This window comes from Gorilla gorilla, chromosome 3 (genome assembly GCF_029281585.2).
Source record: "Gorilla gorilla gorilla isolate KB3781 chromosome 3, NHGRI_mGorGor1-v2.1_pri, whole genome shotgun sequence".
In the NCBI taxonomy this organism is placed as follows: domain Eukaryota; kingdom Metazoa; phylum Chordata; class Mammalia; order Primates; family Hominidae; genus Gorilla; species Gorilla gorilla.
In genome coordinates this window covers 190,976,004-191,048,092 of record NC_073227.2, presented here as the reverse complement: position 1 = coordinate 191,048,092, position 72,089 = coordinate 190,976,004, and the positions used below count along the sequence as shown (strand labels likewise).

The 72,089-nt window shown below is 41.5% G+C and overlaps 1 protein-coding gene across 6 annotated transcripts; it reads left to right on the top strand.

The window, feature by feature from the left end:
• The first annotated feature begins 12,309 nt into the window (after window positions 1–12,309).
• AADAT (aminoadipate aminotransferase) lies at window positions 12,310–46,561 on the top strand. 6 transcript variants are annotated; one of them, XM_055384439.2, is made up of 14 exons: window positions 12,310–12,474; window positions 17,015–17,127; window positions 18,183–18,351; window positions 19,496–19,628; window positions 28,246–28,320; window positions 33,467–33,676; window positions 36,152–36,217; window positions 37,567–37,649; window positions 38,110–38,206; window positions 39,414–39,475; window positions 40,326–40,390; window positions 41,963–42,069; window positions 44,790–44,891; window positions 45,813–46,561. In XM_055384439.2, exons 2-14 carry the CDS (start codon window positions 17,061–17,063, stop codon window positions 45,852–45,854), a joined length of 1,278 nt encoding a protein of 425 aa, XP_055240414.1. In that variant the 5' UTR covers window positions 12,310–12,474; window positions 17,015–17,060; the 3' UTR covers window positions 45,855–46,561. The 6 variants fall into 6 exon arrangements, with proteins under 6 accessions (XP_055240414.1, XP_063561715.1, XP_004040675.1 ...); XM_063705645.1 differs by lacking the exon at window positions 12,310–12,474 and adding an exon at window positions 14,236–14,475; XM_004040627.4 differs by lacking the exon at window positions 12,310–12,474 and adding an exon at window positions 15,036–15,135.
• Window positions 46,562–72,089: the final 25,528 nt, after the last annotated feature.

Sequence of the window (72,089 nt, the reverse complement as noted above, 5' to 3'; positions counted from 1 at the left end):
TAACAGTGGTAAAAGTGGGCATCCTTATCATGTTCCAGATATTAGAGGAAAAACTTTTAGTTTTTTGCTGTTCGGTATAATGCTAACTGCAGGTCTGTCATATTTGGCTTTATTGTGTTGAGGTATGTTCTTTCTATCCCCAGTTTTTGAGGGTTTTTTTAATCATGAATGGGATGTTGAATTTTATCAAATGCTTTTTCAGCATCAATTGAAATGATCATAAGGTTTTTGTCCTTCATTCTGTTGATAGGATGTATCACATTGATTGATTTGTGTATGTTGAACCAACCTTGTACCCCTGAGGTAAACTCTGCTTGGTCATGATAAATGATCTTTCTAATTCACTGATGAATTTGGTTTACAAGTATTTTTGAGGATTTTTGCATTGATGTTCATCAACAATATAGGCTCATTGTTTTCTTTTTTTTACATGTTTTTGTCTGCTTTTGGTATCAGGGCAATACTGGCCATATAGAATGAGTTTGAAAGTATTCCCACCTCCTCGATTTTTCAGAATAGCTGGATAGGATTTGTACTAGCTCTTCTTCAAGTGTTTGGTCGATTTCAGCAGTGAAGTCATTGGATCTCAGGGTTTTCTTTGCTGGGAGACAATTACAGCTTTGATCTCATTACTTGTTATTGGTCTATTCAGGTTTTTAATTTCTTCATGATTCAATCTTGTAGCTTTTATGTGTCTAGGAATTTATCCATTACTTCTGGTTTTCCAATTTATTGGCATATAAGTTGCTTAAAGTCCTTTGAATTTCTGCAGTATCAATTGTAATATGTCATCTCTGATTTTATTTATTTGTGTCTTTTTTTCATAGTCTGGCTAAAGGTTTGTTAATTTTTTTGTTTTGTCAAAAAAAAAACTTTTTATTTTGTTGATCTTTGGCACTTTTTATTTAAATGTTATTTATTTATACTCTGATACTCATTATTTCTTTTCTTCTACTAATTTGGGGTTTGGTTTGCTCTTGCTTTTCTAGTTCTTTAAGATGCATTGTTAGATTATTTGAAGTTTTTCTACTCTTGATGTAGGCACTTTTTGCTATAAATTTCCCTCTTAGTATGGCTTTTATTGTATCCCATAGGTTTTTGTATGTTGTTTTTCCATTTTCACTTGTTTCAAGAAATTTTTTAATTTCCTTCTTAATTTTTTCATTGATTCAGGGGTCATTCAGGAGAATATTGTGTAATTTCATGGGTTTGTATAGTTTCCAACATTTCTCTTGTTATTGATTTCTAGTTTTATCCCACTGTGGTCAGAGAAGATATTTGATATGATTGCAATTTTTTTGAATTTCTTGAAAAACTTGTTTTGTGGCCTAACATATGCTCTATTCTTGAGAATGATCCACGTGCTGAGGAGAACAGTGTATATTCTGTAGTGGCTGGATACGATGTTCTCTAAATATTTATTAAGTCCATTTGGTCTATAGTACAGATTAAGTCTGTTGTTCCTTTGTTGATTTTCTGTCTGGATTATCTACCCAATGTTGAAAGTGGGGTATTGAAGCATTTAGCTATTATTGTGTTGGGGTCTATCTCTCTCTTCTTAGCTCTAATAATATTTGCTCTATGTATCTGGGTGCTCCACAGCTGGATACATATATCTATTTACAACTATTATATCCTCTTTCTGATTTGGTCCGTTTATCATTATATGATGACTTTCTTTGTCTCGTTCTAAAGTTTTCTCTTGAAATATATTTTATCTAATATAAGTATTGCTACTCTTGCTCTCTTTTTGGTTTCCATGGTTTCCATTAGCATGGAATATCTTTTTCCATCCCTTTATTTTCAGTCAATGTGTGTCTTTATAGGTGAAGCGTGTTTCTTGTAGGCAACAGATCATTATTGGGTCCTACTTTTTTTCATCCATTCAGCCTCTCTTTGTCTTTTGATTGGAGAGTTTAGTCCATTTACCTTCAACATTATCAATGTTATCATTAATAAATCAGAACTTACTACTACCATTTTGTTATTTGTTTTCTGGTTATTCTGTGGCCTTCTCTTCCTTCTTCCTTCGTTCTTTCCTTCCTTCCTTCCTTCCCTTCTTCCTGTCTTCCTTCTCTCTTTCTTGCCTTCCTTTTTTGTGAAATTGATATTCTCTGGTGGTATGTTTTAATTTCTTGCCTTTCATTTTTTGTGTGTCTGTTGTAGGTTGCTTATTTGAAGTAACCATTATGCTTAATGACATTTTATAACCCATTATTTTAAACTGATAACAACTTAACTGATTGCAAAAACAAACCACAAGCAAAGAAAAAACTAATAAAACCTCTATACTTTAACTTCATCTTCCACCCTGCTTTTTAACTTTGTTTTTTCTATTTATATATCATTATTTTGTCCATGTCTTAAAAAGTTGTTGTAGTTATTTTCGATAGATTTGTCTTTTAGCCTTTCTACTCAAGATATGAGTAGTTAACACACTACAATACGGTATTATAATATTCTGTATTTGTCTATTACCAGTGAGTTTTGTAGCTTCAGATGATCTCTGATTGCTCATTAACATCCTTTTCCTTCATTTTCCTTTTTTTAATTTAATTTTCATTTTTTAAACATTTCATTGCTTTTTCTTTTTCTTTTTCTTTTTTTTTTTTTTTGAAACAGGGTCTCACTCTGTCACCCAGGCTTGAATGCAGTGATGCAATCTTGGCTCACTGCAACCTTTGCCTCCCAGGCTCAAAAGCTCAAACAATCCTCCCACCTCTGTCTACCCTGGAACAAGAAAGGAGCCTGCTATCTGAAGGGAAGGACTCAGTCCTGGCTGGATTCACCACCTGCTGGTTAAAGAGCCCTTGGGCCTTGAACAAACATCAGTTGTAGCCAGGCAGTAGTTGCCCAGGGCCTGGGATGGTGATGGCCACAGGAGAGGGTCTAGAAATGTTGTCTAGGAATTAGGGCCTAGAATCAGGAATGTTAGACATCTACTTGGTGCTTCATTTTACTGTAGCTGAGGTAGTACCCAGGTTGCAAGACAAAGTCCTTTTTACTCTTTCTTTTCCTTTCCTCAGGCAGAAACAGTTTCTCCCCATGGCCACCGCTGTCCCAGGCCCTTCACGACTACTGCCTGGCCACCGCTGATGTTTGTTCAAGACCCAGGGACTCTTTAGTCAGCAGATGGTGAATCCTGCCAGGACTGAGTCCGTCTCTTCAGTACAGTAAGCTCCCCTCTGGCCCAGGGTGGGTCTAGAAATGTCCAGGAACTAGGGCCTGGATTGAAGAACTTCAGGAATCTACTTGGAGCTTCATTTTACTGTGGCTGAGCTGGTACTGAAGTTGCAAGACAAAATCCTTTTTACTCTTTCCTCTTCCTTCCTCAAGCAGAAGGAATCTCTTCACATGGCCATCACCAGGCCACTGGCAATAACTGCCTAGCTACCACTGATGTTTATTTCAGGCCCAAGGGCTCTTTACTCAGAAGATAGTGAATCCTGCCAGGACTGAGTCCTTCACATCAGTATAGCAGCTTCCATTCTGGCCCAGACTGGGTCTAGAAATATTGTCCAGGAACTAAGGCCTAGAACTGGGTACTTTAGGAATCTACTTGGTATCTTATTTTACTATAGCTGAGCTGCAACCCAATTTGCAAGACAAAGTCCTTTTTACTCCTCCCTCTCCTTTCTTCAAAAAGAGTCTTTTCCCATGGCCGTCACTGTTCTAGGTCTGTGATGAGTACTGCCTGGCTGCTACTAATGTTTATTCAAGGACTAAGGGCTCTTTAGTCAGCAGGTGGTGAGTTCTGCCAGGACTTTGTTTTTTCCTTCAGGGTAACAGGTTCTTTTCTGGCCCAAGGTGGGTCTAGAAATGTTATCCAGGAGCTAGGGCCTGGAATGGAGACCTCAGGGATCTGCTTGTTGTTTTATGTTACTGTGGCTGGGCTGGTATCCCAGTTGCCAGACAAAATCCTCTTTACTCTTCCCTTTCCTTTCCTCAAGCAAAAGGAGTCTCTCCTAGAGCTGCAAGCTGTGCTTTCTGGAGTTAGGAGAGGGGTGACACTAGCACTCCTTTGGCCACCCCAGCTGGTGTCTCACTGGGTCACACGCACTGCAAGTCCTGTGAGTGGCTCTGAGCCCAACACCGCACCAGAACTTGCCCAGGAATTGCAGTCCTTGTGGCCTAGACTGCCTTTCAAATTTATCTGGGACTACAGAGTGCTTTAGCTCATGGTAAGTGGGGCTAAACAGAACTGAGTTTCTGACCACTGGCATGGACAATTCCCCTTTGGCTAGGGCTGGTCTAAATGGTCCCTCCGTGGGCACTTAGCAGCTGAATTCTGTCTATGTTGCTTTCTGCTGTGACAGAGCAGCATTGAGTTTCAATGCAAGATCCCACAATCACTGCACTCTCCCTCCTGCAAGTACACAGATTCTCTCTCCATGCCACACAGCCACTGCTGAGGGAAAGGGGAGGGGTGATGTAGGCAATTCAAGACTGTCTTTCCTACTCTCTTTCGTGCCTCTTTCCTTGACATGACATTAAAACCAGGTACTGTGATTGCTTCTCTGATTTTTAGTTCTTATGAAGGTGCTTTCTTGTGGGCATAGTTGTTCACTTTGGTGTTCTGCAGGAGGGGACAATCACTGGAGGGTTCACTTGGCCATCTTGCTCCACCTCTCCACTCAGCAATAAAATATTTTTAAATTAAGTTATGTATATTGATTTTCAGACACAATGCTGTACACAGTAAACTACAGTATACTATAAACATAGCTTTTACATGTACTGGGAAACCAAAAAATTTTCATGACTCACTATCCTGAGATACTCACTTTATTACAATGGTCTGGAACCAAACTCACAATATCTATGAGGTATGCCTGTATATATATGCACATGTAGAAGTAGATACCAAGAGCAACAATTTGCCACAACAAATTTTATGCAGAAACTTGCTGATCTGTTTTTCTCCCTTTACTTCAAACACAAAACACAATAGGGCATTAAATATTTTTAAAACATAAAAAGACAAAAGTGAGTTCAAAAACAATTTAGAAATCTATATGAAACCAGAAATAGAATGGAACTACACAGTGGTGTCTGGGATATGAAAACGCACATCTATAGGGCTCTGAGCCTCAGTATAGGCTGTCCACCCTAACTCAAAGAATTGTTTCTGAATGGATTCCATTTACGAACAGCAATTTCATAAGCCTCTGCAGGCAGCCAACCAAGGCTTTTTGCCCAGTGATACTGACCCTCCCTGCCTTTCTAGTAACTTTCCTCTCCCTGCCCCGACACACCCCAGCCCACCCAAAGTTTCCATTCTTACCCATAGAGGTCATGATGGAAATTTGGGCCCCAGTTCCCTGCAGCACGTGCAGCCTCTCCTCATATCCTGGGTGGTAATCATAGGTGCAGGCAGTGAAGATGTGCAAGCTCATGTGTCTATTCTCCCTCAGGAGCCCAGCCATTTCCTGGGCACAGTTGAAGCAGGAGCTCCAGGAGATGAAGCAGGTGATCCTGTAGCACTGGGCCAGGTCCAGATGCCAAGAAGAAACCAGGTCCAGGAAGCACTGCTCCACATGGTGGCCTTGATAGCCATTGAGAATATTCCAAGCCTAGAAAAGAAAACAAAGACATTGGTCACTTGTGAACAGGGAGGAAGAACCTGGACCAGATGAGACTAGGGAGGCAAGAAGCCTCCAGCACAAAATTAGAAAAGGCACCAAAATCTCAGTTATCAGAATGAATGAATTTCTATAGAATATTTAAAATGTAAAAATTGAAGCAGCAATTCCAAGACGAATAAATATCAACCATTTAAATACAAAGAGATAGGGAACGAGGATGTTTTATTTTGCCCCAACTCCGATATACTCAGCACAGCACTGTTACTATGTCTTCTTCTTCTTCTTTTTTTTTTTTCCAACTATTTGTCTTTATTTAAAATCTTTTGGATGACTTCTGGTATTTCAACTCCTGCAAGGGAATAGGACTGATATGGTTTCACTGTGTCCCACCCAAATCTCATCTTGAATTGTAGCTCTCATAATCCCCACATGTCATGGGAGGGACAACATGGTACGAGGTAATTGAATCATGGGGGCGTGTTTTTCCCATGCTGTTCTTGTGATAGTGAATACGTCTCACAAGATCTGATAATTTTATAAAGGGCAGTTCCCCTGCACACATTCTCTTGTCTGCCACCATATAAGACATGCCTTTGCTCCTCCTTCTCCTTCTGCCATGATTGTGAAGCCTCAGCCATGTGGAACTGTCAGTCCATTAAACCTCTTTTTCTTTATAAATTACCCAGTGTTATGTATGTCTTCATAGCTGCATGAAAATGGATTAATACAGTAAATTGGTACTGGTAGAGTGGGGTATTTCTATTAACATACCCAAAAATATGGAAGCAGACTTTGGAACTGGGTAACAAGCAGAGGTTGGAACAGTTTGGAGGGCTCAGAAGAAGACAGGAAAATGTGGGAAAGTTTGGAACTTCCTAGAGACTCGGAGGGCTCAGAAGACAGGAAGATGCAGGAAAGTTTGGAACTTCCTGGAGACTTGTCGAATGGTTTTGACCAAAATGCTGATAGTGATATGAACAATAAAGTCCAGGCTGAGGTGGTTTCAGATGGGGATGAGGAACTTGTCGGGAACTGAAGCAAAGGTGACACTTGTTATCCTTTAGCAGACACTGGAGGCATTTTGCTCCTGCCCTAGAGATCTGTGGAACTTTGACCTTGAGAGAGATGATTTAGGGTATCTGGTGGAAGAAATTTCTAAGCAGAAAAGTGTTCAAGTGGAAGCAGAGAATAAAAGTTTTGAAATTTTGCAGCTAACCATGTGATAGAAAAGAAAAACCCATTTGCTGGGGAGAAATTCAAGCCTCTGCATAAATTGGCATAAGTAACAAGGAGCTGAATGTTAATCACCAAAACAATGGGGAAAATGTCTCCAGGGCATGTCAGAGAACTTCATGAAAGCCCCTCCCATCATAGGCCTGGAGGCCTAGTTGGAAAAAATGGTTCCATGGGCCAGGTCCAGGGCCCCCCTGCTGTGTGCAGCCTAAGGACTTCGTGCCCTTGTGTCCCAGCTCCAGCTGTGGCTAAAAGGAGCCAAAGTACAGCTTGGGCCATGGCTTCAGAGGGTGCAAGCCCCAAGCCTTGGAAGCTTCTATGTGGTGTTGAGTCTGAGGGTGGAAAGAAGTCAAGAATTGAGGTTTGGGAACCTCTGCCTAGATTTTAGAGGATGTATGGAAACACCTGGATGTCCAGGCAGAAATTTGCTGTGGGGGTGGGGGACCTCATGGAGAACCTCAAGTAGGGCAGTATGGAAGGGAAATGTGGGGTAGGAGCCCCCACACAGGGTCCTCAGTGGGGCACTTCCTACTGGAGCTGTGAGAAGAGGGCCACTGTCCTCCAGACCCCAGAATGGTAGATCCACTGACAACTTGCACGGTGCACCTGGAGGAGCCGCAGACCCTCAACACCAGCCTGTGAAAGCAGACACTCAACACCAGCACCTGAAAAAGCCACAGACACCCAACACCGGCCTGTGAAAGCAGCCAGAAGGGGGGCTATACCCTTCAAAGCCACATAGGTGGAGCTGCCCAAGGCTATGGGAGCCCATCTGTGACATCCTGTGGACAAGAGCCACAAACCTCTACAGCAGAGCTGATTCTACCTCTCTTGGAATTTTGGAGGAAGCAATGAATACTGCCAGAAGAAAGGAGAGAGTACTAGGAGAGAAAACACAAAACTACCCATTCAAAATGTCAAAGACATGGGGAAAGCAGACACTATGAAATATGGGCCAACAGCCGCCCCGTCCGGGAGGGAGGTAGGGGGTCAGCCCCCCGCCCAGCCAGCCGCCCCGTCGGGGGGGGGGGTCAGCCCCCGGCCCGGCCAGCCGCCCCCTCTGGGAGGGAGGTGGGGGGGTCGGCCAGCCGCCCTGTCCGGGAGGTGATGGGCGCCTCTGCCCGGCCGCCCCTACTGGGAAGTGAGGAGCCCCTCTGCCGGGCCAGCCGCCCCGTCCAGGAGGGAGGTGGGGGGGTCAGCCCCCTCGCCCGGCCAGCCGCCCCGTCCGGGAGGGAGGTGGGGGATCAGCCCCCCGCCCGGTCAGCTGCCCCGTCTGGGAGGGAGGTGGGGGGGGTCAGCCCCCCGCCCGGCCAGCCGCCCCATCCGGGAGGTGAGGGGCGCCTCTGCCCGGCCGCCCCTACTGGGAATTGAGGAGCCCCTCTGCCCGGCCAGCCACCCCGTCCGGGAGGGAGGTGGGGGGGTCAGCCCCCCGCCCAGCCAGCCGCCCCGTCCGGGAGGGAGGTGGGGGGTCAGCCCCCCGCCCGGCCAGCCACCCCGTCCGGGAGGGAGGTGGGGGGTCAGCCCCCCGCCCGGCCAGCCGCCCCGACCGGGAGGGAGGTGGGGGGCTCAGCACCCCCGCCTGGCCAGCCGCCCCATCTGGGAGGGAGGTGGGGGGGTCAGCCCCCTGCCCGGCCAGCTGCCCCGTCCGGGAGGTGAGGGGCGCCTCTGCCCGGCCGCCTCTGCTGGGAAGTGAGGAACCCCTCTGCCCGGCCACTGCCCCGTCTAGGAGGTGTACCCAACAGCTCATTGAGAACAGGCCATGATGACAATGGCGGTTTTGTGGAATATAAAAGGGGGCAAGGTGGGGAAAAGATTGAGAAATCGGAAGGTTGCTGTGTCTGTGTAGAAAGAAGTAGATATGGGAGACTTTTCATTTTGTTCTGTACTAAGAAAAATTCTTCTGCCTTGGGATCCTGTTGATCTATGACCTTACCCCCAACCCTGTGCTCTCTGAAACATGTGCTGTGTCCACTCAGGGTTAAATGGATTAAGGGCAGTGCAAGATGTGCTTTGTTAAACAGATGCTTGAAGGCAGCATGCTCGTCAAGAGTCATCACCACTCCCTAATCTCAAGTACCCAGGGACACAAACACTCTGCCTAGGAAAACCAGAGACCTTTGTTCACTTGTTTGTCTGCTGACCTTCCCTCCACTATTGTCCTATGACCCTGCCAAATCCCCCTCTGCGAGAAACACCCAAGAATGATCAATAAAAATAAAATAAAATAAAATAAAATAAAATAAAATAAAAAGAGAAAAAAAAAGAAATATGGGCCAAGAGAAGCTCAACAGATGGGAATTCACTCTCATGAAGATGAAAATAAGAAAGCAATATGAGAAACGCCTAAAAACAAGTATATTTAAGACCTGAAAGAATTAGTGGTGAAAATGATATCCCCTTTTCAAAAACTAAATAAAGCAGATGAATATGTGAAAGAATCACAAATATGGAAAAGAATTCATCAGAATCCTAGAAACAAAAATTATTTTCATTGACATTTAAAACTTGGCTGGGTGCAGTGGCTCATCCCCATAATCCCAGTACTTTGGAAGGCCGAGGTGTGTGGATTGCTTGAGCTCAGGAGTTCAAGACCAGCCTGGCCAACATGGCAAAACCCTGTCTCTACAAAAGCTACAAAAATTAGTCAGGCATGGTGGTGTGCACCTGTTGTCCCAGCTACTCGGGAGACTGAGATAGGAGGATTACTGGAGCCTGGGAAGTCAAGGCTGCAGTGAGCCATACTTACATCACTGCACTCCAGCCTGGGTGACACAGCAAGACCCTATTTTCAAAAAAAGGAAAAAACAACTGAGAAAAATGTGCAAACAACTACAAATAATTGAATTTAAAAATTAATACTTGAAAAATATAACTACAAAATCCACAAGGACACAGCACAGTGAGAGTCATAAAATATGAAAGATGTTAAAAGAAATGAGGAATAGACTGAGAAGATTTAAAATACATATAATATAAACAAGTATCCTACATACGATGCATGTAACAGGAAAATGGCATTATACCAAATGAACATTAGCTATTTAACAGCTGAGCAGCCAGCATCCTGAATGACAAGGACAGCATTCCACAGACTCATCTTATGGTCTTCAGTCTAAAGATATATTGTGTCTCTTTCCAAAGACCATACCCATAGACTCAACACACAAGGGTGTTGATTCTGAACAGTTCTCTAAGAGGATACTATTTCTATTTAATTATGAAGTTCTAGAGTTGCCTACCCATTTCATGACAAGTAATATCTGCCATCCCTCAAGCTTTGACTGACCGTTCTATTATGATGGTTACACTACGGACCTCAGTACATTTCTGTCTCTATCAGAATCCAGTGGTTATTTTTGTGTTTCTCTTCTGCACTCCAAAGTGCACCCAAATTAATGACTGAGATCTCCAATATACATAACCTCAACAGGGATATATTGGCCATAAGGCAAGGCTGTCCACCCTAACTCAAAGAATTATTTCTGAGGTAGATGCCATTTATGAATAGCAATTTTTTCAAGTTACTATGTAATGTGGTTTGGATTTTGTCACCACAAAAACTCATGAAGTTTAATTACCAGTGCAGCAGCATTGGGAGGTGGAGCCTAATAGGAGGTCTTTGGACCATGGAGGCAGATCCCTCATGAATTGATTCATGCCATCTTATGAGAGTAAGTTTTCACTCTCACAGGACTGGATAAGTTACTGCAAGAACAGGCATTATGAAGTAAGCCCAGCCTTTAGTGTTTGTCTCTTTGCATATGTCCCCTCCGCGTTCCACTTCTCTGCCATGTCTTGACACAGCACATGGCCCTCCCCAGAAGCTGATCAGATGCAAGTATCATGCTCTTATACTTTCCAGCCTTCAGAATCATGAGTCAAATCAACCTATTTTCTTTATAAAGTACCCACTCTCGGGTGTTCTGCTTAGCAACATTAAATGAACTAAGACACTAAGACACAATCTCATGCTTATTCCTGGATGAGACATGGGCTAGCATAAGAACCCAAAACAGTCTTAAAGCAATTGAGTGTTACTCGTATTAGTTAGCGGTAATTGAATCTATGACCCTGGAGTTGCGAGATAAAAGATATAAGTTTATCCTCTTAGGAGCCCTTCAGTCTTTCTCAAAACATTCCCTTCCTTTGCTGTCTTTCTCACTGTAAACTTCTGGTTGTCCTCTAATCTCTCAGACTATTATATATTAGGCTCCTTTAGTCATTGACTATAGTGGTCTGAATAGTCTCCCAAAAATCGTGCACACACACAACGTGTGAATGTGATCTTATTTGTACAAGTTGCACATCTCTAATCCAAAAATTTGAAATCCAAAATGCTCCAAAATCTGAAACTTTTTGAGCACCAAAATGATGCCACAAGTGGATGATAAAGATAATGTTAACTCAGCAGGAAAAGTGTCTATAGCTGACATGGTGAAAATCTGTGATGGGCTTTTTTAAGCACTAGAGCAGCATGCATGTATAAGAGAACAAGAAACCATGTCAGCTTATGAAATCAAAGAGTGCCTTCTCAGACAAAAACCACTGTTAATGAGGTGAGGCAGATGACTCTGAAGGACAGATTTTTAAAATCCATCCAGCAGATTGACTCCTCATCCCTATGGGACCCACTTTCTGGTCCTTCAACTGCTTCTGACATTTCTTCTCATCTAAAATATAAAATACGGTCTACATAACCTTAAGCAAAACACAGCATCATATCTAGAGACTGAACTCCTGCCATTGTTTGCTGTTACTGCTGTTTAACAGCTGATACAGGTATTGTGCTGATGCTGCTGTGCTGCTCAGTTGACCTAAACACATTATTTCTTCACTGTACTAATGATTAACAAATTATTTTACTGTTAATTACTATGTGTGAATAATTATAAGAAAATGATTGCCTATCAGCAGCATATAAACTCAGAGTCAGGAATGATGATGATGCCAAACAACCACAGAGGGCCTACATGGGTGGTTCAATGTACATGAACTTTGTTTCATGCACAAAATTATTTTAAATATTCTATTAAATTACCTTCAGGCTATGTGCATAAGGCGTATATGAAATGTAAATGAGAATTTCATGTTTAGGATTGGGTTCCATCCCCAAGATATCTTATTATGTATATGCAAATATTCCAAAATGTAAAGAAATCCAAAACCCCCAAATACTTCTGTTCCCAAGCATTTCAGATAAGGGATACTCAAGAAAAGAAAAGGAGAGGGGAGGGGAGGGGAGAGGGAAGGGGAGGGGAGAGGAGAAGAAAAAAAAGACTTTCTTCTCTCTGCTTTCCTTAGCAGCTTGTACCTGCCTCTGCCACAAACATTGTGTTATCTGAAATTGTTGATGTCTTAACGTACAAACAGTTCCTTTTCAAGAGTTGTGACTTGTCATAGTTATCTTTTTAAATCAATTACAGTTCCTAGAACAGAGTAAGAATTCAGTAAATGTTTGGAGAAAAAATCTGGCGTCTTTAATTCTGTCCTTGGGCAGTCCTAAACCAAGCTTCTAAAAAGGCAACACTGAGCTATGAACCTTGCTCATTTATCTTAGTCTCTCAGGAGAAGCCTTCTGCTGTTGGTGCCTGACAAATCCAAAGTCTGGTTTCTCTGGCAATCAAATTTACCTTCAGTCTTCAGCTTCTATTGTCTGGTAAGCTCTTCCCAACTTAACCCTTGCTTGTCCCTTCCCCACCACTGTGACTATATTCTGCCTTGCATTTGCTGATCATGACCCCCCAGTGCCCTTGCATTCCATTAGCCTGCCCTGATGGGCCATTTCTCTGCCTCTCCATCTGGCCTGAATCATCAGCCAGCTTGCACTCAATCAGCACCCCCAACCATCTCACCAGTACAACTCCAGGGCAGGCCAAATAGAAAACTCAGCATACTGTTTAAGGGTTGAAAACCTGCACCTTAGGATTTAATGCTCTCACATCTCTTCAGTTTGGCTTCCTTAAATTGTGTTACCACTGATTGGAAAGGGGGTAAAAAAATCAATTAATTACGTATTTTTAAAAATGCCGTGTGAGGCAGGTGCAGTGGCTCATGCCTGTAATCTCAGCACTTTCGGAGGCCAAAGTGGGAGGACTACTTGAAGCCAGGACTTCAAGACTAGACTGGGCAACATAGTGAGACCCTGTCTCTACAAGGTATTTTTAAAAATTGTCCTGGTGTAGTGGTGTTCACCTGTAGTCCCAGCTACCCAGGAAGCTGAGGTGAGAGAAATGCTTGAGCCCGGGAAGATGAGGCTGCAGTGGGCTATGGTTGGCGCCACTGCATTCAAGCCTGGATAACAAAGCGAGACTCTAGACACTCTGCCTCTCAAAATAAAATAAAATAAATAGCCTGTGAGTAATAAATACTACAAATCACAAACCGGTGCATCAACGTGCTTACAAAAACCTTTGGTCTTTTCCTTGGCCCAGGACTCCAAATTCCTTTGACCGAACAGGTTCCTACTACCAAATGGAAGAAATTTAAATTGAGACAGAGTCTCGCTCTATCCCCCAGCTCAATCCCCCACTGGAGTGCAGTGGCGTGCTCTCGGCTTCAGCTGACTGCAATCTCCACCTACCGGGTTCGAAAAATTCTCATGCCTCAGCCTCCCGAGTGGCTGAGATTACAGGCACCTGCCACCAAACACCGCTAATTTTTGTATTTTTTAGTAGAGATGGGGTTTTGCCATGATGGCCAGGCTGGTCTCCAACTCCTGACCTCAGTTGATCCACCGACCTTGGCCTCCCAAAGTGCTGGGATTACAGGCGTGAACCACAGCTCCTGGCCAAAGTTTAAATTTTCTTCTAAGTATCTAAGGAAAACTTGCTCAGTTAGAGTCCTCCCCCTATCAAAAAAAGCCTGAAGTCCCCAGGAACATCAACATATCTAGTTACAAGTTATAATTTACCTTGGTCTACACCTTATTTAGATGTTTTCAGTGCTTGTTAACTTCTATAAAAATTCAGCAACAACTACTTTTAGAATGGACAAGCTCAAACAGATAAGGATCTGTGTGCATGGATTAACTGAGAACACGCCTTAAAAGCTGCCAAATAGCTTCTCTAGTCAAAAACATTTGGAGGCTGAGGCCTTAAGGTTTGCTTAAATGCATGTTACTAACAACAGCCAATGTTCATAGCGTTTTTACAACGTGCAGACCACTGCACTGATTAGTTTAACACAGATTATCTCATTTATTCCTGTCAACATGCCTGCGAGAAAACCAATACAGAGAAAGGTTAATTAACTTGTCCAAAGACGCCCAGCTATTAAGCCATCAAGTGGGATTTCAACTACTTCAAGTCTCTGAACGCAGAAGCATTTTGCCTCGTGGGTTTCTAACAGATTTACTAGATACTGTGCCCGGAATTGGTGGGGGTTTGGTCTCACTGACTTCAAGAACGAAGCTGCAGACACTCGCGGTGTGCTACAGTTCTTAAAGGCAGCGTGTCCAGAGTTTGTTCCTTCTGAGGTTCCGATGTGTTGGGAGTTTCTTCCTTCTGGTGGGTTCGTGGTCTCACTGGCTGCTGGCATGAAGCTGCAGACTTTGGCGGGGAGTGTTACAGCTCTTAAGGCAGCTCGGCTGGATTTGTTTACTCCTCCCTGTGGGTGCGTGGTCTCGACGGCCTCAGGAGAGAAACTGCACACCTTCGCGGTGAGTGTTACAGCTCATAAAAGCAATGCGGACCCAAAGAGTCAGCAGCAGCAAGATTTATTGCAAACTGCGAGAAAACAAAACCACCACATGGTGCAAGAGTACCCAAGCAGGTTACCACCGCTGGTTGAGGTAGCCTGCTTTTATTCTCTTATCTGGCCCATCCACATCCTGCTGATTGGTCCATTTTACAGAGAGCTGATTGGCCTGTTTTTCAGAGCTGATTGGTCCATTTTGACAGGGTGCTGATTGGTGCGTTTACAATCCCTGAGCTACACACAAAAGTTCTCCAAGTCCCCACTAGATTAGCTAGATACAGAGTGCTAATTGGTGTATTTACAAACCCTGAGCTAGATACAGAGTGTTGATTGGTGTGCATTTACAAACCATGAGTTAGATACAGAGTGCTGATTGGTGTATTCACGATCCCTTAGCTAGACATAAAGATTCTCCAAGTCCCCATCAGATTAACTAGATAGAGTGCCCATTGGTGCATCCACAAACCCTGAGCTAGACACAGGGTGCTGATTGGTGTGTTCACAATCCCTTAGCTAGACATAAAGGTTCTCCAAGTCCTCTCTAGACTGAGGACCCCAGCTGGCTTCCCCCAGTGGAGCTGGCACTGAGGCCACAGGTGGAGCTGCCTGCCAGTCCCGCTCTGTGAGCCCACACTCCTCAGCCCTTGGGCGGTAGATGGGACCGGGTGCTGTGGAGCAGGGGGCGGTGCTCGTCAGGGAGGCTCGGGCGCGCAGGAGCCCCCGGTGGGTGGTGGGGAGGCTCAGGCATGGCTGGCTGCGGGTCCCAGTCCCGCCCTGCTGGGAGGCAGCTGAGGCCTGGCGAGAATTCGAACGCAGCACCGGTGGGCCGGCATTGCTGGGGGACTGGGCACACCCTCCGCAGCTGCTGGCCCAGGTGCTAAGTCCCTCACTACCCGGGTCCGGCGGAGCCGGCCGGCCGCTCTGAGTGCCGGCCCGCCAAGCCCACGCCCACCCGGAACTCTAGCTGGCTCGCAAGCGCCCGCACAGCCCTGGTTCCCGGCCGTGCCTCTCCCTCCACACCTCCCCGCAGGCTGAGGGAGCCGGCTCCGGCCTCCGCCATCCCAGGAAGGGGCTCCCACAGTGCAGCGGCGGGCTGAAGGGCTCCTCAAGCGCGGTCAGAGTGAGCGCTGAGGCCGAGGAGGCGCCAAGAGTGAGCGAGGGCTGCCAGCAGGCTGTCACCTCTCAATACTCCCTTTTTGTTATTTAGCTGCTAGCCCAAAGATTTTACTGGGTTATCTCAGCCTTTTGCTGCCAGGACCTAGATAAAAGCAGTGGCTCCTTGACCAACCTATTAGGTAAACTTAAAAGAGAGCCATTTGGCAGTAAGTCAATAATCATCTAGGAAGTACTCAGTAAATTTGTGCTGAATGAATGAATCTGTTCATTCATTTTAATAACCATTAAATAATTTTTTAAAGTCAAAGAGAGGTTGTCTGAAACCCTTCCCTCATTAAGTGCTCACATTAAACCTTGTACATTCCATTTTCGTGATTCAGGAAGGAGAAATTGCAGAAAAGTTGAGGGAGGTGGGGAGTAAGAAGGGTTATTTTGTAAGAAAAAAAAAGGCAAGGTGCTAGACCCAAAAAGATCCGGATATTCACTTCCAACATAATTCTTATTTAAGGAAAGGTCAGAAATTCAATGTGAGGGTAGACACTAAAATTGAAGAGGCTCTCAGAGTGATTTTTAAAAAATTTTTGTCAGAACTCCATCGTCACTCCAAAATGGTGAGATCTTCGAGAAAGTGATGTTGAAATTCGTCTGGGTCGCCGGGATGCTTCCCAGGAGAGTGCCCAGAGTTTCACTAACGAAAGATGGGTATTTAGCATAGCCATGGTCTGAGCGGGCAAAATGTACAGTCCCAGTGACTGAGAGGAGGCCAGCGGAGCGCGCGGGAACGAGGGTGGGGCCGCTCCAGGCTGGGCGCAGCTCGGGAGCCCCCTGCAGTGGACCCAAGCCGCCGCCAGATGGTTCCCGAGGATTAGGATCACGGGCACTTCCGGTCCCCTCGGTCAGCCCCTGTGCTAGCCTCTGGGCCGGCGCCTAGGCCGGCCAACGCGGACGCCGGGTTGCGGTGACTCCCAGCGGCGAGGTCAAGAGTCATTGGCCTGGGGCTGCAAGCGCCTCGCGCCTGGGCTCCCCCGCGCGCCCTGCGCTCTGAGGGCGATGATCCGGGACAGGGAGGCGCGCGCCGCGGGCGGCCATAGGCCACGGCGCGGGGCGGGAGGGGGCGCGGCGAGGCCCGCGGCGGGGCAAAACCGGCCTGGGCCCTGGCGGCCGCCGGAGCGCGTGCGGCGTGGACTTTGCCGGGCTCGCCACACAGCCCCAGACCCGTTTAGGACCGGGAGACCGAACGCAGCGTCCAGCCGGGGAGTTTCGGCGGCGTTCTCCGGGCACCGCGCGCGGGAAGCCAGACGCAGCGGGGGGACACAGCTCGCGGTGGCGTTGCCAGAGTGAGGAGTTAGCAGGCAGGACTTGACGAGGCTCTTTGGTTTTTCTAGTCCTCAACCACTGAAGAAGAAGCTTGATGCTTGGCTGTCAGAAGACATGAATTACGCACGGTTCATCACGGCAGCGAGCGCAGCCAGAAACCCTTCTCCCATCCGGACCATGAGTGAGAAACGGGGTGACCATCTCTCCTTTGGGGTGGGGCATTCCTCGCACAGCCTCTAAGGAGGGTTCCCTAGCAAGCCACTGCTTGGTTGCATCCATGCGTACCCCTGTGCACGCTCGCGGTGAGCCAGGCTCTGCGTGCAGAAATGAAATAGACACAGCCTTTGTTCTCAAAGAACTCGGGCTGAAACGGAAGGCGGGTATTTCTGCTGGAGCAGAGTAGGAGCAACAGTAGAGAGAGGCGCAGACTGCTGTGGGGCACGGCCTTGGAAGGGAGGGGGCGTGCTATCAAGAAAGGCTCTTCCTGGGAAGCTGAGAAGGGGCATGCACAGCGTGCAGATGGGTGTGCAGTGGAGAGGGCCAGGTAAATGGGAGAGGGGTGGGCCATGAAGCTCACAGACAGGTCGGGGCTAAGTGGAGGAGGGCTTCTGCTATTGTGGCCCTTTGCTGTCTTTCTGATCCCTCTGCCTTCTCTTTGGTCACCTTCATTCTTTAGTCCCTCCGCAAGTGAGGTGCCCAGAAAAACTTATTCTGTATGTTTATTTCAGACTAGCTTTTGTCTTAGTCCATTCAGGCTGCTATAACAAAATACCACAAACTGGGTAATTTATGAACAATAGAATTATTTCTCACAGTTCTGGAAGCTAGGAAGTCTAAGATCAGAGTGCCAGCAGTTTCTGTGTCTGGTGAGAGCCCTTCCTTATAGACAGAGCCATCTTGCTGCATCCTCACGTGGTAGAAGGGAGAACCTATGTCCTCACGTGGCAGAAGGGCCAAGGGCATTCCCTCAGCCCTCTTTTATAAGTGCACCGATCCCATTCAGGAGGGTGGATCCCTCCTGACCTAATCACCTCTAGAGACCCCACCTCTTAAAACTATCACATTAGTATTAACTTCCAAGTATGAATTTGGGGGAGCACCAACATTTAGACCATAGCACACTCTATCACTAGAAATCGTTAAACTTTATAGTTTTATTGACTATAATGCATGCTTAACTATCCGCTTATAACAATCTTCAATGAAATTGTTTCTTCTCTTCCATGTGTATTGTAGCTGACATATTGAGCAGAGGACCAAAATCGATGATCTCCTTGGCTGGTGGCTTACCAAATCCAAACATGTTTCCTTTTAAGACTGCCGTAATCACTGTAGAAAATGGAAAGACCATCCAATTTGGAGAAGAGATGATGAAGAGAGCACTTCAGTATTCTCCGAGTGCTGGGTAAGTATCAATACTTAACATAATTTTATTGGCTTATTTTCATGAGAAATATTCTAAGGCCCATTGATAAAGAATATTAAAGAAATATTCTAAGGTCCATTCATAAATATTCTAAAGCTATTGACCCATTTGGTCATTCAGTGACCAAATACTCAGTCATTGAATACTAACCAAGTGAGTATTCAATGGTTAGGAAGGTCTGGGGAAAGGTTTTCAAAGGATAATTAAGAGCAGAAAGGATATTGAGTGTTTAACACTCCTCAGTGATTGCTTCTCAATCGCAAATGACCGAGAAGGCTTCTAGAAGGAAATACCATTAGAGCTGAGTCCAAAAAAATGAGATGTCCAGGTGAAAAAAACATATCAGGAGAAATGAAGAAACGGAAGATCCAGGATGCTTCAACTTTAAAAAGTTGAAGCATCCTGGATCTTCCGTTTCTTCATTTTATAGTCTAAACAAGCAGTCATGCAAATACATTGAATATAGTCATTCATTTCTATAGTCTAAACAAGCAGCCATTCAAATACATTGCCCTCATATGTTCAAATGTCTTTAATTTCTTAAAGGCAAGCTGAAACATATACTTCGACTTTCTTAGCTGGTCTTCTTCAAGTGATAAAGGATAATTTATAGAGAATCTATAAATTATACTTTATTAAAACCTGCTTTGTTCTGTGATTGAAAAGTGTATTGAAATGTTATTCATGTATATATGTATTAGTTATGTAATATGTTAAATATACATAGGCTTATTCAAACATTCCATGGCACAAACAGCTTATTGAGTCTGAACTTCTAGGTAGCCATAGAACTCTTCCTAGAGAGAACAAAGAATCGATTATGCAATGAATGCGCTGAAGACTTCAGGTTTGGAATAAGAAAGATGTAGATTCAAATCTCAGCTCATTTATTACATAATTGACTTTCTGAGAATTTCTGGCTGAATGACTTATGGGAATTTCCTAATCTCTAAGTCTACTGCCTATCTTTTAAATAGGAATATTAATACTGGCAAAAAGCATTTGAGGGTTTTTTAATTGAGTGTACAAAGTGCTTGATAAAGCTGTCATTTATTATTTCCTGTCTACTACTGTTACTGTGATTTTTACTACTATGAATTTAAATATACATTTTTTGCTTTAGAATTCCGGAGCTTTTGTCCTGGCTAAAACAGTTACAAATAAAATTGCATAATCCTCCTACCATCCATTACCCACCCAGTCAAGGACAAATGGACCTATGTGTCACATCTGGCAGCCAACAAGGTCTTTGTAAGGTAAGACTGAAAGGAAAACTCAGCCAAAATGTAGAATTGGAAGCATTCATTTCTGTAGTCCTCTCGCACTTAACCACAAAGAGTCATATTTTATGGATTACTGGTAGTCTTTCTTGTCTTCACCTTGAATTATAAACAGGGAACTAAAAGACAAATCGTAGGATGGGGGTGGGAGCAGTTGTGGCCGGGGATGGGCAAGGGTGGGTAGGGGGTGTTGACTGTAAGCAGAAGCCAGGTGGAAATATTGTAGGTTGATCTATCAATATTTCCCCCTAGTTTTCCTCATTGTGAACACAAGGACTTTGAAAAATTATCTGCTCTTAACATCATTCACTAGCCTAATCTTTCTTAAATATTAAATACAGAGCATGTGGTCAATTACCCAGACCTATTAACCATTAAAGCAGGATTCCCACTAAGGGAGTACTCAACTCCTACCAAAAGCTTAGTGAACATTGCTTAATTTCATCTGGCTCAAAAATTCAAGTTACAATTGATTTCCGCCTATAGTTAGGAAATTTCAATACAATTTTTAAATTTTTTGGAGGGCATACTTTCATATTCCTGAGATACACATATTTATATTCTTTTACATATCTGTCTGTAGAATCTCTGCTTGCCACTGCTTGTATCTTGTCCCCCTCTTGAGTGTATTTCTCTAGATCTATTTATATGTCTATATCTCTGATTTCTTACATGGATTGGTTCTCTCTCCCTCTCCCCCTGGCGTTAGTTATTCCATCTTCTTCCCTTCTGGGTTCCAGGAACTCCACAGATGTAAACACCACTGGTTAGTTGCCACAATAAAGAGACCACATCTGTGGTCCTCAGTTTGATCTGTTATTTTCTTTTCTTTCTTTTTTTTTTTTTTTTTGAGACAGGGTCTCACCCTGTCACCCAGACTGGAGTGCAGTGGCGCAGTCACGGCTCCCTGCAGTCTCGACCTCCCTGGGCTCCAACAGTTCTTCCACCTTAGCCTCCCAAGTAGCTGGGACTGCAGGTGCACACCAATATGCCTAGCTAATTTTTATATTCTTTTGCCATGTTGGACAGGCTGGTCTTGAGCTCAGGGGCTCAAGCAATCTGCCCACCTTGGCCTCCCAAAGTGCTGGTATATTTTCTCCTTTGTTTTCCATGAATAATAAGATTCTCTATATTCATTCTCAGATCTAAATTAATCTATGACTCCCATTTATCTTTATCTTAAACCAGAGTAGTTTTCTTTTTCACAGAAATATGAAAACTGTAATCTGGTTTGCTTTAATGAATTTTAATTAAATTATTGTTACAGAATAATGGGTTACAGTAGTAAAAATATTTTTTAAAGTTTTTAAAAATTAAAAAAACTTACCCTTTTTGTATTTAATTAGGAAAAGTAAAAGAATTAGCTAGTGTTTGAGTCTTTGCTTGAAGAGAAACATTTGTGATTGTATAGAATGATATAAGAGTATTTTTCAATGAAATAAATTCTTTCCTCAAGAAAGGATACTATGGACTTTTTCTTCCAGAAAGTTGCTCAAGACAGTTTCTTCTTTATCCATCACAACGCCAGTTCCACAAAAAAGGAAGATAGCATAGATGGCTAAATACATCAATAACTTACTACTTACAGACATGCTTATTATAGGGGCACTAATATGTATCTGGTTTAATATTTCTTCCACTTTGTTCTCCAGGAGTCATGTTATTTTAGACTCCTGTGTTTCTCTCTCATCTTTTAAACAATGCTCCCAGATGATAAACAGCCTTCCCTTCTAATTTAGGATATTCAAAATTTGTATGTCCCCTAACTGATATGAAAAATATATTTACAGTTGACCCTCGAACAATGCAGGGGTTTAAGGGCAATGACTCCATGCAGTTGAAAATCTGCATATAACTTTTGACTCCTCCAAAACATAACTACTAATAGGCTACTCTTGACCAGAAGCCTTACTGATAATATAGTCAGTTAAGACATATTTTATATTTTATATGTATTGTACACTATATTTTTACAATAAAGTAAACTAGAGAAAATAAAATGGTATTAGAAAGTCATGAGCAAGAGAAAATATATTTACCATTAAGTGGAAGTGGATCATCATATAGGTCTTCATCCTCATCTTCATGTTTCTTAGGCTGAGGAGAAGGAGGAAGAGGAGGGGTTGGTCTTGCTGTCTCAGGGGAGGCAGAGGCAGAAGAAACTGTGCATATAAGTGAACTGTGCAGTTCAAATCTATGTTGTTCAAGGATCAACGCTAATTAGGTTTTCATTTGATCTGTTGATATGTACATGCTGCCACCCAAGTGATTCCTTTGGTCCTAGGATGTCTTGTAAAGCTTAAGTCAATTAGAAACTTTTTGGAGGAGGATACTGTTTGTCATAAGATGCCAAAAGCTCATAAGGAAAAGGTAAATTCAACATCACAGGCCAGTTGGGGAACAAAAGTCAAATCTTCTATCTCAATTGATAATGGCCCTACCTTTTGTGGTGAGATGTGGGTTGTTAAAATGATAGGAAAAAGGACTCAAACTGGGGATTGTGAAACATCACAAGTTAAGAAGCGATTATTCTGTGACTTATGTATGATTTAGTCATAATAGACCCCTTTGATTTAGGCTGGAAAAATCTATTGCCTGGCTCTAGTGATTGTAGTAGAAATCATATTATCCACATAATTTACAAAGATTGTCAAACCTTTTATTACTTGACCTAGAAATATTCTTTAACTCCATTGATCTCCCCATCCATTTTATTTTTAAAAATTAATTTTTAATTTTTCCTGTTGCCATAAAATACACATATGAGATTTGCTATCCTTGCCATTTTTAAGTATACAGTTCAGTGGTAATAAGTACATTTATATTCTTTATTTTTCCTTCACCCTATCTCCCTCCTGTCCTTTCCAGCCTCTGGTAACCACCAATCTACTCTCTATGCTTATGAGATCCACTTTTTTAGCTCCCACAGATGAGGGAGAACATGCAATATTTGTGTTTCTGTACTTGGCTTATTTCACTTAACAAAATGACCTCCAGTTCTATCCATGTTGCTGCAAATGACAGGATTTTATTCCTTTTTTATGGTTGAATAATATTCCATTGTGTGTATACCACATTTTCCTTATCCGTTCATCCGCTGATGGACACTTAGGTTGGTTCCATATTTTGGCTATTGTGAATAAGTGCCATAATAAACATGGAGGTGCAGATACTGCTTTGATATATTGATGTTTTTGTTTTGGATATATACTCAGCAGTGGAATTGCAGGATTATATGGTAGTTCTATTTTCAGTTTTTTGAGGAACCTCTGTACTGTTCTCCGTAGTGGCTGTACCAATTTACATTCCCATTAAAGTGTATAAGGGTTCCCCTTTCTCTACCCTCATCAGCATCTGTTATCACTTGTCTTTTTGAAACTATCCATTTTTACTATGGTGAGGTAATATCTCATTGTGGTTTTGAGGTTTTTCTGATTGCATTAGTAATATTGAACTTTTTTAATGCCTTTTGGCCATTTTTATGTCTTCTTTTAGAAATGTCTGTTAAGATCTTTTGCCCATTTTTTAATGGGATTATTTGGGGGTTTTGCTATTGAATTGTTAATCCCTTGTCAGATGGGTAGTTCGCAAATATTTTCTTCTCTCCTGTAGGTTGTTCTAGTTCCTTGAAGTGCATTATTAGGTTGTTAATTTGAAGTCTTCCTACTTTCTTGAAACAGGCATTTATTGCTATAAACTTTCCTCTTAGTATTTTTGCTGTCTTCCACAAATTTTAGTATATTGCGTTTCCATTTTCATTTATCTCAGTAAAACTTTTAATTTCCTTCTGAATTTTTCATTGACCCATTCAGGAGCACATTGTTTAATTTTCATGTGTTTGCATATTTTATAAAGTTCCTCTTGTTATTGATTTCTAGTTTTATTATTGTGGTCAGAAAAGATATTTGATAAGATTTGGTTTTTTTAATTTGTTTAGACTTGTTTTATAGCCTAAGGTATGGTCTGTTCTGCAGACTCTTCATTGTGCTCATGAAAGTATATGCTGCAGCAGTTGGTTGAATATTTTTGTAACTGTCTGCTAGGTCTATTAGATCTAATATGTAGTTTTACCTCACTGTTTCTTCATGTTGATTTTCTGTCTGGATAATCTGTTCATTACTGAGAGTGAAATTTTAAAGTCTCCTACTATTATTGTATTGCATTCTATCTCTCCCTTTAAATTTATTAATATTTGTATACTTGGGAGGTTGTATTATCTTGCTGAATTGACCCCTTTATCATTATATAGTGACCTTCTTTGTTTCTTTTTACAATCTTAGGTTTGTAGTCTATTTTATCTAAGTGTAGCTACACCTACTCTTTTTAGGTTTCCAATTCCATGGAATATGTTTTTCCACCTCCTCATTTTCAGACTGTGTGTCTTTATAGGTGAGGTGGGTTTCTTGTAGGCTGCGTATGATTGGGTCTTGTTTCTTTATCCACTCAGCCACTCCATGCCTTTTAATGGGAGAATGGAGACCATTTACATTCAGTGTTATTATTGATAAGTTAGGACTTACTACTGGCATTTTGTTGCTTGTGTTCTGGTTGTTTTGAGACTCCTCTCTTCTTTTCTTCCTTTCTTACTGTCTTCCTTTGTGGTTAAGTGATTTTCTCTGGTAGTATTTTGTAATTTGTTGCTCTTTATTTTTAGTGAATCAATTATAAGTTTTTGTACTGTGGTTACCATGAGGCTTACAAAAAAAAAATCTTATAACAAGTTATTTTAAAGAGGTAACAACTTATCTTGGATCAACTTATCTTGGAGAAGCAAACAAATGCAAAAAACACAAAAAAAATCCTCTATTCTCTAACTCCATTCCCCGCACATTTTGGCTTTGAGATGTCTCAATTTACATATTACCTATCTTAACAGGTTGCTGTAGCTATTATTGGTTTTGATCAATTTGTCATTTAGGCTTCATATGAGAATTATGAGTGGATTGCACACCATAATTATAATCATAGAGTATTCTGGGTTTGTCCACGTACTTAATTTTACCAGTGGGTTTTTTACCTTGAAAAGTTTTCTTTTGCACATTAGTATTTTTTTCTTTCAGGTTGGAGAAGTCCCTTTAGCATTTCTCGTAAGATGGATCTGGTGGTGGTAAATTCTCTCAGCTTTAGTTTGTCTAGGAAAGACTTTATCTCTCCATCATATTTGAAGGATAATTTTGCTGGATACAATATTCTTGGATGATCGCTTCTCGACCTTTTGGCTAAGATCAAGTGTACAATATTTTTGGATGGGCCGGGAATGGTAGCTCACGCCTGTAATCCCAGCACTTTGGGAGGCTGAGATGGGAAGATTGCTTGAGGCCGGGAGTTCGAGCCCAGCCTGGTTAACATAGCGAGGCCCCATCTCAGTCAATCAATCAATAAAAATATATATATGTATTCTTAGATAGCAGCTTTTTTCTTTGGGCACTTTGAAAATGTCATTTCTCTTCTTCCTGGCCTGTACAGTTCCATTGAGATGTCTGTTGCCAGACAAATTAGAGCTCATGTATATATTATTTTCTTCTTTTGTCTTGTTGCTTTTCATATCTTCTCTTTGCTTATCTTAGCCTTTGACAGTTTAATTCTTATATGCCTTGAGGTAGTTTTATTTGGATTGAATCTGTTTGATGTTCTCAGACCTTCTTCTGTGGCCTGGATATTTATCTCTCTAACGTTTAGAAACTTTTCTGTTATTATTTCTTTAAATAAGCTTTGTACTCCTTGCTTTTGCTCACCTTCCTCTTGCAGACCAATGATTCTTAGATTTAGTCTTTTGGGGTAATTTTCTGTATTTCATAGGCACCCTTTGTTCTTTTTTCTTTTTTCCCCGACTGTATTTTCACATAGCCAATCTTCAAGCTTACCTATTTTCCCTTCTGCTGGGTCCATTTTGATGATGAGAGCCTTTAATGAGTTCATCAGTTCAACAATTCTCAGTTCAGTATTTCTCAGTTTCAAAATTTCTGGGGTTTTTTGTTATTTTTATTATTTCGATCTCTTTGTTAAATGTCTCTGATAAATTTCTGAATTGCTGTTCTGAGTTATCTTGAAGATCACTGAGTTTTCTTAAAACTGCTATTTTGAATTTTTGGTCAAAAAGCTGACAAATTGCCATCTTGTTCGGATCAGTCACTGGATTTTTGCTTTGTCATTTTGGGGAGGTCATGGTTTCCTGTTGGCTATTGTTTCTTGTATGTATACATCAGTTTTTTGCATTAAAGGATTAGTTATTTATTCTAGTTTTGTTTGTTTGTTTGTTTTGTCTGGCTTGCTTTGCTTTTTATTGGATATATTTGCTTAGTAAATCTCTATTGCTGGGTCACTGCTTCCTTGTTGGCATCTTCCGAGGTGGCACCTTAAGCCCAGCTTTAGTAAATAATTCAAGAACAGCCTGTCCCAAATCAGGGAGGTCCCAAAGGATTTATTCCATTGGCATGAGATGGCTAGCAAAAGAATTATACCCAGGAACCTCTGGAACATTCCTCCTGCAGTGTGGTGCTGCTGAACAGTCACTCTGCTTTGGCATGCCTTTCGCTGAGTTACAGTGCAGAGTTTCCAGGGCTTGGGATGGTAGTCCTACCTCCCCATTTTGTCTCTGCCTGTCTTCAGGGATGTTTTTCCCTCCAGGCAGTCATGATGCTTCCCAAGGGTTAAGGCAAGGACTGGTCTCCAGCCAGGGAACCAAAGATGGTGGGGAAAACTCTTGGCCACCTCAATCTCACTTTTTCCAGTGTAGAAGCCGTGAATTAGGGGGAGTTTTTCCACGTGCTTGGTGCCAGGCAGAATTGGGAGGAGAGGTATCATAGATGCAGAAGTATGCCTTTCTAACCATCTGCTCAGAGTTTTTTCACTTCTCTGTAGTCCTAGGAACTGACTCATCCTCATATTTGAGTTCTGGGTTGTTTCTGGTGTAAATTTTAGCACTGTATATTTGTTAGTGGTTTTGTGGGAGGGAATGAAGTCAACTTGCTTCTACACCACCATTTTGGAACTGGAAGTCTCCCCCACCCTTTTGAAAACACTGTCCTCCTCCAGCTCTCTCGGTAGCATGTTGTGTGGTTCTCCTCCAGCCCACTTTCCCTGCCTTCCTTGCAGTGTCCTCCTCTACCCAGCCATTATTTATTGGAGTTCCCTGTAGCTCAGTCCTTGAACATCTCTCCTTAGTCTATGTACTTTTCCTGGGTATCTCCATTTACATTCACATGATCAACCATATGCCAGTAATTGGAGTTCCCTGTAGCTCGGTCCTTGAACATCTCTCCTTAGTCTATGTACTTTTCCTGGGTATCTCCATTTACATTCACATGATCAACCATATGCCAGTAACTTCCAAGCTCCTTCCAAATCCATTTGTCCATCTATCCATCTGACATCATCACAGGATGTTTCAAAGGCATCTCACACTAAAACAAATCATCCTCTCACTCAGATATGGATGGCTTTTTGGTTATGTGTTTCAGTGAATGGCAACACCATCTGTCTAGTTCCATAACCAAATATCTAGGCATCATTCTTGACACCTCCTCTTCCTCATTTCCCTATTGTCCATAATCATGTTCCATTACTTTTCATTTCCTAATACCTCTCAGTTCTTCTCTACAATTCCCCTGTCACCACTCTACTTTAAGATGACCCTTACCTGTTCCAGGCCTGTGGCAGTAACTTCCCAAACAATCCTAAAAACTTTCCAAACTTTCCACATGTATTCTCACCCTTCTTTCATTATTTCATACTGCAGCCAGATTGATCTTTTCAAGACGAGTATCTAATCATGTGACTCCTCCTCCCCACTCTCTTCCTAAAATCCTTACTTGCCTCCCTTGGCTCAAATGCCTACATGGTTGGTCTCTGCCCACTTCTGTCTGATGTCACACCACTCTTTTCTCTACATTCTGCCTCAAGACACATAATTATTTTGGTTTTTCAAATGTAACTGTTGTTACCCTGTACACCAACTCATCGCTTCCTCCAGGATGTCTTCCGTGAATTCCCTCAATGCCTAGGTCTTCCTACAATGAGCTCTTATGTCATTGTGCATCTGTGCTTAGTATCACTCACCACCGTTTTTAATTGCACATTTATTGGGTAGTTATTTAATTGGTGTCTAGCTTTCCCAGTGGACCAGTAGCTCCATGAGAGTAAGAACCATGTCATTTTGCTATTTTATCTCTGACACTTTGCACAGGCCTGGCTTATAGTAAACATTTAATAGATTTTCAAAGAAGCAATAAAAGGAATAAATGAATGTTAGCAGCCAAACTTCTGTTCACCTTACTCTGGAACAGGAGTTGGCAAACTATTGTTTGAGAGCCAAATCCAGCCCTTCATCAAATTTTGTAAATAAAGTTTTATTGGAACTCAGTCACACCCATTCATTTATATATTGTCTATGGCTGCTTTTTCACTATAGAGGCAGAGTAGTTGCAACAGAGATACTATGACCCACAAAATGTTTACTGTTTGGCCCTTTATAAACAATTTGCTAATTCTTACTCTAGAATCATGTGAGCTCAAACTAAAAAATGGGCTTCTGAGCATGGAAACAGTACTAACCTATGCTGACTAACAGGCTAACCTGTGCTTCTTTTGTTAGGTGTTTGAAATGATCATTAACCCTGGAGATAATGTCCTCCTAGATGAACCTGCTTATTCAGGAACTCTTCAAAGTGTGAGTATACATTTTTACTAAAGGCAACTCTCTTGTAGTAAATACGAAGAAAACTTATAATAAAGGTTTTATAATAACTTTATTATAATAAAGTTAATATCTTGTTAACTTTAAAATAATCTGTCCACAGAAAAATGAAATAGCATCTTTTATCCATAAGCAGGATAATCTTAAATGATATATACAAAGTATGTTAAATGTATCCTCTTCTTTGTACATTTCTTTTTTAAAATTAGATTATGCAAAATCATGTCCAATTATCTTAATATTTCACTTGAAATGTAACTTAAATTACAAAAATTTATTTTTATTACTATCTTATTACCATATGCATAAGTACAACTATGTTATGTGTCACTTTAGTATACTTATATGGTATAATGACGACTTTCCATTCCAAGGTTAGATCCGTGGAACTGTGATTTACAGAATGAGGAAGCTGATGATCTGACTCTGCTCTGCACTGGTCAGAGCACATTGCTGAGAATTAGGTTTGTTTGGGGCAGTCTACTTTAAGACAGAAATGTCCACAACTGGAGCATACTCAGAGAAAGATAGTCAGAGTAAATAGGGAATTGGAAGCCATATCATATGATGAATGGTTGTAGGAACTGGAGCTATTTTCCCCAGAAAGAAAAGACTCAACAGAGGCATGAAAACTGTCCTCAAATACATAGAAGTTAGCCATGTGACAAAAGAATTAGATTTATTTGTACATGACCTTAGGTTAATAGAACTGGAACCACAGGGAAACAAGTTCACCTCTGTATAAGAACTTGCTAACCATTGGCCTTACCGGACTTCATAACGGGTTACAACATTGCCCATCACTGTAGGTGCTCAGTCACTCTTGACTGCCACCTAACACAAATATGGCAAAAGTAATTCTAGCTTAGAGTAGGGGAATTGAATGCGATGACTTTTATGCTCTATTGATTCCAACTTCATGGATCCTCTTAATTTTTTCAAATTTTATATTATTTTTATGAAAATCAACATATAAAGCAATATATAAAACAATTCCATTTGTAATAGCATCCAAAAGAATAAAACACCTAGGAATAAATTTAACAAAGGAGGTGGAAGACTTGTACATTAAAAACTGAAAAATTTTGCTGAAAGAAATTAAGCAAAACTCAAATAAATGGAAAGACTTCCACAGTTCATAGATTGGAAGACTTAATATTGTTAAGATATTAATACTACCCTAAGCAATTTACAGATTCAATACAATCCCTATCGATATGCCAACAGCCTTTTTTGCAGAAATGGAAAAGCCAGTCCTCAAATTGATGTGAGTTTAAAGGACCTAAATAGCCAAAATAATCTTGAAAAAGAACAAATTTGGAAGACCCCCACTTCCCAATTTCAAAACTGCAAAGCTGCAGAAATCAAACAATGTGGTACTGGCATAAAGACAATCATATAGACCAATAGAATAGAACTGAACATCCAGAAATAAACCCACAAATCCAATTGATTTCAGTAAGGGTGCCAAGATCATTCAGTGGGGGAAAGGATAGTCTCTTCAACTGTGGTGCTGGGACAACTGGATTTCCACATGCATATAAAAGAACTTGGACCCTTACTTCACACCATATGAAAATTTAACTCAAAATGGATCAAAGACCTAAATATAAGGGCTAAAACTACAAACACTTAGGACATAAGGGCAAATTTTTATGGGCAAATTTTTATGACCTTAGATTTGGTGGATTTTTTAGATATGACCAAAAATATGAGCAACAACAACCACAAAAATAGATAAATTGAACTTGAAGATTTAAACGTGGTTGTGTATCAAAGGACATTATGAAAACAGTGAAAAAAGAGTCTATACAGTGGGAGAAAATATTTATCATAATATATCTGATAAACCTTTAATAACCAGAACATATAAAGAACTCCTACAACTCAACAACAGAAAGATAAACAACCCAATTTAAAACTGGACAAAGGGCTTAAATAGACATTAGTCTGAAGAACATGTGCAAAAGGCCAATAAGCACATAAAAGATGCTCAACATCATTAGTAGAGAAATGCAAAGCAACATAAATCAACGTATGAAAGCCACAAGTTCCATGATCGTGTAGTGGTTAGTACTCTACAATGTGTGACCGCTGTACCTGCAGTCTGATTATTTGGCAAGACTCAGGCTTGGGGAAAAAAATTTTTTTAAATAGAGAAAAGCAAATCAAAACTACTGGGAGATACTACCTCACACATACCACGGTGGCTATTATTTTTAAAAAATTAGTGAATATGTGAAGAAACTGGGTTCACTCATTGCTGGTGGAAGGAAATGTAAAATGGTATGGCCACTGTGGGAAAGTTTGTCAGTTCCTCGGAAAATTAAAATAGAATTACCATGTGACCCACAATTCCACTCATGGCTATATACCCAGAAAGGATTGAAAACTGGGACTCAAACAGATACTTGTATACAAATGTTCATTGCAATATTATTTACAGTAGCCAAAAGGTAGAAGCAACTCAAGTGTCCATCAGTGGATGAATGGATAAATAAAATGTGGTATATACATACAATGGAATATTATTCAGCCATAAGAAGGAACAGAGATCTGATACATATTACAGTATGGATGAACCTTGAAAGCATTTTAACTTTAAGAAGCCAGACACAAAAGGACAAATATTGTATTATTCCAATTATATGAAACATCTAGAATAGACAAATTAGTGGAGATAGAAAGTAGATGAGTGGTTACCAGGGGCTGGGGAGAGTAGAGAATGGAGAGTTATTGATTAATAGGTACAGAGTCTCTATTTGGGGTGAGGAAAAAGTTTTGGAAATAGACAGAGGTGATGGATGCACACATTGTGAATGTAATTAATGCCACTGAATTGTACTCCTAAAAATAGTTAAAATGGACTAGACGAGGTGGCTCACGCCTGTAATCCCGGCACTTTGGGCAGCTGAGGCTGAAGGATTACTCGAGGTCAGGAGTTCGAGACCATACTGGGCAACATAGCAAAGCACATGTCTACAACTTTTTTTTGTTTGTTTAATTAGCCAGGCAGAAGACTGAGGTGTAAGGATTGCTTGAGCCCAGGAGCATGGTGTTACAGGGAGCCATAATTGCACCACTGCACTTCAGCCCAGGCAACAAAGTGAGACCTTGTCGCTTAAAAAAACAAACAAAAAAGGCTTAAAATGGCAACAATTTTACCACAATAAAACTAAAATAAAATAATTACTTTTTCTTAATGATTGGATACTCATAATTTATTTTCCTAAACTCCTAAGATTTAAGATTACATAATGTCTATGAATGTAAAACCGGTGTCTACATATAAAGCGTGCATATACACATGCACAAATGTTTTCACATACCCAAACAGAAAAACAGAAACTGTAAGCCAAGCTTTGAGGAAATATGCTAATAAGCAGTATGTGTTTAGTTTATGGCCCAGTATTGATTTGCTTTATTCATGGTAGATGTGCTTTATAAGGTTAAGGCCTTTTAAATTTGTCATAAGGAGGATCTGAATTGTTCTTTTTTTATGCATCATTCTACATTCGACTGCTAAAAGAGTGTTTGCTTTTCATTTGCAATTTTTTTAGAACCTCATTCAATTATTATTTCTTAAGTTCCTTTTTTTTTCTTTAATGCTCAACCATGAATGAGATTCCACAAATTTGTATAAAGCTAAGTCTATAACCAATGCCAGTACATGCCAGTTCAGCCTTAGCAATTGGTAAAATATGGAAATTCTACTGTACTGCTTGGTGATCTGCTCATCCCATTCAGTGTCCTGCCACTACCCTGGCTTCCCTGACCCCTCTCCTAGGACCACCCTGAACCTCCCATGTTCCAGAGTTAATGTCAGCATAACAGGGGGCCTAGAGGTCCGCATTCCAGGCTGTGCTGTATCTGATATACCCATGCTATACCACTTGTTAAATATTTTTAATATCACCTCTGCTTGTGACTATTTTATATATGAACACAACAGTAAATGAATCATGTGATTTACTCTATCAAAAAACATTCATTTGTAAAACCCCTACTTCATAAACCAGTAATAATTATAATTATGAAGATAATTCATGGGTACTCATCAGGGACGTAAAGATGGCAACAAAAGATACTGAGGCTGACTGCTGGGGGGAGTCAGGAAGGGGGCAAGGGCTTGAAAAACTACCTATTGGGTACTATGCTCAGTACCTGGGTGACAGGAGCAATTGTACCCCAAACCTCAGCATCATGCAGTATACCCACGTAACAAACCTGCACACGTACCCCTTGAATCTAAAATGAAAGTTGAAAAAGTAATAATAATAAAGGAAAAATCAGAAAAAAAGATAATTCCGTCAGAAGGAGCTAGGTTATGCTGTAACCAATGACCCCAGTACAGTTTTATTTCGCTTACATTCCATATCCACTACAAGACTACTGGAGCTCAGTTCCATGCCATCTTTCTTCTAAGCCCCAGATTGACAGAAGCAATTTCTATCTGAAACATGGTCAATCTTAGAGCAGAGGGAAAAGAGACATAGACAACCACAAGCTGGATTTTAAAGCTTCTTACTGGAAGGAACATGCATCACTTCTGCCCCAAATTTGTTGCCCACTGCAAGACACATGGCCATACCTGACGTAAATGGGGCAAGAAAGAATTATATAATTCTCTGGGAAGGGACAGGAGGTATTTTTGAACAATAATGGTATCTGCCCCAGGGGCATGGCAGCTCACGGCTGTAATCCTAGCACTTTGGGAGGCCAAGGCGGGTGGATCATGAGGTCAGGAGATCCAGACCATCCTGGCTAACATGATGAAACCCCATCGCTACTAAAAATACAAAAAATTACCTGGGCGTGGTGGCGTGCACCTGTAGTCCCAGCTACTCGGGAGGCTAAGGCAGGAGAATCACTTGAACCAGGGAGGTTGCAGTGAGCCAAGATCACGTCATTGTACTCCAGCCTGGGTGACAGAGCGAGACTCCATCTCAAAAAAAAAAAATAAATGTATAACCTCAACCCTCAGGAGCTCAGAGCTGGTTGCGGGTTTATATATTTTTAAGGGTATGAATGAGCAAGTTCTTAGTTAGAAAAAAAAAAAAACCAATAGCACTTACATTTGTAATCATGACTGACTCAGGCTTTCTTTTGTGCTCAACAGCTGCACCCACTGGGCTGCAACATTATTAATGTTGCCAGTGATGAAAGTGGGATTGTTCCAGATTCCCTAAGAGACATACTTTCCAGATGGAAACCAGAAGATTCAAAGAATCCCCAGAAAAACACCCCCAAATTTCTTTATACTGTTCCAAATGGCAACAACCCTACTGGAAACTCATTAACAAGTGAACGCAAAAAGGAAATCTATGAGGTATTGTAGAAGAATGGGTTAAAGTAGTTGTGTTCCTGTTTCTTTGTGACTTTTTAGAAGAGCACTATGCAAGCTCCCTTTCTTATTAGCCTTTTGCTTTCAAGGAATATAATTTTTAATAAAAGGAAATCATATATGCTCAGGGTCCTAATAAATGTAGACACAATAAATTTCTGCATCTTTCATTAGTTATGAGATTTTTTCTTTCCCCATAATTGATGTTTTAATATAAAAGAAATAGCATCCTTGGCCTGATGTTAAATTTTATGAGATTATTTAATATTTTATCCCAAGTTTGATTTCCATTATTTTCTGTGTTGTTAACTTGTCTGTTCTGCTTCCTACTCCTTGTCATCTTAGGTAACCAAGAATTCTTTAAAAATAAGAGGCATGCTCCCCTTTCATAAAATCTCTTTGAGATACCGATGATGCCTAGCTTTTCACTATAAACATTTTTTTAAGTATCAAGTATATATTAAGCTCCCCAGAAATCTTTGAAAAATAAGAGAAATGTGCCTTTTGGAAAGTCTCTTTTTATGTACCTGACTGTGTCCCCAACCTTTCACTACAAATAGCTTTTTAAAATAAATACCAAACCCATGTTAAACTCTATAGAATTTAGTCACATCCAGTGGAATCATAGGAAAGATTTCAGCCAGTTCCTTTTACTTAGAAAATTTTTAGGTTCAAAATATTGCCTCAGGTTGGGTGCAGTGGCTCACGCCTGTAATCCCAGCACTTTGGAAGGCTGAGGTGGGAGGATGCTTGAGCCCAGGAGTTCAAGACCAGCCTGTGCAACATAGCAAGACCCCAACTCTAAATATATATATATATATATATACACACACACACATATATATATACATGTATCTATATAAACACACGTATACACACACACACATACACATACACAGTCATGTTCTTATGTTTGTACTTTCCAGGCTCTGTCCTGAGTTCTCTTCTCTGTTTACATACTCCCCAGACAGCCTTGTCCAGTTTTATAGCTGTCTATTCCATTACGTACACGATGACCGGCACATTGCCTGGCCCCTACCTCTTCCCTGAGGCCCATGCTTCTGTATCCAACTTTCTGCTGATACCTCCACAGAGATGTCTAAAAATCATTTCACACTTAACATGCCCAAAATAGAACTCCTGATTTTCCACAGCCCCACCCCAAACCTCTGATCTACAGCCTCTCACATTCTCCATCTCCATAAAGAGTGCAACTATGAATGGTTACCCTTTATTCCTGTTGTTCCCTCCTTTGCCCCCCATCCCCCACATCTTGCTTCTCCTGTGGACTCTACCACTGAGCTTATCCAAGTCCATCCATTTTTCTCTGTTGTCATCACTGTCCCCATCTTCTGAGCCCCTGCCTGCCCTCACTGGACTCCTCCAATGCCTTCTTCACTACACCAGCTGCATTTCGCCCTGCCCTCTAACCAGTCACACTCTTCACACAGCAGCCAGCCACATCTGTCCCTGCAGAAATGTCAGTATAAAGCCCAGCTCCGGGTTCTCCTGTTTACAGCCCTCCGGTGGTTTCTCCTTGCAGTTAAAATAAAGCCCAAGTTCTTTTATCTGCCTCGCAGAGCTAGGTAACACGGTCGGTCTGTTCTCAAGCCTTCTCTCTTATCATTCTTCTTGCTGCACTTGGGGCAGCCGCACTGTCCTTTTTAGCCCTTAAACATGTCAGGTGTTTTGCTTATCCTGGGGCCTTTGCCTGCATTCATTCCTCAGTCTAGATTCTTCTTCTCTGATATTTGCACAGCTGACTCCTTCCTGTCATTTTAAGCTCTGATATTACCTGGTCTGGAAGGCCTTCTCAGTGATTGAACCTGAAATAGCTACCCTGTCACTCTCTCCCTCACCTGTTGTAATGCTCTGCCCAGCACTTAAAAGCCACCCATCTAGCTGGGCGCAGTGGCTCACGCCTGTAATCCCAGCACTTTGGGAGCCTGAGGCGGGTGGATCACTTGAGGTCAGGAGTTTGAGACCAGCCTGGCCAACGTGGTAAAACCGCATCTCTACCAAAAATACAAAAATTAGCTAGGTGTGGTGGTGCATGCCTGTAATCCCAGCTACTCAGGAGGCTGAGGCAGGAGAGTCACTTGAGCCCAGGAGGCAGAGGTTGCAGTGAGCCAAGATCGCACCACTGCACTCCAGCCTGGGCGACAGAGCGAGACTCCATCTCAAAAAAACAAAATAAATAAAACCGCTCATCTAATGTTTATTCTGCTCATGATCCACAGGCTTATGTATATTCTGTCTTTCCCCCTGGAATCTAACTTCCGTGAGAATAAGAGCCTTTAATGCCTTGTTCCTCTTTTTATCCTCGTTGTCTAAGACAATAGACACACAGTAGTTCCTTGAATGAGTACAAAGAATTATAATTCCAAATGAATTTAATTTTAGATAACTTTTAAGAAATAAATAGATTAAGAAATAAACAATTACTTCAACCTTTTTTAGCTTGCAAGAAAATATGACTTCCTCATAATAGAAGATGATCCTTACTATTTTCTCCAGTTTAACAAGGTAAGTGATTATGTGAACTTATTTCACTATTAGAAGATAAGTTGTTTTAAGTTACTGCACTGTGTTGGGTATTAGGCTGACTGCTGAGTCAGAACTAATCCACTTTTACATGGAAAATAAATCAATTATGATTAATTTGCTACTACTTTACTTTTCAGTCTTCCAGTTTTATTATGGAATTAGTACCTTTCTTTTTTGGTATTACTGCTCTTTCCAGAAATTACTTACCTTCAAAATAGTAGCTGGCTTTCTATACCAGGCACTGGGACAAACAGTAAATCAGGGCTGATGGACGTCTTAAACTCCACATCCAAGTTAACAGCTCATCAAACATCACCCAGGGATGTGGACTGAGTTTCATCTTTGGCAGTTGACTTCTGTGTCTTGGTGGTGGCCGATTAGAATGATGTATGAGAAGGATTAGGAAGCCGTGCTCAAGCTGAAGGAGAAAGAGGCTGTGCTCTGTTAGCAGTGTCCCCGATGGACACGAGGAGGCATCACAGGCAGCGCATCACACATTTGCCACCCTGTCATTTATGTCCTGGATCTTACTGCAGAGTAATGGGCATTTAGATTGATTCTCACACTATCATGTATGTGAGCTACCTTTCATGATGACTTTTTTCAGATAGATGATAATAATGTTAAGACCAAAGCGTGATTCTTCAAAAGCCAACACTTTCTTCGCTCTTAGGGCTGCGAAGAACATATACTTGGATTCAGCTTGCCCCTTAAATATACTGGGAAGAGATAAGAACTCTTGATTTCTCTACAGGGTTTCCTAAAACATCACTTTTGCCTCCTGCCTCCCACCATCAGCATGCCAGCAAATTTCCTTTCTCATTTGTAGCTACTTTTAAAGTAAATGTTGAAGTCAGTCTTTCATGTTGACTAATTTCTCATCTTCATTCTCATCATTTTTCTTTCTGTCGGTCCTAAGGATCAGCGTTCTCTCTCTGAACACCCTTCAGTGCTGCTGGCCATCCTCATTATGGTCTTGTTCAAACTAGTGTTTCTTGAGTCCCTCCTGTAAGTCTGTTAATCCTGGATTTCAACCTCTGGGGCAAAGAGGGCCTGTTTGAAGTTTCCCTAAGTTCATAATAATGGCATCTGGAGCAAATAATAAGCCCTTGTGTGTGTTTTTGGCAGAAAAGCCGTGAAGACAAGCAGATGCTAATAAAAGAATATGCATCTTTGTTTGTTATTCCATGTTAAAGGGTTGAAATAAAGGTAAGAGAATATTTGTACTGTTGTTATCCAAATCCATCTCCTGTCTACTCTCTATTCAAAATAATCGTACAGTGACTAACAGAGCTTTCAGACCAGTATTTTTTATTTTTCATTTTAAGTTCAGGGTACCAACATTTCTTTCCATGGATGTTGATGGACGTGTCATCAGAGCTGACTCTTTTTCAAAAATCATTTCCTCTGGGTAAGGCCCTGTGTCTCTAACTTGACGCTAGATCTAATAGAGCCAGAGATAGTACCTCAGTATCTTTTAGTCTAGACAATTTTTTTCACTTAAAATGCTTGTAGTCTACTTGTCTTAAAATACCAGTTTCATGACTAATATTAACACAGGCCTTTTTTTCCCTTTATTCACCTGCAATAGTCAAAGATTCTGGGCTGTTTATCTAAAGTTGTAGTGGGACCAGTCAGGTTTTTGATATCAGGTATGAAAGGGCACGTTTGGAAATACATGGTCGATCTTGTTTTAAATGTACACTTAAATTTGTTTTTGAAATAAGAAGTAGTTAGTTTTATTAGAATGTTTTAATTATCTAGATCCTTTTGTCCCCAGGTCACAATTGTCTGTCTAATGAAATCAGGAAAGTGATATGTATTAATTGTTAATATGGAATTGGTATCATGCCTTTTCTCTTTCCACATAGGTTGAGAATAGGATTTTTAACTGGTCCAAAACCCTTAATAGAGAGAGTTATTTTACACATACAAGTTTCAACATTGCACCCCAGCACTTTTAACCAGGTAAGGACAATTTAGGAAATCGATTTTTTTTTTGTAATCAGATTAGAATTTTTTAAAAAAATAGATGGTAGAGAACAGAAACTCCAAACCTGTTTAGTGACTCATAGTTTGCCTTCTTTGCAGACATGCTAATCTTTCTAAAGAAATGGGTTGGAATGCATTTTAATTAAAATAAAGTAAAATTAATTTAAGAGAATGTGTAAATTTCCTTACAAACTTTGAGAAATTATTGGATCCGTCTGTAACACAACCTCACAGGTTGCAAGAATATGAATAGAATAGAAAAGTTTGTGTAGAATAGGACACTTGTTTGATATTGTATGTTCCATAAAGTGCAGATGGCCCCATGTTTTACCAAGTTGGAGACTTTTTTTCATATTTTTTGTATCTGTTATCAACAGAAGTTCACTATCAATTTATAACATTTTAATTTTTTTTTTTTTTTTTTTTTTTTTTTGAGACAGAGTCTTGCCCTGTCACCCAGGCTGGAGTGCAGTGGCATGACCTTGGCTCACTGCAACCTCTGCATCCCGGGTTCAAGCGATTCTCCTGCCTCAGCCTCCCGAGTAGCTGTGATTACAGGCGCGCATCACTATGCCTGGCTAATTTTTGTATTTTTAGTAGAGACAGAGTTTCACCATGTTAGCCAGGCTGGTCTCTAACTCCTGGCCTCTGGTGATCCGCCCCTGTTGGGCCTCCCAAAGTGCTGGGATTACAGGCATGAGCCACCGCACCCAGCCTAGAACTTCTATTTTAAATAGAAAATCTCCAAATATGTCATGTAACTTTATACATCTACTGTACATTTTTATATTTAGAGAAGCAGTATAGTATGGCAATTAACAGCACGGGTCAGGAGCTGGATAGCCTGACTGAATTCAGGCTGTGGGACTCAGAAAAGTTAACTTAACCCTTGTGCCTCATTAGTAAAATAGAAATTTATAGAGATTACATTTGGTAAAATATATTAATATCTTACAATAGTGCCTGCTACATAACAAGTAGTATATCCATATTTGTTATTTTTACTAGTATTATCAATGTTATTAATTGACATTTGTTTTAAATCACTGACTATATAAGCTAGGCTCAGCTTGTTATATCTTACTGTGGTTTACATGTAATCAAAAGTGAGTTGCTTTTATATATGGCAAAAATTACATTTTCAGGGGATGAAACATGGTATTTATGATTTTATCTCCTTTAGCTCATGATATCACAGCTTCTACACGAATGGGGAGAAGAAGGTTTCATGGCTCATGTAGACAGGTATTGTATCCTTTCTTTAAATATTTATGAACAAAACAGGAGCCCAGTGAACATAGTACAGATCACCTACAGTATTGATTTATTCTTCCTTCCTAAGTATCCTCGGAAAGGAGAGACAATAGGAACGGTCTATTATAAGTCAAAAGTCTATTCATTTTATTAGTTCTTCACCTAGCAAGTCTTCTCAGCATCCAAGGTGTGGTTTGAAAGCAGTGTCCACCCACTCCTAAGGTAGTCCAAAATGCCCACCAGGTTAAGATTTACTTACTTAAATGATGTAATGGGTAAACTATTCATACACATAAATACTTTATTTAATAATGATTAATTGTGAAGCATACATGACACGGGATTTGGCTCAAGTAAAGATGAAGGTGAACATAATTTCCCTAAATAGTCTGTATATTGGTACAAGTTATGGAGTACTTTAGCTGTGTAAATGTGGTACCTCCTAGGACATTTAGAAATAAGGAGGAATGGGGTATTCACATTCCCAGACCAGTGATTCATTATTTCAATAGTATTGTCTTTTATCCTGAGTGATGAGAACCAGTATTTAGACAGCTAAACACAAAGATTGATCCTGCTACTTCTAGGTTCCATATTTTACATAGAAATGGACTTCTCTTTATGAATTTTTATTTTGTAATTATTCTACAATGAAGGAAAAAACACAGCAGCTAAAAGTTTTTCACCAGACAAGTGAAACAAATATGCTCCATTCTTCTATCAAGCATTCAACATTTTAATCAAGATAGAAAACAAATTCTTATAGCCTGGACTCTGGAGACTGTTTTGCTTCTGCAATCAATGTACTGAGCACATCCATTTCATTGTTTTCTTCTTCTAGGGTTATTGATTTCTATAGTAACCAGAAGGATGCAATACTGGCAGCTGCAGACAAGTGGTTAACTGGTGAGTGGAACGTATATTCGTCCTCATGATAAACAGTAGCATCTGTAAAAGTAGGGGATAAACACTGAATATTACTAATAATCCTAGTGGAAAAGAAACAGTCCAGGAGTATTCTTGCCAAGGAAACATTACACCATAAATCATCTCAGAAGCAACATTTGATAAACCTGGGCACAGACCTTCCTATCCACTTTACCTGTCTGCTGCAAAGAATTTGTGATTAAAAAAAAAATCTAAAAATCAGTCACTTACTTAAAGCCTAATAATATCTATTTTCAAAAATTTTAGTTATTTCAGAATTTTACCCCAAAGGGTAAAATTGTCAAACCATTCTTCTCTAACTAAGCTGTACAAAGGCAGATGTCTTATTGACAAATTATTTGCCTTCTAATCATTAACCTCATTTATCTCTGTATTATCTATTGCTAACTTGATTGCAAAATGTTTTAGATTCATTTTTTTATTATGAAGGTCAAATTAATCACATTTAATTATATTATTAAAATGCCTTTGATATAAATAATAGTAAACCAAAAATAGCAATTCCTTATTTCTGTCCTATCTTATTTTCTATAAAGTCTTGGCAAAAACAGAATTAGTGGCTGAGTGCAGTGGCTCATGCCTGTAATCCCAGCACTTTGGGAGGCCAAGGTGGGTGGATCACCTGAGGTCAGGAGTTCCAGACCAGCCTGGCCAACGTGGTGAAACCCCATCTCTACTAAAAATATAAAAATTAGCTGGGCATGATGGCGGGCACCTGTAATCTCAGCTACTTCGGAGGCTAAGGCAGGAGAATCGCTTGAACCTGGGAGGCAGAGGTGGCAGTGAGCCAAGATCATGCCATTGCACTCCAGCCTGGGTGAGGCAAAACTCCATCCAAAAAAAAAACAGAATTAGTATCTTTTTGACAATAGCACTATTTTACCACTTTGCATAATAGTGCTGAAGAAAAACTTTGAATCAACAACAAGTTCTTTTTTTAAAAAGACAGTAATTTAAATCAAAGATCATTATGCTTGTTTTTGATTTCTCTATCCTAATACTCAATGAAACATAAAGCCCACAACTGCTTCTGGAATTCTTGAATTTTAAGTATTTCTTTTCATAATTAATTACATTCTGATAAAAACGCTCATCCACTGGACATCTAAACTATTACAAGAATACTAGGATTTGTTGTAATGCTGGAAGAATCCACAAATAATGGAAGAATCCTCTTCTAAATTGAAATAGCCATGTTTGTCTAGGTATGGTTCTAAGTGAAGGAGAGAGGAGTGGGATTTCTTGCACTACCCTAAGACTGACTACATTGTAAATACGCACACGTGAGCTATTCACTTGCCCACCCTACCTCTCCCTTCTTCCCTCACCCACAGTAACTCTTTGAAATAAAACCCAGAACATCAATTTTGAAGGCTCACAAAATGATATTTTTAAAAATGCTATAATTGAAGGAACTTTTTTAGGAATACTAGTTTCTACTTACTACACTTGTGCCATTTAACAACACACTTTGATATCATCAAAAATGCCTTCCTTTGGAAGACATTTATTCTCTTCTTTTATTTGTAGGTTTGGCAGAATGGCATGTTCCTGCTGCTGGAATGTTTTTATGGATTAAAGTTAAAGGCATTAATGATGTAAAAGAACTGATTGAAGAAAAGGCCGTTAAGATGGGGGTAAAACTGGGAGGTGAAGGGCTGGGAAACCTAAGGAAAAGTTATACTTTTTCTTTAATATTTTGCTTGAATAGAATGGAAAGAAATGTTTCTCGTTGCCCACCAGCCAACTCATAATGTTCTAATATTAGATATTTTATTGCATTATCAAAATCATAAGAGGTTTTTGGGTTACGTAATTATCCAGCTGGTCTAAATTAGTGGAAATATAGTTGTTCATCTCAGCTACTGATCAGTGTAGTGGCTGAGGGTAGTCTCTGGAGCCACACCTGTTGGGTTTGAATCCCAGCACCACCCCTTAGGGGATGTGTGGCCTTGAATAGGTTACCCTTTCTGTGCTTTGTCTGTAAAACAGAGGTAATAAGAATCCCTCTCTCATAGGGTTGCTCTGATGATTAAGTGAGTTAATATATGTAAAGCCCTTAGACTAGTATGTGGCACATACTCAGTGCTCAGTAAGTATTAGCCACTGGTATTTAAAATGAAGGGTTTGTTTTCTGATGATGGAGATAAAGTATACTCGTGGTAGGATATTTGGAAAATGTATAAAAGCATAATGAAAATTTTTTAAATAGCCCATGATTTTACTACCCAGATTTTGTGACCATTTATAGTATAGTTCCTTGAAAAGCTTGTTCTTACAGTATTTTGGCTGTGCACTTATGTTACATAGTTAAAATTATACAGAAAAGTTTGTATCCTGATTTTTTTTTCACTTAAAATTAGCTCATAGAATGTATTCTAGGTTTCTTTTTTTTTCGTCTTTTTATATTTAAATTATAAATCTACTTAGGTTTCATTGGGGGCATCAAGTAAGCTGAAAATTCTAAATATTTTTCTGTGTAGCTTTCCAGTTTACCAGATAAATTATTCCTTCTCCATTAATTAAAGCCATTCGCAAGTTTGTCAGTCTTTTATACACACTGAAACCCTACTGCTAGATTCACTTTTGTCTTGAATCATAAGAACTAAAGGACAGATTGGATTGATGATGGCAAAGTGCCATGCTGGTGCATAAGAGACAAGGTGCTCTAGAAGTTAGACCTAGAGACAGACTGCCTGGACTTCAGTCCTACCTCCACCACCTTGGGAAAGCTATTATCCTCTCTTAACTATCTTACTTGAGGTCAGGACTCAGACTTCATTAATTGTTCTAACCCTAATCACAGCACATAGTAGGTACTTGATAAACAATTGACTTACTTCAAATAAATGCATTGTAGTATAATAAATCAATTTGATACATTCTTTTCTGTCAATGCCATTATCCTCAAAATATGTGGTAAGTGGTTATCTATAGGTATGTCTAAGCGAGGCGCTAAGGATATAGACTTTGTTTTTCCTCTACTCTTCTTCGGTCCTCTTCATTTATCCCATATATCCTGCTACATGTTCTTTTTTTACCTTTTCTAAATAATCTCCAGCTCTATCCCCACTTTGTCAGCCCAGATGTTGGTTATCTTGTGAAGAGATTATTACCACTCCCTTCTCTTTCAGCTCCTTGCTTCTAGTACATCCCAGAACTTTTCCATGCTACTGGGAGAAATGATGGTTTTCATTTTATTTTCAACCAGGACAGAGAAACCCATCTTCTGCCTTGAAATCTTTTGCCCAGAGTACTCCAAATCGTGTCACTCCCAACTCCTCTTGTCTTAGCAGACAGTGTAACAAGCAGTTACTCAATGCTCTTGAAGATCATGATTATACTAGTCAACCCTAACCACCACAGAAGATAAACTTGAAAATCTCAAAGACTTAATAAGCAATAGAAATTTATTTCTGACTCACATATAATTCTAAGATGTGACCTGCAGCCCTCTGTGTTCCAACAGTGATTCAGAGACCTGGGTTTCTTACATCTCGTTGCTTTTCATTCTTCAACACACGGATTCCAAGATGGCTAAAAAATGGAAAGAGCATGGCAGATCACACATGGGATGATTTGTATGGGCCAGCCTTAGTCATCTCTTACCTGGCTTCTACTCACATCCATTGATTAGGATTCGCTCTCATGGTCACACACAGCTAGAAAGAGGCTGGGGAATAGGGTACATGTGATGCCCAGGAAGAAGAGGAAATGGAGCTTACAGTCAGTGAGCTGTCTGCCTGTGTGGCCATCAAGAACAGCAGCTGTTCCGACCACCCCATCTTGACACGCTTATTTAATACTTTTATTCCTTCATTTTATACATTACATTTTTTACCTCCTTTCAGTTGTTTGAATGCACCAATTTTCTTCCCATCTCAGGGCCTTTACTCTCTATCTTTGCCCTCAAATACTGCTCCCTGCTTTTTGCCTGACGTAATTTATCTTTCAGGCCCCAGCTTAAAAGTAACTTTCAGACTTATTAACTTAAAAATTACTTTTCTAGTTAGATTAAACATTTGTTTGTATTTATTACCGTTTATCTTTCTTTAGTAAGCTGTCCTTTCTACATTAAAGCTGAAATTTGAGTGTTCTCAGTTTCCGTGTATTCCTGATGTTTTGAGAAGACAGCATTTGCCATATTGATTCTGAACATTTTTTCAGTTTCTATGTGTTTAGTTTTGTTCATTGTATGACATACACAATTTTTATATAAATTAGTATTTTTTCTTGTGATTTCTTTAACTGCTTTTAAACTTAAAACATCCTTCCCTACTCTGAGATTAGGCTTAACTATATTATCTTTGAGTTTTTCTTTAGTGGTACATTACTTATCTTCCACCAACTCTCTTAGGTATTAATGCTCCCTGGAAATGCTTTCTACGTCGATAGCTCAGCTCCTAGCCCTTACTTGAGAGCATCCTTCTCTTCAGCTTCTCCAGAACAGATGGATGTGGTGAGTGTAGTATTCTCCTCAGTAATACTAGCTAGCAGTTCTATTTTTTTAATGCACGTGTATACTTTCTGAATTAGAATATTACTTAATATCTGTTTGGGTTTCTAAAATTCAGATATTTGTTGACCAGTCATGAACTATCATTAAAAGACCCATTTTACTTTGTTGCTAGACTTCTATAGAAATGAGACTAAATTGGAGTTAAAATTTATTGTCTGCATGAATAATGTATCACAGCCTACTGAGCTGCGTAAATTGTCATGTTATGAGGAAAACTTCTTTCCTTCCTTTATTGAATTAACATGAGCCAGAAGTACAAATTCATGATGGCTGTCAGTCTCTTTCTCTGAAGAAAAAAGTATCAGCAAGGGTCAAATAGAATAATATTCTTAATCACAATCTAGCTTTAACCAAAATAAGCTGTGTATGTGGAAATCAAACAGAAGAGCTATAAATTGAACAGTGCCATTAACCTTGAGAAGAGTTTATATTTATCCTTGGAAAGGGACATTTTTGGCATGTTCTTTATTTACTTGCTTTCTCATGTCATTAAATGTGTTTTTCATAAGTTCTCTCTGTTTTAATGTATTAGTGGAGTTGGGCAATTGAATCTATATAAAATGCAGGTGAGAGATTATGTAAAATCTAAAATAATCCATGTTATGGATAAAATGGAAAATTATCTTGAAGGCCACGAGAACAACAACAACAACAAAATCCTGAAAATCTGATGTACTTCAGTCTTCATATTTTAATAGACATTGATGGCATCCTGCACAGATAAAGTTGATGTTAAACTTGACTTTTCAATGCCTTCTCTCAGCCTTAGACAGATACTCTTTGTTTGGATTTTTAAAGTTGTTACAGAGTTTTCCAATATAGTATCCTAATTTAATTAATTCTAATTTTTTTCTGTTTTAGGCCTTCCAGGTATTAGCACAACTTATAAAAGAATCTTTATGAAGAAATTAAACTAGGTTGGGCATGGTGGCTCACACCTATAATCCCAGCACTTTGGGAGGCAGAGGAGGGAGGATCACTTGAACCCAGGAATTCAAGGCTGCAGTAAGCTACGATCACACCACTGCACTCTGGCCTGCATGCACTCTGGCCTGCATGGCAGAACAAGACCCTGTCTCTAAAAAAAGAGAAAGAAATCAAACTAATCATGCTGCTCATGGATTTTTCCAATAAATTTCTTGTTTTGGCAGGAAGAAATGAACACTGGTATTAGACTTACAGATTAAATTTCCTCAAACATGTCCTATCTGTAGTAATTCAACTAGACACCTTTTAAAGTGCCTCTAAATTCATCAGATGGCCAAACTGTATTTATAATCCACTTAGGCATTTTGAAAAACTTTCAACCTGTAAAAAGTTACTTTTATCTTGGATTTATTATGAAGAACTTTGTAGTTGCTTTATAATTTCCCATAAATTGTCTTTGAGACTAACATTTTACACTGAATTATTTTGAGATTTTTAAAGAAGTAATTAAGTGCAAAATGGTATATAATGTGTACTTTTTCTACTTTTAGGAAAATTTAATGAGAGCTTATTGCAAAAATTGTTATAATTTGGTCATTATAAGTGACTTTTAGTAAAAGTACCATAAACCTTATGTTATGCCACAGAAATTCCTTTAAAATAAAATTCTTAAACTCAACATACCTAAAGGCATCAGACCCATTAATTCTAAGTAAGGAGGGGAGATCATGAACTTAGGAAAATTTACTACATTGTAGTTTCATAATACTACATAATTTACAAAAATACGTTCTTATCAATTATGTAATTTAAATCTACTACAACCGTTTAAGGTATTAGGAAATATTTTTTAACTATTTTTTCTCACCTTTTAAAATCTTTATTAAAGTAAGATATGCTCATTTTAGAATTTTCAAACAATCCAGAATGTATAAGGAATAAAGTAAAAGCCACTCACTGTCTCACCCCTGGTGATAACTGCTATAAGCATTTAGCATGCTTCCTTTGCAATGTTCTCTGCATACACATGTAATATCTAGAATAGGATCTCATTGTGACAGTGTATCATAAATACCCTGTATTCATTTTCTATTCATTTTCTGTGTAACAAATTGACGAAGTGTTCTATGACCCAATAATTGTAAAGTTGTAAGTATCTTTGAGGAATTAGGAAGTTTATGTCATTATCATTTATGCCATCCCTTGTGTATATAAACATCTCCATCACAGTTATTATTTTCCTGCACGTCTGGATGAGATGTTAACATCTTTCAACAGCTAAAATTCTCAAGCAGAAATCTCAACCTCAAAGATCAAAGCAGCTGACCCCAAGCCCAAATCCCTATTTCTAAGGCAACCAGTGGTAATTATGTAGGACTGATTGAAGAGACGCAGGGCCTGGAGGAGGACCAAGATGAGGAACCTGACAATTCTCTTCACTGTGGGAACAGAAAATTATAAATTAGAGAGACTTATAAAAGTAAAATAAGCCTTCCCCATACTTTATTCAGTACTTTTCAACAATAACCAAAATTGCTTAGTCCAGCATTGCATAGATGAGTGCCTTGCTTTGGTTTTGTTCGTTTTTAAGTCACCATCATAGAATAGTTGATTTGTAAATCGACTTAAGAGTTGCAGCTTTCAAGCAAGGGATTATTCCTCACCACAATCTTAACAAATCTGTTTCTTCAAAGAAAACAGCAAGAAAAAGAGTGAGCACACACAGTGCCTTATGACTTAGTGTTTGTTTTTGTCTGCTAAGATTATCTTTCCCTCATTAGGAAACCATAAAGTGTTGGGAAAATGGAGCGTTATTCATTGCTATTGCCATTGTGAATTTCTCCAACCTTCTGGAAAAGCAGTTTGGCAGTGTCTACCAAGAGACGTTAAAATGTTCATACCCTTGAATGCAATGTGTTAGATACTGTGGATTAGCTCACTCAGCATAAATTCTAATTTCCTGCTTGTATCTTTGAGCATTGTAAATGCAAAATACTCCACTTGCAGATGCCCCTGCAGCTACAGTGTCAGATATGGCTGTCATTCAGATGCCTGGATTCAGGGGTGAGTTAAGAGGGCAGCAAGGTAAGATGTAAGGCACGCGTTTTGCTGACATGGATCCTAGCTAAGGCAGTATGATTTTTATAGCAAATAGCTTTTTAGTTTGGTGGCTTTCTAATTCTGGCAGAAGCGGTAAAATGCTGGTGCTAGAAATGGTTCCTGGAAGCTCCATTTACTTTTTTAGCAATTCCAACATCTTTGGAAACCACAGAATACGTGCTAGTAAATAATTTTCAATAATTTTGGAAATCATAGAATACATGACAATAAACACTTATTGCTTTAATCAGCTAGAGTAGTTTTCATTATCTGCAACTGATGCCAATCAGTATAGCCAGGGGTGTCAAGGGTCTCCAAGCTTGACGATTTACTAAATGGACTCACCTGTGATTGTGCATGGAGCGAAATCTGGAGGAAACTTCCAGGCACAAGTTTCCAAGTCTCCTGTCTCAGTAGAGTCTCTGTGAGGTCCCAAAGGATGTACTTAATTCCTCCGGCAAGGATGTGTGATAACACATGCAACCACACCTCACCTCACCTGAGACTGGTGGCCCAGCGTTTTTCTTAATGGCCATCACATACGCATACAGTGCCTGCATGGCTGACCTCAGTTACTGAAGCTGCAGGAGAGGGAACGCAGGTGTTCACTGTAAATCACATTGTTAGGATAAACTAAATGGAAAAACTAAATGAAGTACAGTATGGCTGAAGACCTCCCAGCAGGCAAAATGCTCTTATCAGTCAGAATATTGCAAGGGCTCAGTTCCAAGGAGCCAGCCAAGGGCCAGTCATGAAAACCCCCATTCATTGGTAATGTGTGTGGTTTAAGTGGCCGAGATCCGCTCAGTTAACCCTTTCCTCCCTCCCAAGGATCCCACTTTTAGACATTTGTAGTAAAGAATTATGCAAACTGTGGAAGATGCTTTAAAAATGTGAAGATAGTAATTGCAGTTTAAAATAGCAGAAAGCTGGGGACAGGGGCAGAGGTGTTGTGACTAAAGGTCTCACAATAGGAAAATGTCAATTATGGTTCATCCACTTAACTGAATTTGAGGCAACCACTAAAACACCATTATGAAGCAGTATTATTCATTTTATGATGAGGCGGTAAGGTAAAAATGAGTATAATAGGAATGAAAACCCAGGGTATAAGAAGCATAGCCATAGTTGGCCAGGCGCAGTGGCTCACGCCTGTAATCCCAGCACTTTGGGAGGCCGAGGCGGGCGGATTACCTGAGGTCAGGAGTTCGAGATCAGCCTGGGCAACACGGTGAAACCCCGTCTCTACTAAAAATACAAAATTGGCCGGGCGTGGTGACACATGCCTGTAATCCCAGCTACTTGGGAGGCTGAGGCAGGAGAATCGCTTGAACCTGGGAGGCAGAGGATGCAGCGAGCCGAGATCATGCCATTGCACTCTAGCCTGGGCAACAAGAGTAAATCTCCGTCTCACCTAAAAAAAAAGAAGCATAGCCATAGTTTAATTACAACTATGTGAACACAGAAAACATTACCGAAATGGTAACAGTTGGGTAATTTTTTTCCTTATTTTCAAAATATTCTATAACATGGCTCTTTTATCATTTACAAATACATTTAACACCTTAAGTGAACTGGTGACATGATCCCTTTTTCAGCTGGACAAACAGAGATTCCTAAAGGCAATGGTAAAAATATATAAATATCAGTGGCAAAGGGGCTACTACCAAGCAATAGGAATCACATTGAAAGTCACATCCGTGCAGTCACCGTCAGTGTGGGCCTGAACAAAAATTACATGGGTTTCCTACCGTTGGTCTGCTTAGCTTCTGTGTGGAAGCCATGGTCTCCCTGGTCATGGTCTACAATGACTTCAAGCAGCTGGAGTAGCTGGTCCTGGTGGTATTCAACATGGCAATTTCAAGGTGGCCGATAATGGAGCAGTTGTCACTTGGCATAGTTTTCTTTTAATTTAAATTTGACTATTTGTCCGCTCTAGGAATTTCCTCCCCTGCACATAAGATGCTTTCCCTGTAATTCGTGTAGAGCATAGTATATCTTCAAATTTGTTTTCTAACACAACTTATTAAATACTCAGTGGGTAGGAAATATTAACTTTATCAAAAGTAGGTTTAATTATTTTAGAGAATCTAAAGTCTTAATGAAAGTGAAATATCGACCGGTCATATAATTTTCACTAGTGATGTGTGTTTATTAACATTTTAAGTTCTCTGAAGTCCAGAACCATACTCTTTCTCTAGGACCCAGTGGTAACTAGGAATATCTCATTTTAAAAAGGAATGTATTGGTTAGCATGCCTTCACAGTTAACCCTAGTTCCAAGCTTCAGGATTTAAATTTTCACATATATGTGCGTATGTGTGTGTGTGTGTGTGTGTGTGTGTGTATTTTTTTTTTTGAGACAGACTCACTCTGTTACCCAGGCTGGAGTGCAATGGCATGATCTCAACTCACTGCAACCTCCACCTTTCAGGTTGGAGTGATTCTCCTGCCTCAGCCTCCCAAGTAGCTGGAATTACAGGTGCCCACCACCATGCTCAGCTAATTTGTGTATTTTTAGGAGAGATGGGGTTTCACCATGTTGGTCAGGCTGGTCTTGAACTCCTGACCTCAAGTGATCCACCCGCCTCTGCTTCCCAAAGTGCTGGGATACAGGCGTGAGCCACCATGCCTAGCCTTTACTTACATATTTTACTCATTCATTCAGCAAATATTTATTAAGTGCCTATTACTCTAGACTCAGCATATACCAGTGAACAAATTAAAGAAATTCTTTACCTTCATGGAGCTTATATTTGGGGTAAGGGATTGGTGAGGGATGACAGTAAAACGTATTAAAGTACATCATATGTGAAGTGCCACAGAAAAAATAATACAGGGTAAAGGGATAGAGCATGAAAGGGCGGGGGTGCTGTTTTTGTTTTTTGTTTGTTTTGAGATGGAGTCTTGCTCTGTCACCAGGCTGGAATGCAGTGGTGTGATCTCGGCTCACTGCAACCTCCACCTCCCAGGTTCAAGTGATCCTCGTGCCTCAGCCTCCCTAGTAGCTCGGATTACGGGTACCCGCCACCGTGTCCAGCTAATTTTTATATTTTTAGCAGAGACAGGGTTTCACCATGTTGGCCAGGATGGTCTCGATCTCTTGACTTCGTGATCCACCCTCCTCGGCCTCCCAAAGTACTGGGATTACAGGTGTGAACCACCACGCCCAGCCTGGGTGCTGTTTTTAATAGAGGGCCCAGAGAAGACCCCTAGAACAAGTGGCATTTGAGCAGAGAGCAGCAAGGGAGTGGGCCATGCAAATACTTGTGCAAAGATACCAGGCAGCCTGAACTTGCAATGCAGAAGCCCTGAGGAGGAACTACATCTGGCCTGTTTGAGGAACCATAACAGTCCAGAATGCTAACGAGCAAACAGAGGTGTAATAGTCCACTAGGGTTGCTGTAACAAAGTACCACAAACTGAGTGGCTTAACAGAAATTTCTTGTCTCACCGTTCTGGAATCTTGAAGTCCAGGATCAAGGTGCCTGCAGGGCCATGCTCCCTCTGAAGGCGTAGGGAAGGATCCGTTCCAGGCCATCTCCTAGGCTTGGTATTTCCTTGGCTTGTGGCAGCATCACTCCAGTCTTCATGAGGCATTCTCCCTGAGTGTGTGTCTGTGTCCAAATGTCCCCTTTTTACAAGGATACCAATCATAATGGATTAGGGGACCCATCCTACTCCAGTATGACCTCATCTTAACTAATTACATCTGCAACAACCTTATTTCCAAATAAGGTCACATTCTGAGGTATTGGGGGTTAGGACCTCAAAACATGAATTTGGAAGGTAGGGAGACACAATTCAGCTCGCAACAACAGGAAAGTGGTAAAAGAAGAAAAGTCAGAGATAGGAGTGAGATGGTGGCCAGACTAGGAAAGGCCTTACAGGCCATGTGAGTGTCCAAATTGTTCTAAAGGAAATTGGAAGCCATTGGAGGGTTTTAAACAGCAGAACAGGTCAGGCACGGTGGTTTACACCTGTGATCCCAGCACTTTGAGAGGCCAAGGTGGGCAGATCACAAGGTCAGGAGTTCAAGACCAGCCTGGCCAACACAGTGAAATGCCGTCTCTACTAAAAGTACAAAAAAATTAGCCAGGCATGGTGGTGCACACCTGTAGTCCCAGCTACTTGGGAGGCTGAGGCAGGAGAATCACTTGAACCCAGGAGGCTGAGGTTGCAGTGAGCAGACATCAAGCCACTGCTCTCCAGCCTGAATGCCATCTCTAAATAAATAAATAAACAAACAGAACAGCATGGGCTGACTTGGGTTTCAAAAGAGCACTCTGACTCCAGCGTAGAGAATGGATCAGAAAGAACAAAGGTAGAAGCTGGAAGACCATGTAGGATTCTGGAGACAGACGCTCTATTTTAACTAGTGTGATGGGAGAGAACTCTGATGTCTTGGCATTTAAGGCAAGACCTAACTAAAGTGAAGGGCAATTCACAAAGATGTCTGAGGAGAGAAGCAAAACTATTTTTTCAAGAAAAACTGAACATAAAAAGGCCACTCAATGAATTTAAGGTAAAATAAGTATTATATGCCTTCTCCTCTCATGTAATTTGAATATATAACTCATCTTATTTCTCTCTTTAGTATGATTTGGCCAATTTGCTTTTTCTTTCCTTATTCCTGCTTTCAGATTTTTTAATTTCCATTTTGTTTCATGTGCTTCTTGTAAACGACTTCGTGCCTTTTTTTATTTGGAATTTAAAACTGAAATTGAAATTTTCAGTACTAACCTGCAAAATGGTCATAATTTCAGTACCACTTAGTATTTAAATAGCTAGACTACCCGGATACTACAATAATGTATTCATCAGAGTCACTGAAAAAGCAATCAAAATTAGAACCTTATAGAGTTCTTCAATGACTTTCCATTTAAGAAAGAAACTAAGTAAAGAGAAAATAGGCAAAGTGTGGTGTCTCATGTCTGTAATCCCAGCACTTTGAGAGGCCAAAGCAGGCGATCGCTTGAGCTCTCTGGCCAGCATGGGAAAACCCTTTTGTACCAAAAAAAAACAAAAACAAAAAAAAATTAGCTGGGTGTGGCGGTGCACACACAGGAGGCTGAGGTGGGAGGATTGCTTGAACCCAGGAAGCAGAGGTTGCAGTGAGCCAAGATCGCAGCACTGCACTCCAAAGCGAGACTGGAAGAAGAAGGAGGGGGGAGGGGGAGGGGGAGGATGAGAAGATTTCTCGCTACACTTCAGATCTACTGGAACCTGATTTGAATGTTCAGCATTTTCGATGCTCTTTATACTTGAGGCATTGCAGCTACCTGCCAGCCTCAGTTTGCAAAGATTTCCCATAGGGTCTTATTTTCCAAGGCTCCTGGAATCCTGTCTGAATCATCTTGAGAAGGAAGCAGCAAAATAGTAGGGGACTTGGAATTCCCTAGACACCTAAACCACCACCCTTCCAGCAATGTAATACATAGGAAAGGTTTAAGAAAAAAGAAAAAAAAAAAGAGGAAGGGAGGATGGATCTGCATACATCTAGACCTAGCAATATCAGTTCTAGGGATTTGCCTTAAGGAAATAATTTAAGGCCCTTCGTTACAGCATTTATTAGTGAAATAATTAAACAACCTACATATCCATCCACAACAACCTTCCAGTCCCCCCGCCAGCCGTTCTCCCTTCGCCTGCCTGACTCCTACTCACCCTGCAGGGCTCAGCGTAAATTCCACTTCCTGGCAGGACCCTGCCCTGGGCCCTAAGACTAGTTAGGGTCTTCTGTTAATTACACATAGGACACGCCGTCTCTTTTCCTGTGTAGCACTTGCCACACTAAGAAGTAATTATTTGTGCAAGTATTTGTTAATTTCTGCCTGTCCGCTTCTCCCCACAGACCATAATCTCTGTGAGGGCAAGCACTGTATCTTCACAGCTGTAACCTCAGAACCGATTGCAGTGCAGATGTCTTGCTCTCAATAGATATGTGTTGCCATGGAATTGTACACTTTATTATTTGTTTGGTTTTTTTTTTTTTTAATTTCTTTGAGATGGAGTTTCGCTCTTGTTGCCCAGGCTGGAGTGCAGTGGCACGATCTCGGCTAACCGCAACCTCCGCCTCCCAGGTTCAAGCAATTCTCCTGCCTCAGGCTCCCGAATGGCTGGGATTAGAGGCGCTGGCCAGCACACCCAGATAATTTTTTTTGTATTTTTAGTAGAGAAGGGGTTTCACCATGTTGGCCAAGCTGGTCTTGAACTCCTCACCCCAGGTGATCCACCAGCCTCGGCCTCCCAAAGTGCTGGGATTACAGGTGAATTGTACATTTTAAATGGGTGGATTTTATGGTATGTGAATTACATCTCAATAAAGCTGTTTTTAAAAAAGGTTACCATGAAAGCAAATTAATTGCTTGATTGATTAAACATTAACTGACGAAAACTGGTATACAGTAGTAGCCCATGATGCGGATAGAAAAATATTTGAATCGTATGTCTGTTGACATGAGAACACATTCAAAAAATATGAGGCCAAAGAGTCTTTATAAAGCAGTTTCTACAATACAATCCCATTTTTATTTGCGAACAAAAGGATATGTTTATTCAAACTGTATGTATGGATGCCCACATTGCCAGGAATCGTTCTGAGTGTTTGTGAACTATCAGTGAATAGGTCCTTGTTATCGTGGAGCTTACATTCGAATATGGAGAAAGCCCATAAGTAATAAGCATAATAGGCCGGGCGCAGTGGCTCACGCTTGTAATCCTAGCACTTTAAGAGGCCAAGGCGGGTGGATCACTTGAGGTCAGGAGTTCAAGACCAGCCTGACCAACATGGTGAAATCTTGTCTCTACTAAAAATACAAAAAATTAGCGGGGCGTGGTGGTGCATGCCTGTAATCCCAGCTACTTGGGAGGCTGAGGCAGGATAATTGCCTGAACCCAGGAGGCGGAGGTTGCAGTGAGCCAAGATCACGCCACTGCACTTCAGCCTGGGCAACAGGGCAAGACTCTGTCTCAAAAAAAAAAAAAAAAAAAAGGAATAAGCATAATAAATAAGTGGATCGCATAGGATGTTAGAAGTGTAAAAGGACCATGATGGGTTGGAGAGGGTAAAGAAGAGGGTCTGGGAGTGCAGGGGAGGAGCATGTCGCAGTGTTCAGTGGGGTGGTGCTCAGTCCTCATTGAGAAAGTGAGAAGGTGAGCAAAGACTCATGTTAGACAAGCGGTGGCTGAGGGAAGAGCAAGGCCCTAAAGCAAGTTTGAGCCTCCTCAATTCAGCAGCCCAGAAACAGGCAGGAGACCAGCATGGCAGCAGCAGAGAAAACAAGGCGTGTGCAGGGCTGCCTCACTTTATTGAGCTTTACTTTATAACACTTTGCAGACTGCATTTCTTACAAATGGAAGGTTCGTGGCAACCTTCTGCATTAGCACCATTTTTCCAACCGCATGCCTTCACTTTGCATCTCTATGTCTCATTTGGGTAATACAATATTTCACTTTTTAATTATTATTATATATGTTATGCTGCTTGATAATTGTCTTTGACATTACTATTATAATTTTGGGGGGTGCCATGAACCGTGCCCCTGTAAGATAGCAAACTTCATCAATAAATGTTATGTGTGTTCTGTTTCACAGACCAGCCATTTCCCCATCTCTCTCCTCAGGCCTCCCTATTTTCTGAGACGCAACAATATTGAAATTAGGCCAATTAAGAATCCTACAATATCGGCCGGGCAGAGTGGCTCACACCTGTAATCCTAACACTTTGGGAGGCTAAGGCGGGTGGGTCACTGGAGGCCAGGAGTTTGAGACCAGCCTGGCCAACATGGTGAAACCCCATCTCTCCTAAAAATACCAAAAATACAAACCACTCCTAAAAATACAAAACAAAAACAAAACAATACACCTAGCCAGGCATTGTGGCACATGCCTGTAATTCCAGCTACTTGGGAGGCTGAGGCAGGAGAATCACTTGAACCTGGGAGGTGGAGGTTGCAGTGAGCTGAGATTGCGCCACTGCACTCCAGCCTGAGCAACACAATGAGACTCCATTTCAATCAATCAATCAATCAATCAAAAATCCTACAATAGCCTGTAATCCCAGCACTTTAAGATGCTGAGGCAGGCAGATCACTTGAGTCCAGGAGTTCAACACCAGCCTGGGCAACATGGAGAAACCCTGTCTCTACAAAAACTACAAAAATGAACTAGCGTGCTGGTGCACACCTGTAGTCCCAGCTACTTGGGAGGCTGAGATGAAAGAATCACCTGAGCCCAGGAAGTGGAGGCTGCAGTGAGCCAAGATTGTGCCACCACACTCTAGCCTGGGCAACAGAGCAAGACCCTGTCTCAAAAAAAAAAAAAAAAAGAATCTTGCAATAACCTCTAAGTGTTGAAGTGAAAGGAAGAATCTCAAGTCTCTCACTTTAAATCAAAAGCTAGAAATAATTAAGCTTAGTGAGAAAGGCATGTTGAAAGCCGAGATACGCAGAAATCTAGGCCTCTTGCACCGAGCAGCTAGCAACCTCCCGGAACCTCGGTTTCCTCCTCATTTGTAAAATGGGGCAAATCTGCTTCCATTTGTTTTGAACATTAACTTAGGTAATGCATGCAAAGCACATAGCGTCATTGTTGTTATTTGTGAGCCTTAGAAGACTCTGCTATACATGTCTATTATCAGCAGTTAAAAGGTTCACTGAGATGTGACGCATGACTTTCTCCCTCATCTTTATTGCCAAATCCATTTTTCATTCTCGTTTTCCTTTCTCATGTACTTTGAAGACCTCCTTCCTTGGCAGACAGACTTTGCAGTCCCAGGGACTCCAAGTTTCCTGCATCACAGTTAGCACCACAGAATTCATCTGGAGCCTGGGGAGAAATGCCCCAGGCGTCCTCCAAACATTTGAAGCTTCTCCAGCTTCACTTGTCTGTTTCTTACTTAGTCTGTGCGCATTCCGCCTAACTTTGTATTTGCTAGATGAAGGGGATAATGATTATGACTGTTTCAGTAAGCAAGAGCAAGTGAGGCAATTAGTTCAATAAATGTTAATTAAGTGCTAACTATATGCAGCTACTGTGAGAGGTGCTGGAAATACAAGATCAGGAAAAGAGCCCATGTCCAGAAGAAGTTCACAAAAATCTCTTAACTATTTTAATCCCAACAACAAAGTAACTTTCCTGGCTATTACATAATGTCACATTTGAATTTCTCAAGATTTCTTTTTTACCTTTCTTGGTCTTACAAACTTCACGTGCCTGAAATTTCTCGTGTTTGCCTTTTTTTCCTCAATAGAGTTGATAGATACTTCTGCTGGATGGGTCTCTCTTGGCAATCCTGAATAAGCAGTGTTCATGGTGCAAATTAAGCATTTGGAAAGCACATTCATCTTTTTAAATGCAGTATTTAGCAAGTTCTTGCTACCTGGAAAGTGTTCCATAAATATTTGTTTAATCATGAAAAGGATTTTCAAGTTGTCAGGGTACAATTTAATTTCAACATGCTCAGTAAGTTTGGGGAGAGCAGACAGGATGTGCATAATTTGGTATTCTTGGGAATAAGGAGAAGGTGGAGCAATGTCTGGGAACTGAAACTGACACCCAAGAACTTGCATCTGAACTTTGTTTCTTAGACCTGAGCCCCTTGGAACTCAGCATCAGCCTCAGGTCAGGGCAGGTTGGTGGTTGAAGCATTTAGGGAAGGATGTTTATAACAACTTATTTTTTACTTATTATAGGAGTGCATGCTCATCACAACCAAAATGAGTAATTGAGGTAGTCAGGGGTAGAGCAGGCCTTCAAACTCAGTTATCTGTCCCCTAGAGCAGGGTTGCCCAACCCCCAGTCCGTGGCCCAGTAGGAACAGGGCTGCACAGCAGGAGGCGAGCTCCATCTGTATTTACAGCTGCTCCCCATCACTTGCATTACTGCCTGAGCTCCGCCTCCTGTCAGATCAGCAGGGGCATTAGATTCTCACAGGAGCATGAGCCCTATTGTGAACTGCACATGCGAGGGATGTAGGTGGCACACTCCTTATGAGAATCTAATGCTGGATGATCTGTCACTGTCTCCCATCACGTCCAGGTAGACCCATCTAGTTGCAGGAAAACCAGCTCAGGGCTCCCAGATTCTACATTATGGTGACTTGTCTAACTTTTCTTTATTACAACGTAATAAAAATAGAAATACAGTGCACAACAAATGTAATGCACTTGAATCATCCCAAAACCATCCCCCCAACCCCGGTTCATGGAAAAATTGTCTTCCACAAAACCAGTCCCTGGTGCCAAAAAGGTTGGGAACTGCTCCCCCGGAGTCATGATACAAGACTGTGTCACCTTAGGGCTGAGCTGAGGATCACCTGAGTGATGGGTGACCTCGGGGCTGGGCTCAGAGCCAGTGAGAGGAGTGGGGGACATCTTTATGCTGGGGTTCCAGAAGAGGACAAAGCAGCATTGCCAATATGTTTGTGAGATGTCGTCAGAAAAAGATAAGGTAGAGGAGTGCAGTTATGCAGCAGGTTCAGCAACATTTAGAGATCTCTCACCTACAGATGGATGCTTAGCTCACACTGCTCAAGAGAAAGGAGCATAAATGCAACTTAGCCCCTAAGTTGTACATTTCAAAGACTCAGAAATATGCAGCCAGAGATTTGTTATCAACGGTCATCAAGAGGGAAGGATAAACACGAAAGGCTTGTGGGAATGATAATTGTTAGAATGTCCAAGCATCAATAATTTGTGACAACCTAGGACATCTCAAAAGTCTGTATGTTGGATTGCTTTGAATTGTATTTATCACATCCTACACTATCGTGAAAAACAAGTTTGAAATGTAAATGAGCAACACATCTTGACCAGCAGGCGGCAGTCTTACCTCATATAATTTCTTTAAAAGCTTGCAGAAAGAATTACAGTAAATTATTTTATTCTATGTGATATCTCAACAGGAATCTAAATATAAAAGTCATATTTAGAATGAATTATAAATTCAATATTATTTAATCATACCGTGGCCTGGAGTTCTATGACTAATGATAACTAAACCTGTTCATTCAACTAACTGCAAAAATACAAGACACGTGTAGCTATTACTTGAATTTACCATCAAGACATATGTCAGCACACTAGGTAGAAAAGTATAATGTCTAGACTACTCTAAGTCATAGGGGGGCAAATACATTTAAATATCAATTTTCCAATTAAGATATTTAATTTATTTTGCCTTCCTATGTCAGGCCTACATAATTTTATATTACATACCTCAGAAGTCTCATTCATTTTTTTCAAATGTATAAGTTTTCATTCACTCTAAAGAAATATTACTTTCAATGTTTTAGAACGGTTAATGTATAGTTGCAATTTTTATAACATTTAAAAGCATATGTCACATACTTAGTCCATTTTGTGTTGCTATAACAGAATGCCACAGGCTAGGTAATTTATAAGGAAAAGAAGTTTATTTAGCTCATGGTTCTGGAGTACTGGAAGTCCAAGTGCATGATGCTGACATCTGGTGAAGACTTTAGTGCTGCATGATCCCATGGCAGAAGGCAGAAGGGCAAGAGGGGGTGAGAGCACGAGAGGGCCAAACTTGCTTTTATAACAAACCCACTCCTACAATAACAACATTAATCTATTCATGAGGGCAGAGCTTTCATGGCCTAAACACCTCTTAATGGTCCCACCTATTAAACCTGTCATAGGCTGGGCATGGTGACTCACACCTGTAATCCCAGCACTTTAGGAGGCCGAAGCAGGTGGATTACCTGAGGTCAGGAATTCGAGACCAGCATGAGCAACATGGTGAAACCCCGTCTCTACTAAAAATACAAAAACTAGTAGGGCGTGGTGGCAGGCACCTGTGAGCCCAGCTACTTGGGAGGCTGAGGCAGGAGAATCGCTTGACCTGGGAGGCAGAGGTTGCAGTGAGCTGAGACCAGGCCATTGCACTCCAGCCTGGGTGACAAAAGCAAAACTCCATCTCAAAAAAACAAAAGCTAAAACAAAACAAAACAAAAAACCTGTCACAATGGCAATTAAATTTCAACATGAGTTTTGGAGGGCATATTCAAACCGTAGTACACACTATTCAAAATTAAAATGACAAACTCCACTTGGTAATTATAGTAAATTTATGTTTAGTTGCAAAATATTTACTGAGTCTATTACAGTAAGAACACATTTTTCTTTTTTTCTGTTTTGAGACAGTCTCACTCTGTCTCCCAGACTACCGTGCAGTGGCGTGATCTTGGCTCACTGCAACCTCTGCCTCCTGGGTTCAAGGCTTCTCCTGCCTCAGCCTCCTGAGTAGCTGGGATTACTGGCGCCCACCACCACGCCCAGCTAATTTTTGTATTTTTAGTAGAGACAGGGTTTCACCATGTTGGCCAGGCTGATCTCGAACTCCTGACCTCCAGTGATCTGCCTGCCTGAGACTCCCAAAGTGCTGGGATTTCAGGTGTGAGCCACTGCGCCTGGCCACATTTTTCTTTATTTACTTTATTTACATTAAGGAAATCTCTGGCTTCACTAGTGCTAATGTAATGCATTAATAAGCATGCCTCTGTCCCCAGAATTATGCTGGGCTTTAAGAAGTAAAAGAAAAGGTTCTTGCCTTCACACATAACCTTGTCACAGAGACAGGCCCAATAGAGTCTGATGTCCCTGGAAACTCTCAAATTCCCAAATACATGATTGAATATACATTCACAGCAATTTGCTTATGTTATCAAAGTGGAAAATGGCGGCTGGTTTGCTTTTTGGACAATGTATAGTCAGCTGAGTACTCAATAATTAACAGACTCATCGCTACCTCACTGCTCAACTCCACCCCAACACGTTCACACATCCACTTTTTTTTTTTTTTTTGAGACAGAGTCTCACTCTGTCACCAGGCTGGAGTACAGTGGCGCGATCTCGACTTACTTCAACCTCCGCCTCCTGGGTTCAACTGATTCTTCTGCCTCAGTCTCCTGAGTAGCTGGGACTACAGCCACACGCCACCACGTCCGGCTAATTTTTGTACAGAGTGTCACCATATTGGCCAGGCTAGTCTCAAACCCCTGACCTCATGATCCACCCGTCTCACCCTCCTAAAGTGCTGGGATTACAGGCGTGAGCCACCCTGCCTGGCCTACATATCCACTCAAGATTAATTAAGGTGATTAATCTGAAGGCGGAAAAGTTTCATGTGCCTAAGTATCGGAGTTCCTTTTCATAATAAAACCAGAAAGTGCTCAATTTATAAATGCCAGGAACCTAGTAAATGCATGGCATGATAGATAACATATGGTGGTTATGCTTTAAATATCAGCTAAAAAAAAATAAGGAGACAGAATGAACCAAATTACTAGAGGTTGGTGGTGAAGATTGCAAGTGCAGAGTTGGGCAAGGTCCCTGCCAGTGAGAACAAAGATTTCCTAATGATGATAAGGTGAGCTGGAGCTGGGATGATGGGGAGATTCAGAGAGACAGAGAGGAGGAGAGGGGTCACTGGGTTGGGAGAAAGGCATGAGGAGGCTGGACGCGGTGCCTCATGCTTGTAATCCCAGTACTTTGGGAGGCCAAGGCGGGCAGATCACTTGAGGTCAGAAATTTAAGACCAGCCTGGCCAACATGGTGAAACCCCATCTCTACTAAAAATATAAAAATTAGCCTGGCATGGTGGTGTGCAGCTGTAATCCCAGCTACTTGGAAGGCTGAGGCAGGAACATTGCTTGAACCTGGGAGGCAGAGGTTGCAGTGAGCTGAGATGGCACCACTGCACCCCAGCCTGGGCAACAGAGGGAGACTGTCTCAAAATAATAATAATAATAATAATAATAAGGTTGCATCCAAAAATCTTCCAGAATCCTACTGGTGCTAACCCTCCATAGGCTGGTTATTGTCATTATGTCCCCTCAAAATTCATGTCGACATCCACAGATGCACACAAAGGGAGAATGCTGTGTGAAGACTGGAGTTTGGTGCCACAAGACAAGGAACTACCAGAAGCTGGGAGAGAAGCCTGGAACAGATGATTCCTTAGTGCCTTCAGTGGGAGCATGGCCCTGCAGACACCTTCATCTTTGACTTCTAGCCTCCAGACCTGTCAGACAATACATTTCTGTTGTTTGAGCCGCGTCTGTGTCCACATATTCCCATTTTATCAGAACACCAGTCATATTGAATTTAAGGGCCCACCCTACTCCAGCATGACCACATCATAACTAATTACATCTGCAACAACCTTATATCCAAATAAGCTGACATTCTAAGCTTCTTGGGGTTAGGATATCAACATGAATTTTGGGGGGACAGAATGACAATAACCAACCTATGGAGAGTTAGCACCAGTAGGATTCTGGAAGATTCTTGGGTGCAACCTCTTTATGGTACTTTGTTTCAGCAAACCTAGCAGACTAATAACACCTATCAATCAAAATGCACTGCCTTTATCTCAATATTTTATATATATAAACATATACAGTGAAATCCAACATAAGTAGTCAGAGGTAGTCACCCCATTAGACTTGCAGATTGGGGAGAAACTCATGCAGAGGACTCTAAGTAAATTCTCATTCACCAATTAATTTATTTATTTATATTTATTTATTTTGAGATGGAGTTTACTATTATCTTATTATCTGTTAACCATATTTCCCTACAGCAGGCTCAATAACAAAATATAACTCCTTCTGTAGGAAAACACAGTTTGTGAAAAATGTTTTGTGTATGTGTGTTTCTAACTTGCTCTTGTTGCCCAGGCTGGAGTGTAATGGGGTGATCTTGGCTCACTGCAACCTCCGCCTCCCAGGTTCAAGGGATTCTCCCGCCTCAGCCTCCCAAGTAGCTGAGATTATAGGTGTGCATCGCCATGCCCAGCTAATTTTTTTCTTTTTTTTATTTTTAGTAGAGACGGGGTTTCACCATGTTGGCCAAGCTGGTCTCGAACTCCTGACCTCAGGTGATCCACCTGCCTCGGCCTCCCAAAGTGCTGGGATTACGGGCATGAGCCACTGCACCAATTTAAACTTAAGTGTGGCCGGTGGTGGAGGCCAGTTAAAAAGTAGCAAAAGGGTCCATATGAGGCTACTCCCTGGGTTTTGCATGAGGTAGAAAGCTGGTTGCACCAATGCTCTATAAATCATCAGCTTGTTGGAACATCGTCCTGGCTTTAGGTGTCCACGCTGGCTTTCTTTGAGTCATTTTTCTTGTTCTCAGCCAAACATTGCCTCAGCTGGCTCATGTACCCTGTGCGGCGGAACTGGGCTTTTAGCTTGGACTGCCACTCTGAAAGATGATCCAGAATGCCCCTGATACTGGTCCTCAAACCTATGACTCTCCATCTTCAGGGTGAATACTGTGCTGATGCTGAGAAGAAAAAGAAAAAACTGTCCATATATCCTTGTTTATTTACTGTACTTATTTCATTGGCATCCCTGTTTCCAAAAAGGGCTTGCAATGACTTACAATAAAAACACCTGGCCAAGATGTACATTATCAACCACGTGGCCTGAAATGGACAGGGTAGTTACACATTCCATCAAGTCTGCTTTCATGGAATGGTAAGTTCTACTCAGATGCCAAATGGAAATGCATGCCTGGTCTGTGCTATTAGAACAACATGTCCTTATGTTTTGGGATCTTTGGGGTGTTGCTTTTTCTTTGGGGTGTCCGGTGGCACCTTTGCCTGAGTTCTTGTCCTACTTCCAGGAAGAATCCAGGAAGAATGTGGTATTTAGACAAATGAAGGGTGAACAGGACAAAGAGGAGTTTTATTGAGTGCTGGAACAGCTCAGAGGAGAGCCACAGTGGGTGGCTCCTTTCTGAAGAAAGGTTGTCCCATCAACTCTGCAGCTCTCGGCAGAGAGGAGGCTCCTCCCAACGTGTGCTCAGCTCTCAGCAGATACTGTAGTTCCTCTCTGCAGCTGGTGGTCCCATCATCTTCCCAGCTCTCCACAGATAGGATAGCTCTTCTCTGCAGCTGGTGGTCCCATCATCTTCCCAGCTCTCCGCAGATAGGATAGCTCTTCTCTGCAGCTGGTCCTCTAGTGACTCTCCATCCTCTGATCTGCTCTGGCTGAGCTGGGGAGCGGGGTGGGGGTTGCGTTTATGGACCTCGTAGGGTAGGAAGTATGTGCCAATTGGTCCATGGGGAGGCCCAGAAAAGGCACCACAAGTCCACACTCCAGTGGGTGGCTCTGGCAGCCCCTCCTGCAGCCTTCCGGCCCTCCCTGGCCCCTTCCACCCAGGAATCTGCCTCCTGCCATTCATGGCACCCAGGCTCGGCCAGACTTTGCTCCAAGATCAGAGCTGGTGCCAACAGTAGGGAGAAGTCAGGCAGCAGGAGCAGGGACTTCCAAGCCTGCAGGAGCAGGGGCGCCTTCCGAGGCCCCGAAGAGTGCAGGAATATCTAAGTCTGCAGCCACTGGTTTGGGCGGCTGCAGCTGCGAAGCGGGTAGGAGCAAGGGCGGGGCTTCTGCCTGGTCCGTCCCTAAGACCCCCCAGCTCCACATCGAGATCCCTCTCTGCCTGATCTCCCTGCTCCCCTGTTGTGCTGCTCCCCACTGCAAGCTGTGGGGGAAAGTGAGGGGGCTGTCTGCCTCCTCCCCATGCCCTGCAGTGGCTGGCGTGATGGCAGCCACACCGGACAGCTGCTGCTGCCATCACTTTCAAAGACTGAAACAAGTTTTATCTGCCATGACATTACTTTATACATAGAGCAGCTAATCAAAGATAAATTGGTCAATATAAATGGCAGAGAAAAGTGGGGGGAAGTTCTCATTTCTCATTCTTATTATCTGTTAACCATATTTCCATATAGCAGGCTCAGTAACAAAATATAACTCCTTATGTAGGAAAACTCACTTTGTGAAAAATGTTTTGTGTATGTGTGTTTCTAACTTGTTCTTGTATATACTTTTTTTTTTTTTTTTTTTTGAGATAATTTCTCACTATCTTGCTCAGGCTGGAGTGCAGTGGCAGGATGACAGCTCCCTGCAGCCTAAACCTCCCAGGCCCAAGCAATCCTCCCACCTTAGCCTCCAGAGTAGCTGGGCCCACAGGCAGGCACCACCCTACCCAGCTAATTTTCTTATTTTTTGTAGAGACGGGGTCTCCCTATGTTACCCTGGCTGGTCTCAAACTCCTAGGCTCAAGCAATCCTATTGCCTTGGCCTCCCAAAGTGCTGGGATTACAGGCATGAACCACCATGCCTGGCATTTGTATGTACTCGTTAGTGACAGAACTAAAAAACAAGAGACAGAAAACACTATAATCTGAACCAATTCTATAACAGGAAAACAAGGAGCACAAAAAAAAACCCAGGAGAAATAAAAATGAATTAAATCAGTGAATAATTTTTATTTACAACAATACAAGCACTATAAATGCAATTCAAGAAAAGAGGTAGGGGTGGGGAATGATTTACACAACTTAAATGTTTTAACAAATTAATTTTAATTTTAAAAGAAGAAATCAGAGCCCAATAATTTATTTTAGAAAGAGCAAAATGATCATGGGCCTTTTCTCTGAGATCCCTTGAATTATACTAAAGTGTCCCAAAACAAACTAACAAAAAAGAACCATTCTTCAAATATATATGTATACATACACAGTAGGGTTGCATTTGAAACACAATTCCACATATACCACCTACAAATTACTCCATGGCAACACGGCATGCTCTACCCTGAAAGCTTCATTAAATCACATCCTTGCAGAAAGAAAAACTCAGCCAGTCATCTGAGCAGCCCGTCTGTTGCACTAACATGACACTAATATTGGCCCCTTCTTGAATTGTGAATCAATTGTCTTGTTGTAAGTCAATTCCTCTGTACTGGCAGACTTGAGTCACAGTAAGACTGATGAAGGATGGCACTATGTCTGTTTTGGATGAATGTTTTCTCTTTCCTTTCTTTCTTTCTTTCTTTCTTTCTTTCTTTCTTTCTTTCTTTCTCTTTCTCTCTCTCTCTCTTTCTCTCTTTCTTTCTCTCTTTCTCTCTCTCTTTCTCTCTCTCTTTCTCTCTCTCTTTCTCTCTCTTTCTTTCTCTCTTTCTTTCTCTCTTTCTTTCTTTCTTTCTTTCTTTCTTTCTTTCTTTCTTTCTTTCTTTCTTTCTTTCTTTTTTTGAGACAGGGTCTTTCTCTGTCGCCCAGGCTGGAGTGCAGTGGTGCAATCTTGGCTCACTGCAGCCTCCTCTTCCCGGGCTCAAGTGTTTCTCCCACCTCATCCTCTCCAGTAGCTGGGACTACAGGCATGCACCACCAGACTTGGCTAATTGTTTTTATTTTTTGTAGAGACAAGGTCTCACTATATTGCCCAGGCTGGATGAATGTTTTCTGCTACTCATATGTGCACAGTTGTCACACAAACCCAGTAGAACTGAACCCGTGGCTTCTGAGTCTGCAACCCAGGCTACGATTGTGCTAACCATACCACCACACAAAAGTCATGTGACACTTTCATATGGAGCTTCACTTTCAAACAGTGCACTCCACACTTACATACATGAGGTCACAAGCATCTGAGAGAAAGACCATTATCCCCATTGTGGAAATGAGGTGGCGACTCAAAAGGTGGGAACACACAGGTGGGAGGAAAGAAGGATGCATTGCAGGCTTGCCAAGGATGCTGGCTGGAGAGCCGTCTGCAGAGACTCCTACTCCTGAGTAATTCAGCGTGTGCGGGGGAGCAGCTACTCTGCCTCCACGTAATGCCAGCCCATTGGAAAGGGGTTCATTACACTGCACTCTAGGTTGGAGGTATGAAGTGAAATTAAAATGAGAAGAGCACAAAAATTTATGGAGCCCATAGAATCATGCTCTCCATCACTTCGTTTTTGCTCAGCAATGTGGCAAATGAAAGTGCTCTTGTGACCCCCAGGAAATCATTTGGAGCTGAAGCTCTTCATAGAATTTTCAGGAATAAATCTCATTGCTCAGTCAGGTCATGATGGTTGCTAATATTTGGAGCTCGAACTTAAGTCAGCATTCCTGGCAACTAAACCATTGTTTCAGGATAAATCTTGCACCAGCTTTGACCATACAGTTTCTTCATGCCCTGAGTTACAAACAAGTTACAAACAAGGCCCTGGATAGGCCTTAAATTAGTAAGGATCTCATTAAAAGAAAGGCTGAGAAATGTCCAGCAGGCTCACAGCAATGGACAGAAATACTACATCTTTGCCCAAAAACAGTTAATGATGAACTTTGGATGCCTAATCGACTTTAGACTGCTCACCAGATTTTGCATATTTTTCCCAATCATGGTGACACACTGCACTAGTGCACTATGCCTTATGCAGTCTCCCCTGTGACCATCTTAAGATGGTTGGGCAAAGTCTTCCTAAAACCTAGAATAATGTGAAATTAAATTTCAAACATAAACGATATTCTGGTTTTACTGTCACACTGTAGTTCATCATGATCTGAGAGCAGTAACCAACCAAACAGGACTTCATCAAGCAATTCTTTACTGGATCAAAACTTCTCTAAGCAAACCCCACTCCAGGATGGCTAAAGCACGAAGCTCTAGCAACTGCGAAAGGATGGAATTGAATCCGAAAACTGCCATGAATCTCCAGTCTCCTTTCACATCAGATAAAACCATATTCATAAGATAAAAGGGAGGTGGGCTCCCTGACTTCAGCATCTGGCCTTTCCCTCCATAACATACAGAAAAGGTGACTCCTTATCAGGTTTAATCCTCATAGTGATACATATTAAAGCCATCAAGGCTTAATATTAAGGCTGAATGGAGTAAATCCTGTGGGCAAGCAGGAGCCCCTTGGACGTCTCACCCTAGCCTCCACTCACCTGGCAATTTGACAAATCCCTTCAAGACACATGGCTCTGATTGTCACCCAGACATTGGCATAGGGACTTTCCTTTTATCCCTCATTTTGGAAGTTTTTGTGTGCAGAAGAATTACTGCATAGATTATACACTCAAACATATGTTAAATTTTATGGTCAGTGTAAGGGATTTTCTAGATTCATTTTTACAGTGTACTAACTTTGGAACCTAAACCTCCATGAGAAGCCACTTCTGTGAATACCAACTGGCTTCTAATCAAATAATCTCTTCTTTTTTCTTTTTAGGTGAACAGCTACTCAAAATGAAATCATTGCCTTTCTTTCACATATCTAGTTCCTAATATAGAAGAGTTTATTTGAAAACTGTATAATTATAAATCAATAGTAAGTTTATGTTTTCATTAACAGGCACTCAGCAATACCTTTATGTGTAGGACAATACCTGGATACAACAGATGCAAGAACATGAGATGAGTCCTTTGTTCTCAAGGGGCTTTAGCCCTAGTTTGGGAAGATGGGCAATGCACATCAATATAGTTTGCATAATGAAACAATTTTAATGTGAGTGATAAAAATAATATCACTTATTTTTTTGTGCAGCAAAATTCTTCAGACTGATTAAAAATGTAAAATTCATTTTATTTTTATTGTTGCTAATTTTTTTTTTTTTTGCTGTAGTCCTGTCACTGAAAATACATTCATCATGCTTAATGTTTTTGTTAATCTTCCACCATAAATAAATCATGGGATAAGAGTCACTGTTCAATTTATTTTATGGCTTAAAAAAAAAGACATTCTAGTTCTTTCGTAAATGAACTGTCACTACAAATTATGCAGTGTTCCTAAACTGTTAGACAAATCTGGCCTATTTATTTTATAATGAATTAAAATGTAGGCAATGGACTAGATTTCCCCACTTATTCACAATACTTATTTCACTGGTCTGAAATATTGAATCTAATCCATTCTAAAATGCATGAATCATATGGCTAATTTCTCGTGGTGACATTAAGAGCAAATCGTACTGAAGCTCATACAATATTTCCCAATTTACCACTTCAGTGACACGGTGGTGATGTGTAGTCATCTTAATGTCTAGAATGATACAGTCTGAGAGTTAATGCAACAAATAAAAACACTCTCTCCCCAAAACAATCAATATGCATTTGTTTATATTAAATATATTGATTCCATTAAAAAGTTACACTCGGTTGACAAGAGTATAAAATGAAGACATATCTACCTGCTTCTTAAATTCTGTTTCTTGTCGTTCCATGGTCCCACCCCCAGGCCTCTTTCAAGCAACTGCTTGCTCTTACTGTAACCCCAGACAGAGCTGCAATTCTGACAGGTGGACTAGATTTTAGGGGATTCTGAGGAAATCCCCAGGGGTCATCCATAGCACCCAAGGTATCTTGAATAAAACTGGGGCAGGTGTAACAGTGCCTGAAGAAACTGGCAAGAAACTAGCAAGCCCGCAGCCCATGCTTGGGGAAGCAGGGACAAGAAGAGGACAGTGGAAGAGTCCTTTCAGCCCCAACCCCAGGTTTCAACCTATTCTGCCATCAGGAAGGGCTGGGAGGCCATTGGGTAGCTAAGGGCAGTGGTGAATGATCACCACATTCTTCCATCATCCTCAACCCTGGTGACCAAGGACGGGGCCAGGAAGTGGCTGGTACATGAAGCAGGGTAGGACACTCCTGACCAAAGGTGACCTTGAGCACTCAGTAGGTCTCCATCCTCCTAGGCTGGCCCCCAGGCACTGCTTACAGAAAGGTCCACTCAGAGCCTCTGCCCGGCTGCCACCCCGTCTGGGAAGTGAGGAGCGTCTCTGCCTGGCCGCCCATCGTCTGGGACGTGAGGAGCCCCTCTGCCTGGCTGCCCAGTCTGGAAAGTGAGGAGCGTCTCTGCCCGGCCGCCATCCCATCTAGGAAGTGAGGAGCGTCTCTGCCAGGCCGCCCATCGTCTGAGATGTGGGGAGCGCCTCTGCCCCGCAGCCCCGTCTGGGATGTGAGGAGCGCCTCTGCCCGGCTGCGACCCCGTCTGGGAGGTGAGGAGCGTCTCTGCCCGGCTGTGACCCCATCTGGGATGTGACGAGCGCCTCTGCCCCGCCGCGACCCCGTCTGGGAGGTGAGGAGCGTCTCTGCCCGGCCGCGACCCCGTCTGGGAGGTGAGGAGCGTCTCTGCCCGGCAACCGCCCCGTCTGAGAAGTGAGGAGCCCCTCCGCCTGGCAGCCGCCCTGTCTGAGAAGTGAGGAGCCCCTCCGCCCGGCAGCCACCCCGTCTGGGAAGTGAGGAGTGTCTCCGCCCGGCAGCCACCCCGTCCGGGAGGGAGGTGGGGGGGTCAGCCCCCCGCCCGGCCAGCCGCCCCGTCTGGGAGGGAGGTGGGGGGGTCAGCCCCCCGCCCGGCAGCCACCCTGTCCGGGAGGGAGGTGGGGGGGTCAGCCCCCCCACCCGGTCAGCCGCCCCGTCCGGGAGGTGAGGGGTGCCTCTGCCCAGCCGCCCCTACTGGGAAGTGAGGAGCCCCTCTGCCCGGCCGCCACCCCGTCTGGGGGGTGTGCCCAACAGCTCATTGAGAATGGGCCATGATGACAATGGCGGTTTTGTGGAATAGAAAGGGGGGAAAGGTGGGGAAAAGATTGAGAAATTGGATGGTTGCCGTGTCTGTGTAGAAAGAGGTAGACATGGGAGACTTTTCATTTTGTTCTGTACTAAGAAAAATTCTTCTGCCTTGGGATCCTGTTGATCTGTGACCTTACCCCCAACCCTGTGCTCTCTGAAACATGTGCTGTATCCACTCAGGGTTAAATGGATTAAGGGCGGTGCAAGATGTGCTTTGTTAAACAGATGCTTGAAGGCAGCATGCTCGTTAAGAGTCATCACCACTCCCTAATCTCAAGTACCCAGGGACACAAACACTGCGGAAGGCTGCAGGGTCCTCTGCCTAGGAAAACCAGAGACCTTTGTTCACTTGTTTATCAGCTGACCTTCCCTCCACTATTGTCCTATGACCCTGCCAAATCCCCCTCTGCGAGAAACACCCAAGAATGACCAATAAAAAATAAATAAATAAATAAATAAATAAAAACAAAACAAAACAAAAAAAAAGGTACACTCAGACCATGGCCTTCTCCTTGAGGAAGTGAGACCCTGATGGAGCCAGAGGCAGAGGAACTTTAGGGGAAGCTGAGGAGGTTAAGCAAGGACACCTTAAAAGGGAGTTGGAAATACAGCAGCCTCTTTGAAGCAGACAATATTGGTTTCTTAACAGTTAAATGCATTCTGTAGGTTGATCTCACAGATAAACTAATGGTATATTCATGGTGAGTCAAAGAGCCAGAGATCCTTGAATTATGTAACTTATGTGTTCCTGACTTGTGTATCATATCTTATGTCTAATGCCTTAGGTTAGACAACAACTGCTATTTAAAGCAAACCTATGCCTGAGCCAGTGTCTTATAGGAAATAATCAACCATTTATGCCTGTAGCCTTTGAAAACTGTCCTGGAAGTCAGGCTGACAGGAAGGCCATGGGAGGCTACAACCTGGCTTACATCTGAGAAGTCTTTTGGATGCTTCTAGAAATGGTTTTGGTTCCTCATTTTCCCATAAGTCTTCCCATAACATTATGAAAAAGGGCAAATAATGCTCTCAAGAAAAATAAGTAGCATGAGAGTAAACGTGAGCAAAAACAAGAGGTAGAGACAGAAAACCAGATTAAGACCTTTAGAACCTGAAGCTTCCAAGTACCAAAACAAGTAGGCAGTCAATGCACAAACAAGTCCAAGCTGTAAAATGAGTGTAAGGCAGGGTGGAGGAACATGATTGTCCTGTGATGACAATTTTGGTACTCTTTTGTAATACTGACCTTTTTAGAGCTGTCTTTGGTTCTCCTGCTTTTCTGGTGCCCTCAGAACAGGGGCCTGGTGCTAGGTGAATCACAGGCTGGTTAATGGCTAAGTGATAACCAGCAGTTGTGCTCAGAGTAAACTCATTACCTACCTTGTCTCTTATGGGCAATAAGCTATAGTTGACTTTTAATATAATTAAATATAATATTCATGTAACAGCCCAAGATTCCTAAAGGCATCTGGCAATTCCCTTTTTAATCTTAGTCCATTTTCAGTAATTAGTACTACAGGCCAAAAGCACATACACACGCAGCAGTATACATCACTGAAATCAATCACATTGACAGAGATCTGCAGGGTCCTTTTATACTCCACTTTCTCTCTCTCCCCACCACTGCTAACCCACATCAATATGCTTATTTGCAATTCTTAGCTGCCCTTCTTACCCTACGCTCCATACTTCTGAGCAGTAAGTTGTAATTTCTATTCATTTTAGGAAACTGTCCCA

Bases quoted from the DNA above. Each gene is read 5' to 3' on its own strand.
- AADAT (XM_055384439.2), top strand. From the start codon at position 17,061: ATGAATTACGCACGGTTCATCACGGCAGCGAGCGCAGCCAGAAACCCT. The intron at 17,128-18,182 runs GTGAGAAACGGG...TGTGTATTGTAG, and splicing joins TTCTCCCATCCGGACCATGA to CTGACATATTGAGCAGAGGA. The intron at 19,629-28,245 runs GTAAGACTGAAA...TTCTTTTGTTAG, and splicing joins GCCAACAAGGTCTTTGTAAG to GTGTTTGAAATGATCATTAA.